General features: G+C 34.6%; 5 protein-coding genes and 1 pseudogene across 6 annotated transcripts; 4 read left to right on the forward strand and 2 right to left on the reverse strand.

Moving 5' to 3' along the window:
- The first annotated feature begins 13973 nt into the window (after positions 1–13973).
- Positions 13974–17935, forward strand: LOC142624079 (uncharacterized). The gene is made up of 4 exons (XM_075797578.1): positions 13974–14686; positions 17066–17155; positions 17271–17338; positions 17553–17935. The coding sequence occupies exons 1-4, from the start codon at positions 14057–14059 to the stop codon at positions 17686–17688; spliced, it is 924 nt and encodes a 307-aa protein (XP_075653693.1). The 5' UTR covers positions 13974–14056; the 3' UTR covers positions 17689–17935.
- A 2520-nt stretch (positions 17936–20455) lies between these two features.
- On the forward strand, positions 20456–23673 carry LOC142623562 (uncharacterized). Of its 2 annotated transcripts, XM_075796998.1 has the most exons (4): positions 20456–21196; positions 22815–22904; positions 22989–23056; positions 23384–23673. In XM_075796998.1, exons 1-4 carry the CDS (start codon positions 20543–20545, stop codon positions 23517–23519), a joined length of 948 nt encoding a protein of 315 aa, XP_075653113.1. In that variant the 5' UTR covers positions 20456–20542; the 3' UTR covers positions 23520–23673. The 2 variants fall into 2 exon arrangements, with proteins under 2 accessions (XP_075653113.1, XP_075653114.1); XM_075796999.1 differs by lacking the exon at positions 22989–23056.
- A 6044-nt stretch (positions 23674–29717) lies between these two features.
- Positions 29718–34077, forward strand: LOC142623420 (uncharacterized). Its single transcript, XM_075796829.1, has 4 exons — positions 29718–30398; positions 33175–33264; positions 33372–33439; positions 33768–34077. Exons 1-4 carry the CDS (start codon positions 29769–29771, stop codon positions 33901–33903), a joined length of 924 nt encoding a protein of 307 aa, XP_075652944.1. The 5' UTR covers positions 29718–29768; the 3' UTR covers positions 33904–34077.
- LOC142623419 (sugar transporter ERD6-like 6) lies at positions 33888–38042 on the reverse strand (annotated as a pseudogene).
- A 17322-nt stretch (positions 38043–55364) lies between these two features.
- LOC142625752 (uncharacterized) lies at positions 55365–64698 on the forward strand. The gene is made up of 4 exons (XM_075799462.1): positions 55365–56045; positions 63663–63752; positions 63857–63924; positions 64253–64698. Exons 1-4 carry the CDS (start codon positions 55416–55418, stop codon positions 64386–64388), a joined length of 924 nt encoding a protein of 307 aa, XP_075655577.1. The 5' UTR covers positions 55365–55415; the 3' UTR covers positions 64389–64698.
- Positions 64513–69525, reverse strand: LOC142625751 (sugar transporter ERD6-like 6). Its single transcript, XM_075799461.1, has 18 exons — positions 69172–69525; positions 68889–68951; positions 68707–68796; positions 68501–68560; positions 68349–68414; positions 68204–68269; positions 68032–68107; positions 67754–67818; positions 67536–67628; positions 67286–67366; positions 67098–67182; positions 66555–66601; positions 66383–66445; positions 66228–66287; positions 66034–66090; positions 65890–65949; positions 64912–65026; positions 64513–64839 (listed from the first exon to the last, which is right to left on the reverse strand). The coding sequence occupies exons 1-18, from the start codon at positions 69355–69357 to the stop codon at positions 64727–64729; spliced, it is 1446 nt and encodes a 481-aa protein (XP_075655576.1). The 5' UTR covers positions 69358–69525; the 3' UTR covers positions 64513–64726.
- Positions 69526–72089: the final 2564 nt, after the last annotated feature.

Consider the following 72089-nt stretch of genomic DNA (forward strand, 5'->3'; position numbering starts at 1 on the left):
AAGGGGAAGGGAAAGAAATTTATTAGGGTGTTTTGATGGGTGAGTTTGTGGAAGGAGAATTAGTGGGTTTTAGGACATATGTGATTCATGTTAGGAACATATGTCAACATTTTATGTAATTGGCTAATCCTTTGACAAAACGCATTTTACTTGTAATTGGGTAGATCTAGGATGTGTTTAATACTTCAAAAAACAAGGTTTCAAGTTCAAGTGTTAAAACCATGCAAATCTATCCAAGAATCAAGTGAAGAAATGTTGTTTATTAAAGCTCAACAGCTAGTATCTATCGAGGTTTAAAAGAGTTGGTTCAGCCTGAGACTCGACAGCTGCTCAATAGATAGGGGATCTGTCGAGATTTATGAAGTTCAGTTTTTCAGAGTTGATTTTCATCCAATCCGGGATTGTATGTTTGAGCTTTTTTTTTCTCACAACTCTAAATATATATAAGAATTATTTTAAGGCCCGTCACAGGTAGCACGGTTGCACAAGAGCACAATTCCACAAGTGTGACCGGAAACCTAGTTGCCCTAGTTCATCTTGAAGAAGCTGCTGTGTTTGTACACCATAGGGTTTTGTGACCAAGCAACTTCATGATCTTCATCGTTTGATGAACAGAAGAATTTTGCAGCCAACATCATTCTCAAGTTGGTAATAAAGTCGCGTATTGGGATCCGCGCGTCTATTGGTTAGTCACGGACTGGTAGCTGTGCAATATAAGGAGAGATTGCCACTACAGTATAAGTCTAATTGGGTATTGGGGTAAGTGTTCAATTGTAGGTTGGTATAAGGTTGGTATAAGATTATTCCTTTACTTGTAACCGTTTATTTTGATAATAATGGATTCTCAGGAGTGGTGACCTTAAAATCACCGTGTCAATTTATTTTCCATTGCATATTTACTTTGTTAGCGATTTGTTTGTGTTGTCACATACATTGCATGTTAATTTGATTAATTAATTAAACTTGGCTAATTAATCAGTTAATCCATTACAATGGGTCAATACATTTTTGGTCTATCAAGTGGTATCAGAGTAAGCACACTCTGATTATGGTTTAATCTTTGTTGTGAGATCCATTGACCCTTGTTTGTCATAGATAGAGGACAGTCACTTATTGTACCTCCTTTATTTGATGATACTAACTATGCATACTGGAAAGTACGCATGAGAGCTTTCTTTTAGTCTCTAAATGATAAAGTGTGGCAAGTTGTGGAGATAGGCTAGACCAAGCCAAAGGAAGCGCCGGCCGACTGGGATGATGCAAAGATCAAGGCAAAAAATTTCAACAGCAGGGCATTGAATGCCTTATTCAGTGCAGTCACAAATGAGGAGTTCAAGAAAATATCCTCCACTAAAACTACAAAGTAAGCATGGACCATTCTCCAGACAATCTATGAGGGAACCAAGGCTGTCAAGGATTCGAAGTTTCAGAGGCTCACTACTAGCTTTGAAGAAATCAAGATGGAGGAGGATGAGTCATTTGATAAGTTTTATGCCAGGCTTAAGGACACAGTAAACTCAACTGTTCATCTTGGGGAAACCATTTCCGAACTCAAGATTGTAAGAAATGTGCTTAGATCTCTGCCCGATAGATTCCATGCCAAGATCATCGCGATTGAGGAGTTAAAGGATATTGAAAAAATTCCATTGACAAAGCTAGTTGGAAATCTACAAACCTATGAGTTGGGTTTGTCTAGGATCGGAAAGTCAAGCAAGGGCAAGAGCATGGCATTGAAGGCCAATAGCAGTGACACTGATGAGCCTAAAATGAAGTCCTACACTATTCAGCAGTTCAAGAAATTCATGAAAAATGCCAATGCAAAGGGCTTCGACAAGGACCGTAGGTAATCGAGTTCTTCTCAGTTTAAGAGCCAAGACAAAGGGAAGAAGGATGCTAGGGATGACACTCAGTACACTGTTCCCTTAGGACCCAAGTGTTTTGGGTGTTAAGGATTTGGTCATATAAAATAAGAGTGCCCTACTTATCTTAAGTCCGTTGGGAAAAGCAAGGCACTTGCTGCTACCTTGAGTGACACCGAACCTGAGAATGATTCTGATAATGAAGATGATGGAATCCTAATGCCTTCACCGCCATTGTCAATTCTATTGAAGGGATTGTAGAAAATGTGGATGAAGAAGAAAACTTGGTGGAATCAAAATTTGAGAAGATGGATGAACAAGATGACATCCACACTGCCTATGCAAAGTTATATAAGGTCTCTGAAAAGTATAAGAAGTTGTATAGGTTGGCCACCAAGAAGCTTAGTGATGTGGAGCTTGAACGAGAAAAACTCTCCACAAAGTTTGATGAAGCCAATCAGACCATTGGAGCATTGAGGTTCGAAAACAATTTTTTAGCTAAGAAGACCAAGAAGTTTGAGACAGAACTATTTCATGTTAGAGCTCAGTTGGAGAGGACCTTAAGTGCAAAGCTTGATGAGATGCTTAGCATGCAAAAATTTGCCTCCGATCGAACCGGTTTAGGGTATGATATTTCTTCTCCTAATATTGCTTCTTCTAGTACTACTGTTTTTGTTTCTCCTACTAACAATATTGATTTTAAGAATAGTGATGCTAAAACTGTGATAGCTAGTGAGAACATAGATAAGAGTAAATCTATCTTATGAGCACCCCCTAAGCTTGTTAAGAAAGAAACCAAAAACCCTAGGGCTAAGAAGAGTAATGCTAAAAAGTCCAAAGAGAAGAAGCAGCATCTCTGTCATCACTATGGAGCAGCTGGACACACTCGACCAAATTGCTACAAGTGGCAAGCCACTCAACAGAGCAACAACATAATTTCAGCAGGAAACCTGAGTTAGTTTCCATCCTCTCTTGCTCCTCTTGGAAAGCTTCTCAAAGCTCTTATGTTCCTTACGAACTTGAACGGTTGCAATTCTTCCCCCTCTCCACCGTGTTCAAGGGTTTGCCAAAAGGAAAGTCTTTTCCAAGGTATGGAAGGAAAGTCTTTTCTAAGGTATGGAAGGAAAAATGCTCTAAATGATTCAATCACTTTTCTCTCTCCCTCTTTTGTTATGTTTGAATTACTTGTGTGTTTTGCTTTCTTATTTTGAGACAGTCTAGTTTTTATGCATTACTTTATTTGACATGTTTTTGCTTGGTTGGTTGTTTTTCAGTTTTGTTTTATTTTATTTTTTCATTCATAAAAATAAAAAAATTGAAAAATCAGAAAAATACAAAAACTGTGTGTGTTTTTGTACATTGGTACTTGTGTACCTTGAATGACCAATAAAACAAAGTTTTCTAAACTTTGTATCTCTTGTAACATAGATGAGCATCTCCATGCTTATCTAAGCAAGTGAACTTTGTGACTCTTATTTGTGATGAGTAAGATTAAGTTATCTTTTGTACTTAACACTCGTATCACTCTTTTTGACAGGAAGGACTAAAAAGTCCTAAGAGAAAAGCATAAATAACCATCTCACCACTGTTGCTCGCCAATCATGAAATGACATTAGTATGCTTCGGCATAGGAAAAGTGCAATGTCAAAAAGTTTAACATAATTGGGTATTTCTTTTCTCTCTCTTGTATGCCTATGCATGATATGCCTAATAAAAAGAAAAATATGCAAAGAAAAAATTAAAGCAAAAGAAACAAAATACTTTAAAACATGATTGCAAGCGTGTATTTTAGAAGATGTGGGAGTTATAAAATGTACCTCAAAGGTGATAGTCCCCATTAAGCAGTTATGATCGTGTATGAGTTAAATTGATTTACTCATATCTCAAATCGTCATAACATAGAGACACTTATGCAATCTTGCGATATTTTCACACACAACACACAACACACAATATTCTTTACTACTCTTGATACATGTGCAGGTACAATATGATTTGGCCATCACAAGGTTTACTTGTGTTAATGTATACTCACTAAACTGTCTTAACTTGTTTTTGAAATATAAAATTGGTTAGACGTGTTTAGTGTGTGTGTATTTTGGATCTATGTGCTTACATTTTTCTTAATTGAAAGATGTTTTTGAGAGATTAAAATGTTGTTTGGATCCTTGGTTGAGTAGCATGTTTGATTGCGATCATGTTTGTGTTTTTCTCTTCTTGAAAAACTGTTTTTAAAGCAATCTCGACAACTTCTCGACACCTCTCGACAGCTAGACTATCTATCAAGCTCTTCAGCTTCTTTTTATTGCAATCTCAATAGCTTCTCGATAGCTCCTCGATCCATTGAGAAAGTTTCTGTCTCCTCGATAGATGCTCGATAGCTCATCGATCCATCGAGCCCTTTTTGCTGTGGACACCTTTGGATAGCTGCTCGATAGCTAGATCTATTCAAGCCTTTAAAGCTCGACACCTCTCAATCTATCAAGAATTATGAGGTTCTATATATAGGATTCGCGCAACTTTTCTTCATTTCTCCTCGATCTCTCTCGATTGCTTTCAGTCTTTTCACTTTCTCACTCCAAACTTCATCCTTAAGGGTTCATTTGGTTGGGAGGATGGAAAAGTGGGAAGATAGAAAATAGAGGGAGGATGGAAAAGTGGGAGGATAGAAAAGTTTTTAGTTTTCCTCAGTTGTGCTTGGTTGAGAGGGTGGAAAAGTAGAGGGATGGAAAACTATTTGATTTGGTTGAAAATAAGGTTTGTGTAAATTTACCATCATGTCCTTCTTAAATAAAAGAGAAAGTAATACATTATACTTAAAAAAAATTGTGTATAGGTGAAAGTGGATATTTCAAAAAAAATAGCATAAGAAATCATCCAAAAGTGTTTTCTTAAAAAATAATAAAAATAATAAAAAAAAGAAAAAAAAAGAAAGAAAAGAAGAACCCACCACTTGACCAAACAAAAGAAAAAAAAAGAAAAAAAAAAAACCAACGTTATGTGGAAATGTCAAAAGAAAAAAAAAAGCCCCCAACGCTACAGTGGAAAAGTAAAAAAAAAAAAAAAGAGCTAGAAACGTTGACGTTAAAAAAAAAAAGAACCTGAAAAGTAGGGACAGTTTTGTCAAAAAAATTCTCACTTTTCACTCCAAGTTTCTCTCCAATTTGGAGAGATTGTATTTGGAAGAGGGGAGAAGAGAAAACTTGTGGACCCCACCACTTTTCTCTCCCCCTCCCCCTCTCAACCAAACAGTAGAAAATGTCATTTTTCACCCTATTTTCCTTCCCTATTTTCCATCCTCTCTGTTTTCACCCTAACCAAACACACCCTAAGGGTTTTTCGGTCTAAATCAAGTATTTCTTCACTGGTAAGGGTCCTTAATCCTGCATTCTTCATGCATTTGACCTAACTTTTTGGGGTTTTAATAATTTTTTGGGTTTTTCAACATTGATGAAGTTTTGTGAAATTTTTGGGATGGGCTTTGTGAAAATGACTTTAAATTATCATGCATTGCATCACATTTGCATTATAACAATGTTTCATGCATCTTAGATGTGTGTTTACCTTGTTGCAATGATTATGTGTGTTTACCTTGTTGCAATGATTGTGTGCTAGTGGGTTTGGATTAGGCTGAGCCCATGATGTATTTACTATTGCATATCACATATTCATGCATTTCATGCATACGTAGCTTACATTCTCTATATTCTTATATATTGATTGTGATTGGTGCTTTTCTGCGTGTCTCTCTCTCCCTTTCTTCTTGTTTCGGTTAGTTGCTTTATGGCACCTAAACGAAAATCTACTCCGTCCCGGAACCCTTTTCATTTTGGGGCATCTACCTCTTCTGATCCTACCCCTTCTCATATTCGGTTCCGTGATGATAAAGCCCACAATGACTTTTCGGAGAACTTTTCTAGACAAGTCATTCATTCGGAACACCAAGTCATTTTGTCAGATTTCTCCGACACTGACCTACACATTGTCATTCACAGTAGGGGTTGGGAGTCACTGTGTGATGTCCTGGTCACTTGTCCATCTGTGCTTATACAGGATTTCTACTCCAACATGCATGAATTTGATTATTCAGTACCTCATTTTTTTACTCGCGTTCAAGATACGCGCATTGTGGTCACTTCAGATATTGTATCTGATGTGCTCCATGTCCCTAGGGTAGTGCATCCTGACTACCCTGGTTGTGATCATCTTAAAACCGTGTCTAAAGACGAGCTTATGTCCTCTTTTTGTGAGCGTCCCTCTGATTGGGGTGATTGTCAGTTCACTCCTTACTCGACCTTTGCTAAAGGTCCGAGATTTCTTAACATGGCGATGACATTCGTTCTCCATCCATTGTCTCACTATAACTCCATTACAAAGTCTCGTGCTCAGTTTTTGTTATCCCTCATTGAGGATCTTTCAAAAGACTTCCCCTCTTATTTCATTATTTCACTCATAGATGTGTATAAGGATACATCGACCTATGATAAGCTTATCTTCCCTTTGGCTATCACAAGGATTCTATGCCACTTTTCTGTCCCCTTTTCCGTTTTTGACCACTTCCATGTTATGTGTGCCATAGACGTCGCTACCGTTAAACGGAGCAAGGCGCAGCTACATTCGAGGCAGTTAGGGACGACGATTCCTCCAGCTTCTACAGCTCCATCCACATCCACTCCTTTTTCTTCTATGGGCGGTGTGACTCTCGAGGATATCATGGCATAGCTTGTGCACATGGATGCTCGCCCCAACACTTTCAGTGATGAGTTTTGTCAGGTGAACACCCTGGTCGTATTGCACGATGACAGGTTGTCATGGGTGGCTTTGTTACTTCTCCTCCTCCTACTCTAGAGGCTTTTGAGGATGAGGACGATGATGGTGATGGTGATGCTGAGGATGCTGAGGATGATGGTGTTAACTCTTCCAGTGCTGATGAGATGTCTACTTGATGCAAAAAAAAATGAGAGAAAAGGGGAAGGAAAAGAAATTTATTGGGGTGTTTGGATGGGTGAGTTTGTGAAAGGAGAATTAGTGGGTGTTAAGACATATGTGATTCATGTGAGGAACATATGTCAACATTTTATTTAATTGGCTAATCCTTTGACAAAACGCAATTTACTTGTAATTGGGTAGCTTTAGGATGTGTTTAATACTTCAAGAAACAAGGCTTCAAGTTCAAGTGTTAAAGCCATGCAAATCTGTTCAAGAATTAAGTGAATAAGTGCTGTTTATTAAAGCTCGATAGTTAGTATCTATCGAGTTTTAAAAGAGCTGGTTTAGCTCGAGGCTCGACAGCTGCTCGATAGATAGGGTATCTGTCGAGATTTATGAAGTTCAATTTTTTAGAGCTGATTTTCATCCAATCCGTGATTGTATGTTTGAGCTTTTTTTTCTCAACACCTAAACATATATAAGGATTATTTTAAGGGCTGTCTTAGGTAGCACAGTTGCACAAGAGCACAATTCCACTAGTGTGAAGAAAAGTGTGACCAGAAACCTAGTTGCCCTAGTTCATCTTGAAGAAGCTACTGTGTTTGTACATCGTACGATTTTGTGACCAAACAACTTCATGATCTTCATCGTTTGATGAACAGAAAAACTTTGCAGCCAACATCCTTCTCAAATTGGTGATAAATTCGCGTACTGGGATCCGCGCATCTATTGGTTAGTCACGTACTCGGAGCCGTGCAATACAAGGAGAGATTGTCACTAAAGAACAAGTCTAATTGGGTGTTGGGGTAAGGGTTCAAATGTAGGTTGGTATAAGGTACTGGGATTCCTTTACTTGTAATCGCTTGTTTTGATAATAGTGGATTCTTAAGAGTGGTGACTTTAAAATTACCGTGTCAATTTATTTTCGGCTGCATATTTATTTAGTTGGTGATTTGTTTGTGTTGCCACATGCATTGCATGTTAATTTGATTAATTAATTAAACTTGACTAATTAATCAATTAATCCATTACAAGGGGTCAATACATTTTTGGCCTATTAGTGGGGCCTAAATATTTTCTTCCAATATTGAGGAGAAAACTAAAGAAAAAACATGGATGCTAATCAAAGAACAATTTTGCCCCTCTCCACTGTGTCTCTCCATTTTGTTTGTGTGTTGAGTAACTGAGTTATGTTTTCCTTATTTTTATTTTTCAACGTTTTAGCTTTTAATCAAACAGTTGGTTTTGCTTTTTTCTTTTTTAATCAATGGTGGGTTCTTGGTGGCCTTCACCTCTAAAAATATTAATGATGTGTTTGTGAGAGTCTGGCTCTTAAAAAGAGATAGGTATCAACACCTCTCTTTTGGGGTTAGGTAGAGTCACCACTTATTTTTTATATTACAAAATATAAGAAAAACTACAAGACACAAAATATATATATCTGAATAACTTCAAGTTTTCATTAGATGAATATATATATATATATATATATATATATACACACACACAATTTGATAGAGAACATTGCAAGGCTTTGGTTCTAAATACAATCTATGTAAAAAAAAAAAAATACAAAACTTTAGTCCTAAATACAATCTACCAAAACAAAGATAATGCACTATTCTACAAACTAAAACCTATTATTTGGGTGCTAGGTTACAAAATGTGAAAGTATTAGGCACTCATTCTGCCCATATAAAATCTGGTCTTTTACACTCTAGTGATCATTTAAGTACCCATGACCAATGATATGCAACAAATTATGAAATGCAACATGTTATGTTAGTTTTTCTAGATCTATGGCTAAATATTATTCAAAGACCTCAGATCTATATACTTCTCTATCTAAAGAATCAAATCTGATTTTTAATGTAAAAACAATGTTTTGAGTATGCAAACCTAATGTTAATTATAAATAAAAATGAGTTTTATTGACAAAATGGAGATTTGATTCTAATGAATTTTGGTAAGAAAAATTTAGATCTAATTTGGATATGAAAGAGTAGATTTTTAATGAGACAACTTCAAATCTGATTTTAGATATGAAAAAGATGAATTTTTAGTGAGAAGATTTTAATTTGATTTTAAGATGTAGAAAAAAATTATTTTTATTGAGAAAATTTCAGATTTGATTTTTGCATATATAAAAGAATGGTTTTCAAAGAAAGGATTTTAGATCTGATTTTTTGTATATGAAAAGAATGAGTTTTGAAAAAGAATTTCAAATTTGATTTTTTGTATATGAAAAGAATTAGTTTTAAAGCAAGAATTTCAAATCTGTAGCATTTAATAACAAATAACCATAGAACTAAGATTATGTCATGACAACCCTAAATCTATATGTTCAAGCATGTGAATCAAACAATCATTATATTCTAATCATGGAATCAGGATTCAAAGAAAATCATACCAAAGGTAAATACTCCCATATTAACATGGAAAACATAGTTAAATACATGTGCTAATAGAGGTATAAACATTCAAACATGCATGTTTATAAAGAAGTAAAAGCAATACTTGCATCAATTACTCGAATGAATTTTACAAGGGGAATTGCTTTAGAAGTCAGAAAGAATGGATCTCTTTGAGTCCTAAAGAATTATTGCTTAACAGAAAAGAAAATCTTAAAGTTAGATTTCTAAAGTTTCTTTTACGTTAAGGAGAGAGGGGTGTTGAATTTTGGGTTTTCACTTCTATTTATAGAGGTGTGTTTGCTTAAAAAATAAGTTAGGGTTGCTTTAGAAGTTAGCAGACACGAATTGGGTCAGGTTTTATCCCTAAAAAATCGAATCTAATAGGTCTTGACCTGAACCAAACGTGTCTGGTTCAAATTTACAATTTGTGCCAATTAGCACTGTTGAAGTGCCGATCAGCACTTTTCAACTGTCGATTGGCACTTCAAAAGTGCCGATCAGCACTATTGAAGTGCTGATTGGCACTCCTGATTGCTTCACCCAGTTTCGTCCTTTTGCATGTTTTGGACTCTTTTTTTAACGTTTTTCTGAATTGAGAATTGTATTTGGACGTATTTTAGACTTGTAAACCTGATAAAATCCATCTTAAATTGATAATTAAATATTTAAAAATAATTACCTCAAAGATAATTATCCTAAAAACTTAATTACCAATCCGATTTTATTATTATTGGATTATTCCTTATGCAACCAAACTTATTTTAATTAAAATAAACTACCAATCACAGGAATTCATTTAATTAATTTTAATTGTCGATCAATCAAAATTAATTTTAATTAATTATGTGTACGTGATTAGTTTCACCCAAATGAACGCATGTAGGTGAAAACTTGATCTTGTGATATCTTTCAATCAGACGATCCGATTTGGGAATTGAGCACATCGTCGCGATCGCTAGAAACTCAAAATCATTTTTATGATATGTGATGAATTATTTGATGCATGAAATGTAACCATGATTTTTGGGTATTCAGAATGATTATTTTGGTCATCTTCTAAGGTTAATTTATGGGTGCAAAATTAAGTGTCTTCAATTGTGTGGGGTAAAAGCTATTGAATAAATGTTTGGGCTTTGTGCCTGATCGGTTAGTACCAGTCTGTTTTAATTAGGGCCTTTAGGCCCACAAGTCAATCCGCACTATAGTAGTCTGATGAGTTGTCCGAGGAGGAGTGTCTCCTCGAACAGGTTCAGCAATGACCCTGAAACTTGCTAAATGGGTTAGAGGCAGAACTCTGGAAGAATTGGTGGGTAAGAAGGTGATCCAAGCACCCTTTAGAAGCAGAGACACGTAAGAAATATCTAAGGAAAAAGCTGCTACCACCACATTAAAGGTCCTGCATCTACCTCCCTGGCCGCATTAATGAGGAAATGACCTCTGAACAGTAGGATGCAGCCTCCCTGCTATTATTTGAAGACTTCAAGAAGGTGGTGGATGGGACAAGTATCCAAGGGGAAGATTTGTATGACACGTGGATGAACCAGTGAAGAAGAAGTATATAAAGAAACGAGAGAGGAAAGAGAAAGGGAGGACCGACACTTTCTGTTGAGAGAAAACAGGAACTAAGAATTGTAAACTTTGGCATAGAAGGAGAATATATATACAAATCGTCCTCGGCTTACGTTCGAGGAGGTATCTTTGTCATATTCATTTACCATTGCACAGATAGTGACACTCTAGCCTGTTAATCAAGCTTCCAACATCCTGAACCTAGATTTCAAATCCATACTCTACAAATTTTATTGTATAAGGCTCATTGGGCCTGAGCCCAACACTTATTTTTGGATCCGGGTACAATTGTGCACCTACAACAATGTTAATAAAATAAAAATAAAAATATTAATAATGTGTTAATTTTTATAAGATGTTATTATTTTAATTTTAATTGATAATAAGAATTTTTTTTTTTTTTTTATGATTGTAAGGAAATTGTTTCTTATATTATGCAATAGGGTATGAGAGTAATTGTATTCAAATTACATTTTCTATCCCCTAATTTTTATTCTCAACTAAACAAATGAGTTTTCCATTCCTTCACTTTTTCACCCCTCCAACCAAATACAAATGAGGGAAACTAAAATTTTTTCTATTTTCCTACTATGATGCCTAGACCCAGTAGTACTTCCTTTAGGGATGGAGAATTTGGGCTCCAAATTTATTTGTTGTTGGGTTTCCTTATGCTCCTACTAGATGTTGCCTCAAACACTGCCTTGACAGCTCAACCTTCTCACCTTCTTTGTCACAAGCCCTTCACTAACCCTCTTTGATTTCTCCTATCTCTCTACTTTCTTCTCTCGTTATCTTTCACCCCTCTTTGTGTTTGCCAACCCCCTTCCCACTCATCCTATCTTCCCTTTTATAGTCTCCCCTTAGTGGGGATCCAAATCATTACTTTTGCATCAATTCCCACACAATTCCACTTATGCCAGAATCCTAAGAAAATTGATTCCTTATGAGGATTCTCTTGAAACTTGCACCTGATGTCGAATAGTGATTGGCAGCGGATTTTCCCAATGCACTAACTGTGCTCGGGGGACCGAACTGAGTCCTGACTGTTCCCTCATTGGCTATCCTTGGCCTACTAGTAGGTATTAGGCATAACCCGGCCCAAATATGATAGGCATCCCCTGAGTGTCGATCCTATACCCTTGTAATTTTTTCATAGGGCTGGGCCTACCCCAATAGTGCTAGATCAGTCTCAGTTACCTTGGCCAGTCTTGATTACCTGGGCTAGTCTTGGTTACCAACTCCAGGTCCTTGCACCTACTTTTCTATCATTCCACTTTTCCATCTCTCCAATCAAATGAACCCTTAATTAAGGTCGTTTTCATTGAAGATCAACTCAATTAATTCTTCATCACTGCCATTGCTGATAGTGGTTCAGTTTTCCTCTTTGTCCTCGCTTTCTCATTTCACTCTCTCTTTCTTGTAATTGAATCTGATCGAGATGGGTTTTTTTTTTTGGGGGGTTTTTGACAAATTTAAAAAAACTTGTAAAAGAGGTAGAGTCAAGTTGGTGTGATTTGTTGTTGGGCACGAGATGGGATTTTCTCAATTGGTGATGGATTGAGTATATATTTTTGTGGATCTGGGTTCAATACAAAAAATAGGATCTATTGCAGCAGTTTAAAACCACAGCTAAAAACACTAAAATCACTTCTAAAGGCTCATATGGCTTGTTGTAGCAACTCAAACCATCACAAGAAAAGTGTCGCATGAGTATCTTATTGCGCGAGGCTAATGAAAATTGCCACAATAGAACATACGACACATACAAGGTCGCACCATGTTTCCCTAATGATCAAGAGGGCTACTGCATTTATGCATTGTATAAACGTAGCAAGAGGGAAAAATATAATGTACTAATCGTTTAAATAAATATAATATACATTTTTTTTTTAATATTCTAGGGGCCATCTTTCTTTTTTCCTTTATTTTATCTTAGGGAAATGTTAATAGATGCCTTTAGGGTTATGGTTAATAATCTATTTAAAAAAAGTTTTTATGAAAAAAAAAATTAATGTTTTGACATTTTTTTCATTTCTCATAAAAGTAATGTCATAACTTTTCTAAAATAGATTGTTAACCATTACCCGATCACCCATTATCATAACCCTTCAGTTGAAGCATGGGGCTAATCAGCTCTGGTAGTTATACTTATAAATATAGGTACGGAAAATTATAGAATACTCTCAGAGTATTATAAATGTGTACTTCCCTTTCTCACATGAATTGTAGGTCTCACTATAAATTTAATTAGTGAAACCCACAATTACATGAGAAGAGAAAATATGTATCTATAATACTCTGAAAGTACTCAACAATTACCGTACAGGTACTAGATAGTATTAATTCTAGATTTGAAATTTCAAGGAAGAAAATATCAAACAGAGTACTTCTAATTAATATTATTTTTCTTATTTAATGTATACACCATCTTCAAACTTTCAACAACCCCCACCAACCCCTCTTTAATTTGCATCTTTGTCTTGAAGGTAAGGAAAATGCTGAAAGATATTTTATCAGTTAAATTTAGCTATAAAATTGGTTATAATATAAGTTTACAATTTCAATATCATTAATATTACTATATATTTTTTACTTATTTTTAAACAATTTATTAATAACATATTTCAAATTTTTAATTTTTTAAAAATTTTACAAATATGAAAAATATAAGTAGAAAATGTAATCAAATTATGGATCTATCAAAATTCACCTCCAAAAAGAAGATATTGTGTAAAGTTGTAGTCTCATGTTATAACCAATTTTATAGCTGAACTTTACCTTATTAATTTTAGTCAAGAATAGCTCTTACCAGATCTATTTAGATATCATTTATTTTACTAAAAATTAAAAATATTATAGCAAAATGTGAACAGCAACGCTTTTCTTCATATGCTGGCTGAAATGTGAACGGCAATGTGAATCCCGGTTTTAAAACGCAAAAAGCTGCAAACGCCTTAGGACAAACGTACACTTAGGATGTGTGTCTCACAAGCAGCGCATGTGTGTGGCTTACAAGCCGCCCATGTGTAACACAGAGAGATATTTAACATGTTTAAATTATTTCTTTTTGATTGGAAAAGATATTTAACAACGTTTAAATTATTCTTCGGAGCCTTATATTCTAAAATTTGTCCTCCCAAAAATGAAATAATAATAGAATTTGTCTTATTCCTAATATCCCAATTTATTCTTACTTTAAATCTCAAGCTTTTTTCTTGATCAGGTTATCAACACAGAGATAAGAAAACAGAGACACTTAAAACTGTGAAAGAAAAAGAACTTGACATGGTGAACTTTGTGGCTGCACTGAGGCCCATGGTGCGTTGGCTAATGAAGATTGCAGGTATGCAACCCTACACAGTGGAGATCGAACCAGGCACGGTCATGAACTTCTGGGTCCCCCTAGAGACCCTGAAGAAGAAACCCAGTATAAAGGGTGACAAGCCCGCGGTGGTCCTGGTCCACGGCTTCTTCTCTGACGGCATAATGACTTGGCTGTTCCAGGCCTTTGCTCTAACCAAACAATACTCAGTTTATATACCGGACCTCCTCTTCTTTGGTGGCTCTATCACCGACAAAACCGACAGGTCACCGAGTTTCCAAGCGGAGTGTTTAGTTGCGGGGTTAAGGAAGCTCGGGGTGGAAAGGTGCACTGTGGTTGGGTTTAGCTATGGTGGGACGGTGGCGTTTAAAATGGCTGAGCTGTATGCAGACTTGGTTGAGGCCGTGGTGGTGTCCGGTTCGGTCATAGAGATGACTGACTCCATCAATGAAACAATGCTGCAAAACCTTGGGTATTCTTCTGTTTCGGAGATGTTGTTGCCTACTTCTGCTAAGGCTTTGAGAATGATTATCTCTATTGCTTCACACAAAAAGCTGTGGTTGCCGGATCGCTTTTACATAGACTTCCTTGAGGTTTGCTTGCACCCTTACTGTTAGTAAAATATCTCTTTAATTAAAGCTAAGATCGAGCAAGGCTATAATCTTTGGTAGAGAGGAAAAAAACATTGAAGTATAGAATTTTTGTAGAGGAATTTACTTCTAAAGTTCGAAAAATAATATTAATTGGTGTTATCAGGAGTGTAGAAAAATAATTTTAGTGATAAATTTAAATCAAAATTAATTACAACTAATCACTTATGATTTGTTGTGAAAATGTTATATACGTAACACTTTTCTTTATAAAAAATAGGGTAAACTACATATTTAGTCCCTAGCCTTTACACCATATTTCAATTTGGTCCTTAACCTTTCAATTGTGTCAATTTGGTCCTTAATCTTTTAGTGTTGTGTCAATTTAGTCTTTACCATTATATATTAGATGAAAATTTCTTACATAGAAAACAGCCAAAATAAAATTTTAGTTTATTGTCACATCAACATAAACTAATTTTTTATTTTGGTCATTAGATACGTCATTAATTTTCATCCAAAAGATAACTGTAGAGATTAAATTGACACAGTATTGAAAGGTTAGGGACCAAATTGACACAATTAAAAGGTTAGGGATCAAATTGAAATATGATGTATAAAATAGCGACCAAATACGTAATTTGTCCTAAAAAATACTATGTTTACAACATTTTTTAAACATTTTTATAACAAATTCAATGTGATAATTTGTTATGGGTTGTTATTATTGGGTAGAAAAGTAATTTTGTGGTAGGATGAAATTAGAACTAATAATAACTAACTGTCTATGATTTGTTGTGAAAATATATTAAAATGTTACGTGAATAATTTTTTTTTTGATACATACGTAACACCTTTCTATATTTATGTATTTATAAAAGTTCAATTTAATACTACGTGGGACTAACAGATTTTTCTACTTTAAACGACTTTAATTAAGTATTTTGTTAGTCAAATTCCCATTTTTGTAAGTCAAAATCCCATTTACTTTATAGATGGTTTTGGGCAAGTGAGGACATGGTGTTAATCTTAATCTTGGTTTTTGTCACTGTTTAATGCTTGTGTTTTTGTTAGATGGTAACTTAATGAAAGGTTTTAAGTTTGGTTGGGTAAAACTCGAACTTGTCAGACAAGACCTATTACCGCGTCTAGTAATTGCACACAATGGCTCTCAACAGTGCCGCCTTGGTGCCCAAACTTAATTTGCATCTATTAAAATTAAACAGTTGTATGTAATTCAGTTAGTAAAAATGTAAAATATCTAGTCACTTCTAATCTATATATATATATATATATATATATATATATATATATATATATATATATATATATATAATAATAGGTAAAACAGAGAGAAAATTTAATTAAATTTCAAATTGGAGTTTAATTAAAGTTTAATTTTATGTCATGTGTCTCATCTAATCTCAAATTTAGAATTTTATGCCAAGTGAGTTAATTTAGTGTAAAAATTGAATTTCAATTAGAGTTTAGTTTTGCACCACGTGTCTCATCTAATCTAAATTTTTAAATTTTTGTGCCAAATTAGTTAATTTAGTGTAGAAAACGATAAGTGCAATATAATAAACCATAAGAATATAATTATATAACTAAAAAAAATTCAAATTTATAAGTCATCTATAAATATATATATATTAATAGGTAAAGTTTAGAGAAAATTGAATTAGGATTTAAAATTATAATCCAATTTTACGTCATATGTCCAAATTTATGTGGGAATTACACCATAATTATCAACTTAAACTTATGCCATGTGTCTAATTAAGTTTTTTAATCTTTGTGTCAAGTGAGTTAATGAGTGCAAAATACTAAGAATCTAATATTAATGAACTATAAAATATATAAATAGAACTCATATATGCTCAATAAAAATCACCACATGTTTCTCAAAAAATAAATAAAATAAAAATCATCACATAACAAAAATCATTACACGTTCTATCTTATTAAAAATTAGAAAAAAGAAAGAAAGATCATAAGTAGTATTAAATTTAGGTAAAAATTTTAATATGTGACTAATCACGTTTACTTTAAAAATATAATTTGACTAATTATTTATATTTTATGATAAAAATTGTGTTTAATTTTAAATATATCTATATGTATCCATTAATGCATGTGTTACATGCTTTAAAAAAATTAATTTGACTAATTATATATATTTTTATAATAAAAATTTTGCTTAATTTTAATTGCATCTATGCGTTTGCATGGAGTTACATGCTAGTGCAATATAATAATCTAAGCATTATATGCTCTAATAGCTGAAAGATGATCTTTCAACAACACATTTTAATTGACATTAACATTATTCATAATAATCCCTGTGGCCGGTACTAACTGGTTTCTTAGAGCAAATTATAGGTGATGTACACCAACAGGAAGGAAAGAGGTGAACTCCTAGAAGCTTTGGTCATCAGCGACAAGGATTTCACGGTTCCCAATTTCCCACAGGTAATCCACATTCCGTTGTATCTTGCAAAGTTTATTTATGTACTGAGATTCTGTCAATTTCTTTCTCAGAAAAATGATAGCCATGTGGCATTTTTTTTTTTTCATATTTTTGCAGATGATACATCTCTTATGGGGTGAGAATGATCGGATTTTGAAGCTAGAAATTGCCCAAAACTTGAAAAGGTAGGTCTGGTAACTCCTGTCCAATGGGCCAGGAGGAACCAAACTTGGACCATTTAAATAGCAGGCCTTTTGGTACACCTTTTAATTACCCCAAATAATAGGTCAATTTACATATATAAGCTATGGACCCTATTGTGACCACCATATATAGAAGTACTAGTTTATAGCCTTAAATTTGAGCATACTAAAATGATTTTAAATACTGTGATTACAGGCAACTAGGAGAAAATGCCTCATTCCAAGGGATAAATAAGGCCGGTCACTTAGTTCATCTTGAACGTCCTTGTGTTTACAGCAGGTGTCTGAAGCAGTTCCTTGCCTCCTTGCACGGAGATAAAGCCCAGAAATGACATTCTTACATTATATTCACATCATTCGCACTCTAGATCTGTGCCCTGCTTAGTGTTAAGTTCAATGGAGAACAATATAATTTAACATCTAAATATGTGAAGCTGAAATTGTATCGTTAGAATTTTTAGTATTGGCAATTTCCTTGACAAATTTGAATGTAATTTGGGTCATAAACCTTCATTGGATTCATATGGTCTAACCTTTGTCTTGTAATGTGATAATTTCAGGTCTTTGACGTTGTTCATTTTCTTGGTTATATTTGATTTTTGTTATCATTTAAAAAAAAAAAAGTTATGGTATGCCTGAAGAGAGTGAAGTGATTATTTTAAAGGTTAGATCAATTTAAGGTTAAGTTTTTGTCTCGAGATTTTTATTTTATTTTTTTTATTGTAAATAATTTAACCTTTTAAATTTTTTGAAAATAAGCCAGCTTTTAACTTTTATGTTACATATTTGACCAAAAAAGTTATTGAATATATATGATAAACAATATATAAATAAGCCAACTTAAATTATTAGATACCAAATGGACATAAGGTGCTCTGTAACTTATTACTAATTAGTGTATAATCACTACATATGTATGAATACATTTTAAAACAATTACAATTACACATCTATAAAAGTTCAAATTATACCTAATGTTAGAGTTAAAACTTACACATTTTTTATGCTATGAATGTCTAATTTCGATTTTTACATTCAATAATTCACTTACTATAAAGATTAAAAAATTAGATAAAACATGTGACGTAAAATTAAACTCCAATTGAAATCTAATTTAGAATCTAATTCGATTTAGACTCTATAATTTCTACACCTAACTTGTCATAAAAATTTAAAAATTAAATCCAACATATGGCACAAAATTCATTTTTAATTTAGAATCTAAATAGATTTTTTTTAGTTTGACCTTAGTAATTATGATTTGATTTGAGCTGACTCCGTTAATGTCGGCAGCGGACCAATGGTACGTGGGCCCTCAACAAAATTTTGAATTTAGGTGAACCTAAACAAGAGAAGAGTTTCTCAACAAAAAAAAAAAAAACAAGAGAAGCAACCTAACAGGCCAAGCCCACCAATCTTTTTTTGACCGACATAGGAGAGATCCCACGGAAGCAAGTGATTGCTTGGGCAACCTTTTCATCCGTCACCTTAATTTGATTTTATTTGATTTCTCTTTTTTAATTTTAGAACTGCCTTAATTTGATTTGGTCAAAAAAAAAAAACTAATTTTATGAGATAAACTGTGATCGGTGAATTTATATGAAAGTAATAAACAATTTGTTATAATTTCTTATATAAGATAATTGTAACAAAAATTGTAACTTTTTATGGGATGCTAATTAAAATTACTTAGGTCTAATATATGTGGTGCTAATTAAAATTACTTAGGTCTAATATACAACATCATCGGCTTGATTGACCGATTCCAAATGTTATCCTATACCTCCAAATCATCTAATATATAATAATGCTGATGTCATTTTAGAAGAGAAGCTGCCATTTTTTCACAAATTTTTATCCACTTTCCACCTAAAAGACGATGTTGAATTTAGTAGGCAGTGTAGTTGATCAAAACCAAACGACCTTGTACGTACGTGAATAGAAAGAAAAAAAACGAATAGTCATCATAATAATAATAAAATAAAAAGAACACCCACTTTGAGTAAACAAATCAAAACCCACAAGTAACTGAGTTTTTTCGTGCAAGAAATTATAAATTCAGCAAATTACATAGTGTAGTCCTAACTCGTAAACAATAACATATGTGCTGGCTCTCAGTTACCTACTTTATTATTATTATTATCGAAAATGAAAGCTTGTACCTTAATAGAGGCAGTATTAAATTATTAATTCTTTTTTGACTGAAGAAGGTAGAAATTTATTAATTCTTAATATGTGAGTTTGAGAAGTAAAAAAACAAATTAATCACTTTCTCTAATTAGTATTCTCTCCCTTATCTATAACTTATACATAAACAAAACATATTAACTTTTGGTTAACCTCTTCATATTATAAGTTAGAACACATAAATTTTGAAGACCTCATGTAATCATTATTGTTATATAAAATTTTGTTTTCACTTTCAATTTTTGTTGACACTTACACACACTAATTATAATTATATATATATATTTTATATGCTATTTAGAGTTACATATAAATAAAGGTTTTGAAAAGTATATAGATAATTATTGTAATTATCAAATTTTATAAAATGAAATAGAAAGAGAAGATCATAAAAGTATATAAAAGAGAAGATCATAAACAAACACATCCATAATGTATTCTTATCATAATTATCATATTCAAGAAAACATAAAAATCATATTTTGTGGTATGTTTGCCATGTTAATGAACAAACCGATATCCTCTCACTCCAATAATGCCTTTACCACAATTGAAGCCTTGGCCATCCCTTCAATACTAATATCCATTTTTTTCGTATAGGCATGAATAAAGATATGGATTAAAAACTGAAGTACAGAACATATAAAATAACTTTACCAACCAAACTGATAAAGACAACAATTAAAAAACAAAAGCAAAAACTAGAAAGATTACTATATAAAGAATTGAAACTTCTTATCAAAAAAAAAAAAAAAGAATTGAAACTTATACTATCATAGACTATTTTTTTGAAGCTGCCACAACATGGGTAATGTTGTTGCATTCAAATTTCCATTCCATAAAAAGCTAATATTAATTTCTGATAACAACCCTGCACCAAACCATCTCTAACCTCTTGCCTTTATATGTCACTCAATTACGCAAGAGAGAAAAGAAAACAATAAGACACTACCAAAAACTGTGAAAGACAGATCGAGAGAGCAAGCTAGCTAGGTAGACATGGTGAACCTTGTGGCTGCACAGAGACCCATGTTGCATGGGCTAATGAAGATGGCTGGTGTGCAACCCTACACTGTGGAGATCGAGCCAGGCACAGTCATGAGCTTCTGGGTCCCAGTAGAGACACTCAAGAAACCCAAAAAAAAGGGTGAAAAGCCTGAACCCCCAGCTAAACCAAACAAGCCTGTGGTGGTTCTAGTCCACGGGTTCGCCTCTGAGGGCATTGTGACATGGCAGTTCCAAGTCGGTGCTTTGTCCAAAAAATACTCAGTTTACATACCGGACCTCCTCTTCTTCGGTGGCTCTATCACTGACAAAACCGACAGGTCGCCGAGTTTCCAAGCGGAGTGTTTGGTTACGGGGTTAAGGAAGCTTGGGGTGGAGAGGTGCACTGTGGTTGGGTTTAGCTATGGTGGGATGGTAGCGTTCAAAATGGCTGAGCAGCACGCAGACTTGGTTGAGGCCATGGTGGTGTCTGGGTCAATCATAGCCATGACTGACTCAATCAGTCAAACCACGCTGCAAGGCCTTGGGTTCTCTTCTTCTTCGGAGCTGTTGTTGCCTACTTCTGTTAATGGTTTGAAAGCTCTTCTCTCTGTTGCTGCTCACAAAAAACTGTGGTTCCCAGATCGCCTTCACAAAGACTTCCTTGAGGTTTGGTTGCTTTCACCGTTTTTTTTATATGTATGGCAAATATAGCATGCAGTTCCATTACGTTTTGGCATTGTGTTATCTGCATTTTTAGTGGTAATCAATTCACATACTTTTTGTGAATGAACTACAATAATAATTAGGTTCAACCAGCATCCTTGCACAGCAATCTATTAACCACTTCAATTGGACCCGATATCATTTTCTAAACTATAAGTTCGTAATCAATTTAATTAGAATATTAGATATATTTAGAATAATTTTCAATTCTATATTAATGTATAGAATCTTCATAATTTGGAACTAAAAGTTTCAAGATTGTATTTCTTTCATAAAATAAAATAACATTTATTTCATTATTTTGTATAATTATCTAGAACTCAATTAATAAAAGAGCCATATATAATAGTCAAATATGTAGGAGAGTTTATTTTACAGTTTTGAACAAGAGCACCAAATCATTGTTTTGATTCTTTTATATAATTAATTAAATTTATTAAAGTAATAAAATGTTATTTTAGAAGAATATGAATTGAAAAAAAATTAAAGTTTTAAGTTGGATGTGTAGGATGCTCTTCATATAAAATGGATTCATTTGATGAGTTCAACCATTCAAGTTAAAAATTTAAAGATGTATCTAATGTTAGATCATTTAAATTTTTTAATAATATAGTATTTTGTACACTATTAGATTGAAATAAAATCTTAACCGTAAAATAAATTTTTTCTATTTGAAATGAAAAGTATCTTGTTACTTACTAATATAATGTTATCTATGACTTCTAATCTTTTTTAATGGATAAATGTTGATAAATGATTGGAGGTAAAAGCTATTGCTATAATTGACTAGGAATTCAAATGCATGCTGTGTTGACTTCGTTTCTTCATTTAAGTAAGTCTTGTTGGAAATGGGAAGCTCATTTTATTTTTTTGACAAAAAAGGAGGTCACATATTATTTTTATTAAAGGAGGTCACAAAAAAGGAGGCTCATTTCATTTTATTTTAAGTACTCTTTATTCAAATGAATATTATTAAATTTAAAGAGGTATGTGAAATTTATTTGAAAACTTTTGGGCTGGGGTTGGGGAGTGCATTTTAATAAAAGGGACTTCTTATGAATTGCCAAAGGGTATAGAATAAAATATAGAGACTTTGGAGCTCCCTGGTTTCCACGCGGTGCCATTGTTAATCTTCTCAATCACCACTTAGCAGTTTGAACTTTGAAGGAAGTTACTTCAAGTTAATGTGGAGCAAAAAATTTTCTTTAAAAAAAGTTATGTTTCTTATTATATTGGCAACGGCATTTGAATAGTGTATTTTTATCCATGGTTAATGAATAAATGTCACGTAAACTATAAAGTATGTATGACATAATAATAAAATCATGAACGAAATTAGAGTAAGCATCCAATTAGATGAAGACTCTAGAAGATAACATAACTTTTGGTGGAATACTAACCCTTGACATCAAATTGGAATACTAGATGAAATAAACATTAACATTCATATAAGCATTATAGGCAGTACTAGTGGCTCTTTCAATAACACATTTTCAATGGACATTAGCATTATTCACAATTCTTGTGGACGGTACTAACTGGAGTCCTAGAGCAATTATAGGTGATGTTCACCAACAGGAAGGAGAGAGGTGAACTCCTAGAAGGCTTAGTCATTAGCAACAAGGATACCAAGGTTCCCAATTTTCCACAGGTATTTTAGATCTAATGTTTATATGTACTTGCATTTTTTTTTTCTCCAGAAATTATAGTCTTGTACACTTGCATATTTCTGCAGAAGATACATCTCTTATGGGGTGAGAATGATCAGATTTTCAACTTGGACCTTGCCCAAAACATGAAAGGGTAGGTCTAATAACTCCTTATTGAGATCACGACACTAATTTGGGCTATTTAGATAGCAAACCTATTTGAGAAATTATTCACTCCTATGATATGAGTCATTCCTCCTCTCACAAGGGGTGTGGATCTTACTATTGGAAGAGTAAGGACGGAGGACTCTTATACAAGTGGATAAATTCTTGGCATTTTGTTGATGCATCTAATTACCCAATTAATAGGTCAATTTACATAAGCTATGGACCCTATTGTGGCCACCATAAGCTAGAGAAGTATTAATTTAAAGTCTTAAAGTTGATAGAACTAAAATGATTTTAAATAATGTGATCATAGGCAACTTGGAGAAAATGCATCATTTCAAGGCATATCTAAGGCTGGTCACTTGGTTCATCTCGAACGACCTTGCGTTTACAATCGGTGTTTGAAGCAATTCCTTGCCTCCTTGCACGAAAATAAAGCCCAAAAATGATAAATACCAATAGTAAGTTGACATTATTGTACTATGTGCCAAGCTCAGTGTTATTCAATGAAGAACAATATAGTTTTAAAGTGTTTAACATTTCAATAAGTGAAGCTAAGATTGTTTGAAGATTTGAATAAAATTTTGCTTTCATTTACTTTTATTATATCCGGCTCCATAATGCAACTGCTGAGAGACTATTGTCTATACATGATACCCTATAAATAACATACAAAATGGGTGGAGAGGAATTATGTAGATGATCTCTGCACCTGCATGTGACGCTTTTTGCATGGTATTGGCTTCAAAAAGATGAATACATGCTTGAGCAACAAAGTTCATCTAAACGACGACTGAATCTCTTTTAGAGTTTTTTCTTTGTGGTCCATTTGAATTAGAATAGACTAAAGTAGATTTGACCTAAATTAACCTATTTTAAGTTAGTTCTATTTTACCCCTCTTTCTTCTCCCCTCTATCCAAACGGACCCTTGGTTTTAGAAACCCAAAGTGACACAAAGACAACAGTAAAAGTAGAAACTAATGTGTAAATCGTGAAGGTACCTGTTGTAATGAATGAATCATATTAGTGAAAACATGACACACACATGCACATGCACATGCACACAAAAAAATGTATACCTCCACTATTCCAAGTCAAGAGTAAGTTTGCAGTCATTGTGATCGCCAAAGATGTTAGCCAATCTGCCAATGTTGCTATGCTGCCAGCAAGGTCCTTAATGTTCATGGGGAAGTATCTGAAATGTGCAAGTTGGGTGCCCAAAAAAATAATAATAATAAGCACTTCAAAGCAAAGTGATTCATTTCAATTTTTTTTTTATTCTAAAAGATATACAAATAGACATGTTATCTACAGGAAAATTCTGAGTTCATTAACCTCAATGAACATTTCAAACATTTAACTTTTGGCCACAAATATTTAAAACTTTTTTACCCTTCTGATGATAAAGAAAAATTAAAATATTGAGGCTCTAAGAATCTATATTTTGTAGTTTAAATTAGGGAGAATCTCCCTTGGCCCCAGGTCCTAGATAAATATACAAAGACCTCTCTTATACTTCTAAAATTAGAAGTATATATCCCAAGTAGAGTTGTCAGCTCAAGAGATACCATTGTTCTTGTCTTCATCCTCAATCCTTTACTCATCTCTATCACTGAACTCAAAAGTTCATCCAATAACCAACATCATCAAGAAAATCACCTTCACCATTTCTGGCACCTTCTACAAAACTGAAACCTTTACCTCTAATTGCAGAATTATAAACCCTACATCCAGCACAACAACCATTCCTCGTTCTTAACAATGGTAAGAAAGGTAAATAAAATTTCTGCAAATACAAGGGAGATCCTTGTATCATCAACTAACCGAGGGAAGAGGGAAGGTCAGTGTAATGTTTTCTTTATCTCATCAATGAACAAAGATATTCAACTCAACTCAACTAACCTCACTCATGCCAAAGCTCATAACCATAATTTAGTAACCAATGAATAACTAAGATAAAATATTGAGCTAATTTCAGCTATCCAGAGTATGACTAATATTAATCATCAGCACAAGTTGGCTTCCCACTATGTGTGCACAATCTGCAAGTTAGGGAAGTCTTCAAAAAGTTCCGGTGAGTACTGGCTCCAATAAAAATTTGACAATGGAGTTGTACATCAACTAACGCATAAAGTTCCACTATCAAACTTGTAATTTTTAGTTCCTTGGCCAATAGTAGCCCATCTCTAAAAGCCCACATTTCAGTCAAAACACTATAAAGATTCCCACAATTTCTAGCAAAATCTTTTATCCAATCTTGCTTTGTGTCCCTCAAGAGACCTCCTCCACCAAATTGCCTCGGATAGGGGTGTCCTTGCCACCCGTAGACCTACCCAACCCATCTCCACCCGATTCAACTGCTCCGTTGGTTAGCTGCAGGTCTTGACCTTCAAAAACCTGACTCTAACGGGTCAATTACGAGTCTCCTCCAAAACCTGAGCAAACCGGCCTGACCAAAAAGCAAAGCAAATCCAACGATTTTCTCCAATTTCGGCGACTTTTCAAGTTTGATTCGGCTGATTTTAGCAACCAAGATATACCAGATCTGACAGATATTCATCAAATCAAGCAAGTTTTCCACTAGATTTGGCGAGATCTCGCCAGATTTGACAAGATCTCATCGCTCCTTCATCTTTTTCGATGATTTTCAGCTTCACCTGAAACCGACTTCCACCAGAATCCTTACTCGAACCGACCAACCCGATACCCTTGAGGGTCAGTTGTGGGTTTGAAAGTTCCCCACCCAATCTGATCGGGTCGATTATGGGTTGGGCACAAACCCAACCCAAACCAACTTGTGTACAACCCCCTTGATTACCCAATGAAGAGTCATTGGCGTTTAGTTTCACCCATCCTCTTAGAAGGTAGGGGGTTTGCCAAGTAACTACCATCCATTGTTTTGTCGAGTTAGCCATACAAGCCAATACATTAATAGAAAAATATTTAGCAGCTTTCTTTGCATTGCTTATGGATGCTTTCATCAATAACCTTGATGTGAAAGATGATTGAATTCCTAAGTAATCACAAGTGCCATATACCCATTTAAACCACAATATTCCAATGTTATCCATGTTGACTGGACATGCTTTTAGAGGTAGAATTATATTGCAACCAATCCATAAGAAGTTCATCAAAAGACCTATAACATTCAGAGGGCACACCCAGCTTCTTCCAAAAAGAATTCACATGAGAGCTCTCTCGTAGGACATGGTTTAGAGACTCTAATTGAGTTTTTTTTTTTTTCTAATTTTAGATGCATGAATTTACTTGTAAATATAATTGACACAAAATTACAATATAAGTGGAACATGAAATTGCAATGCATTGAAAATCTAAATATATTTGATATCAAACATATGTTATGAGGGGAGATTACATTTTTCCACCCTAAAACTATATTGCATTTTTGCACTAACCCTATATATTATGAAAGTGCACAATCAACCCCCTAAACTCAGACTCATGTAACACCAATTAATTGGATGAACTCCATATCTCTTAAGAGTCCCATCTTCATCACCTAACCTTTCTTCACCTCCTATCTTCTAGATCTCAAAAACTCCATCCTCAAATTGTAAACTGACTGATGATGGTATTGGACTCAAGTAAATCAAAAGTTTTAAGGTCTCTTTGGAGGCAAAAGGTGAGACGTTAGAAATGAAGGCGGACGTGAAGCTTGTACTTGGTTTAATTTAAGAGTGTTGTAGGGTCCATTTCATTGGGTGGATTTTTGAGGGGATGGAAAAAAAAACGAGAGAAAAGGGGAGGAGAATGAAACTTATTGGGGTTTTTAGTTGGGTGGGTTTATGGAATGAAAATTGGTGGGCCGGGTGTTTTCTACTTGGATCCATCAAAATGTTTTCTCTCCAAATTGGGGAGAAACCTGAAGAGAAAACATGGATGCCAGCAAAAGACCAATTTTGCCCCTCTTCATTGTGTCTGTGCATTGAGTAACTTGAGTTACGTTTTCCTTCCCTTTTTTTTTTCTTCAACATTTTAACGTTTAATCAAATTGTTACTTTTTTTTTTCTTTTTTAATCAACAGTGGGGGTTCTTGGTGGCTTTCACTTCTAATTTTTTCTAAAAGGCACCTCTATATATATATATATATCAAATAACAAAGAAAAATAAAACAATAATATTAATGATATGTTAATTTTTATAAGGTGTTATTATTTTAATTTTAATTGATAATAAGGGTTTTTTTTAGATTGTAAGGAAATTATTTCTTGTATTATGCAATAGGGGCATGAGAGTAATTTTATATAAACTACATTTTCTATCCCTTCACTTTTCTTCTCAATCAAACAAATTAGTTTTTCATCCCCCCACTTTTTCACCCCTTCAACTAAACACAAATGAAGAAAATTAAAATCTTGTCTATTTATTCTACTTTTTTGTCCTTCCAATTTTTCATTTTTCCAACCAAACGAACCTTTAATGTCGTTTTTAATGAAGATCAACTCAATCAATTCTTCATCACCACTATTGCTGACAGTGGTTCAATTTTCCTTTCCGTCCTCACTTTCTCATTTCACTCTCTCTTTTTTGTGATTGTATCTGAGATGGGTTAGTTGTATTTGTTTTGGGTTTTTGACAAATTTGAAAAACTCGTGAAAGAGGCAAAAATGAGCTTGTGTGATTTGTTGTTGGGTTATTTACGATTTGTTTTCTATGAGTTGAGAAAAGATTTTCTGCGGTTTTATAAGGGATTTTTATTTTTAAGTTTTTTAGGTTTGTGAAAGTGGATTTTTGGGCTCGAGATGGGATTTTCTCAATTGGTGATGGATTGAGTATTTTTTGTGGATCTAGGCTCAACGCAAAAAATAAAATCTATTGCAGCAGTTTAAAACCGCCTCTAAAAACACTAAAATCACTTCTGAAGGCTCATATGGTTCGTTGTGGCAACTCAAATCATCACAGGGAAAGTGTCGCAGCAGGTTATTGCCAGCCGCCAGGCTAATGAAAATTGCCATAGTAGAACATACAACAAGGCAAGGTCCCACCATGTTTCCCTAATGATAAGGGAAAAATCACTTTTTTTATTTATAAAAATATTCTAGGGAGCCATCTTTCTCTTTCTAATTAATATTATTCCTCTTATTTAATGTATACACCACTATCTTCCAACTATCCAACCCCCCCAACCCTTCACTACCACCACAACCACAACACTCCCACCCACCCTTCTTTGGCCTCTTGTCTTTAAGGTAGATGCCTACATTTTTTTTAGCAACAAATTCTTTTAACTTTTCTTTTTTCATAATTTTAAGGCAATCATAAGTTAGATACGATAGGTTGTGAGTCGTTATTTATCATTATTACATAAATTAATAATTTTTTTTCACCTCTTGCAAATTGTCACCTAAGAGTTCTGTAAAAAAAATTAGTCCTATATTTTCTTAAATGCTAATACTAATACAAATTTTATCATATAAAATTTACAAACTAATTAATGTAGCAATGAATAGTTTGATAACTTTGAACCACCAAATAAATGAATGTTTGTTGTAAATTAAAATATATATAAAGAGAAAAATAGGAAATATGAGAGTAAGATTATACCTGAATTTTTTCTTCTCCAACAGTAAATAAAATAAATAAAATATTAGCCAATAAAGAAAATAATATTTTTTTCATCAAATGAAAAGCAAGGAGAGAGAGAGAGAATGTTATGTTAACAACATTTTTCACAACACTTTTACAATAAATGCTAAGGGTCCGTTTGGTAATGTTATTCTAATAATGTTGTTTGTATTTTTTTGAAAATACGTGTAGGTGAAAAAGTATGTGAAAATATGTGTAATGTTGTTTAAATACTGAAAATTGTTATTTAAAATACAGTACCAATCACCCTTTAAGTATGTTGTTATGGATGACAAAAAAATTATTTCAGTAGTAGTTTCAAATTATAACCAGTAACAACTTAACACCTAGGATTTATTGTGAAAAATATTATGAAAGTAGCACTTCTAAAAAAAAAAAAAAGTAATACACAAAAAAATTCACAACATTTTTTACAATAGTTAAGTTGGCAAACTTACCACTATCAATCTACCACATCAATAGGTATAAAAAAATTTGTCAAATTTTTTGTAACTATAAACTTTCTAAAAAAAATATGCATGATTCATGTTAATTTGTAAAAATTTTGCATCTAAAACAAGTTAATAGATTTTAAGTAATATTTAAATTTTTTTAAACCATATTTAAATGAGAGGCATTACGTCCACAATATTTTCACAACAAATTATAGATGGTTAGTTATTATTGATTTAAATTTGAACCTAACACTAAGATTACTTTTTTGCCACAACAATAACAATCAATAACGACCTGTCATTTAAGATTTGTTATAAAAATATTATAAACATGTCATTTCTCTATTTAAATATATAAAAAAAACTTCAATTTCAATTTTTATATTAAACCCTTAAATACGTTAACCCACCTCTAGAGTAGTTCATACCTACCCTAGAGATTTAGGATGGGTCTTTCAAGCTGCCTATCTGTAATAGATTGAGATTTTTAATATATTTAAATTATTATTTTTTTATTGAAGGAAATATTCAACAACCTTTAAATTATTATTTTTTTATTCACTCTAACTATAAATCTCAAGCTTTTTCCTTGAACAGTTATCAACAGAGAGAAGAAAACAAAGGAACTTAAAACTGTGAAAGAAAGAGAACTTGGCATGGTGAACTACGTGGCCGCACTGAGGCCCAAGTTGCATGGGCTAATGAAGATGGCAGGTGTGAAACCCTACACAGTGGAGATCGAACCAGGCACGGTCATGAACTTCTGGGTCCCCATGGAGACCCTGAAGAAGAAACCCACAAAAAAGGGTGACAAGCCCGTGGTGGTCCTTGTCCACGGCTTCTTCTCTGACGGCATATTGACTTGGCTATTCCAGGTTGTTGCTCTAACCAAAAAATACTCAGTTTACATACCGGACCTCCTCTTCTTCGGTGGCTCTATCACCGACAAAACCGACAGGTCACCGAGTTTCCAAGCGGAGTGTTTGGTTGCGGGGTTAAGGAAGCTCGGGGTGGAGAGGTGCACTGTGGTTGGGTTTAGCTATGGTGGGCTGGTAGCGTTTAAAATGGCTGAGCAGCATGCAGACTTGGTTGAGGCCGTGGTGGTGTCTGGTTCAGTCATAGAGATGACTGACTCCATCAGTGATACAATGCTGCAAAACCTTGGCTACTCTTCGTCTTCGGAGATGTTGTTGCCTACTTCCGTTAAGGATTTGAAAGCTCTTCTCTCTGTCGCTGCTCAGAAAAAGCTGTGGTTCCCAGATCGCCTTCACAAAGACTTCCTTGAGGTTTGTTTGCTTGCTTTCACCGTTATTGTTGATCATTGTTGACTTAAGATACTTTGACCCGATTAATTAATTTAATTACTCAAGTTCACCGATTAAGTTAAATTACTTGCAAATCGTAAATATACAAATAAATCAGTAATTAAATTAAATGTAGCGAAAATTAGATTGATATTGTAATTTGTTGACAAATGAAGAAAATTTCTCACAAGACAAAAATCTTACCAGATGAATTTAAGGTCACCATTCTCAAGAATTCACTAATCAATAATCAAGTGGTTACAATTATAAGGAATCTTACCACTACCCTGGCCTATCCCAAAATATCAACCTACAGTCGAATTTTTGCTCCAATATTTAATTGGACTTGATCTTGTAGTAGTATTTTTTTCCTTTGATGCACAAATCTCCAATCTGTGATTAACCCTTTTGCACAGATCCAATACGTGACTAACTCCAGTAACTTGAATGGACGTTGTTGACTGCAAAGTTTTTCACTTTATCAACAATAAAAATCAGGAAACACTTGGTTATAAAACCCTATGGCGTATAAACATAATAGCTTCTCACAGAGAAAAATAAACTTTTAATTTCTATATCCGTATGTGACGGCTCTTAAAATAAGCCTTATATAGGTCTAGAGTTGTGAGAAAATAAACTCTAAACAAATACATAAATTTGAGCCGAATTTTAGATTTGGAAATCAAAAAATCGTAATTCTCGATAAATCGAATTTCTGTCGAGCCATCTATTGAACTTCTCCTTTAATTCGATAGTAGTATTTGTCGAACTATCTATCAAGACTTAATGAAACAGTTTTTTTTCACTTGTTTCTTGGACTAAATACAAACACTTGATATACTTGAACAACATATTTCTTGATTTATTAAGTCTAACTTAGATCTACCCAATTATAGGTAAAATGCATTTTGTCAAAGGATTAGTCAATTACAAAAAGTATAACCTTAACAATTATATTAAGCAGCATATATAACGTGCAGTTCCGTTATGTTACCTACGTTTGTTGTGGTAATCAGTTCACATACTTTTTGTGAAGGAACTACAATGAGAATTAGGTTCAACTAGCATCCTTGCACAGCAGTCTATTAACCACTTCAATAATTAGACACGATATCATTTTCTAAACTATAAGTTCGTAATCAATTTAACTAGAAGACTAGATTGATCAATTTTCATTCTATATTAATGTATAGAATCTTCATAATTTGGAACTAATAGTTTCAAGAATGCCGTTCTTTTATAAAATAAAATAACATTTATTTCATTATTTTGTATAATTATCTAGGACTCAATTAATAAAAGATCCGTAATAGTCAAATATGTAGGAGAGTTTATTTTACTGTTTTGAACAAGTGCACCAATCATTTTTTTGATTCTTTTAGATATATAATTAAATAAATTTATCAAAGTAATAAAATATTATTTTAGAAGAATATGAATGAAAAAAAAAAAAAATTTAAGTTGGATGTACTAGGATGTCTCCAGTTCAAGTTAAAAATTTCAAGATCTACCTAATCATAGGTCATTTAAATTTCTTTTAATAAAATAGTATTTTGTACACCATTAGATATAAGAAATAAAATCTTAACGGTAAAATAAATTTTCTCTATTTAATGCATACATCAATAGGCTACATTTTCCCTCCCTCTTATAGCAAACCCACTCTTGTAGATCCCAAAGGTAGCAACAAGTAGTCATCTAGGCCCATTCTCTAGAATGTACAACTTTGATGACTTAGCCCAATAACAAGGTTGTCCAAATTGGAGTTTGGGTTCTTTTTGGTTCGCTTCTTACCGAAAGGCTTACCATTCTATAGTATGTTGTGTCATTCTTACATTCTGCTGTATTATTTTCTACAATCTGCTGTATCATATAAAATTTTGCTATACAGGTTATGCTAATTACGTCCCTAATTAATTTTTCCCGACGTAACTTACCCTCCAGCCACAAGATTTTTGCTTTTGAACCTATAAATGCGGGCCGATATTTGTGAACTAATTTGCATGCATTTATTAATAGTTGTTGTCTTTGTTTTTGGATGCTGGGTGGGCAAAGACGGGCCCATAATATTATGAGTTCTGATCTTTGTTTGTGAATGGATAAATGTTGATAACTGATAGGAGGTAAAAGCTATTGCTATAATTGACTAGGAATTTAAATGCATGCTGTGTTGACTTCCTTTCTTCATTTAAGTAATTCTAGTTGGAAATAGGAGGCTCGTTCTATTTTCTGACAAAAAAGGAGGTCATATATTATTTTTATTAAAGGGACTCTTTATTCAAATGAATATTATTGAATTTTAAAGAGGAATGTGAAATTTATTTGAAAACTTTTGGGCTGGGGTTGGGGAGTGCATTTTAATAAAATGGACTTCTTATGAATTGCCAAAGGGTATAGAATAAAATATAGTCTTTGGAGCTCCCTGGTTTCCACGTGGTGCCATTGTTAATCTTCTCTATCATCACTTAGCAGTTTGAACTTTGAAGGAAATTCCTTCAAATTAATGTATATGTTAATTATTATATTGGCAACGGCATTTGAATAGTGTATTTTATCCAAGGTTAATGAATAAATGTTGCGTATAATCTATAAAGTATGTATGACATAATAATAAAATCATGAAAGAAATTAGAGTAAGCATCCAATTAGATGAAGACTCGAGAATGATAACATAACTTTTGGTGGACATACTAACCCTTGACATCAAATTGGAATACTAGATGAAATATAAACATTAAAATTGATATAAGCATTACAGGCGATGTTCACCAACAGGAAGGAGAGAGGTGAACTCCTAGAAGGCTTAGTCATTAGCAACAAGGATACCAAGGTTCCCAATTTTACCCAGGTATTTTAGATCTAATGTTTATATGCACTTGCATTTTGTTAGTGTTTTTTTTTTTTTTTTTTTTCCCCCAGAAATTATAGCCTTGTAGCACTTGCATATTTTTGCAGAAGATACATCTCTTATGGGGTGAGAATGATCAGATTTTCAACCTGAAGCTTGCCCAAAACATGAAAGCGTAGGTCTAATAACTCCCTATTGAGATCACAACACCAAATTTGGGCTATTTAGATAGCAGGTCTATTTGAGAAATTATTCATTCCTATGACACGAGTCCTTCCTCCTCTCACAAGAGGTGTGGATCTTACTATAGGAGGAGTGAGGACGGAGGACTCCTGTATGAGTGGATAAACTCTTGATCTTTTGTTGATGCATCTAATTACCCAATTAATAGGTCAATCTACATAAGCTATGGATCCTATTGCGGCCACTGTAATCAAGAGAAGTATTAATTTAAAGCCTTAAAGTTGCACAAACTAAAATGATTTTAAATAATGTGATTACAGGCAACTTCGAGAAAATGCATCATTTCAAGGCATATTGAAGGCTGGTCACTTGGTTCACCTCGAACGACCTTTTGTTTACAATAGGTATCTGAAGCAATTCCTTGCCTCCTTGCACACAAATAAAGCCCAAAAGTGATAATACCAATAGTAAGTATACATTATCTGTACTCTGTGCCAAGCTCAGTGTTAAAGTTCAACAAAGAACAATATAGTTTTAAGTGTTTAACATTTCAATAAGCAAAGCTAAGATTGTTTCAAGATTTTAATAAATTTTCCTTTCATTTACTTTTATTATATCCGACTCCATAGAGCAACTGCTGAGAGACTATTGTCTATACATGATACCCTATAAATAACATACAAATGGTTCGAGAGAAATTATGTAGATGATCTCTGCACCTGCATGTGACGCTTGCAGCATGATATTGGCTTCAAGACCAGTTTAAGATAAATACATGCTTGAGCAACAAAGTTCATCTAAACGACGATTGAATCTCTTCCAGAGTTCTTCCTTTAGTTTCAGGAACCCAAAGTGACACAAAGACAACAGTAAAAGCAGAAACCAATGTGTAAATCGTGAAGGTACCTGTTGTAATGAATGAATCATATCAGTAAAAACATGACACACACATGCACATGCACACACAAAAATGTATACCTCCACTATTCCAAGTCAAGAGTAAGTTTGCAGTCATTGTGATCGCCCAAGATGTTAGCCAATTTGCCAATGTTGCTATGCTGCCAGCAAGGCCCTTAATGTTCACGGGAAGTATCTGAAATGAGCAAGTTGGGTGCCCAAAAAAAAATAAACAAATAAGCACTTCAAAGCAAATCCATTTCAATTTTTTTTCTATTCTAAAAGATATACAAATAGACATCTTATCTACAGGAAAATTCTGAGTTCATCAACCTCAATGCATATTTCAAACATTTAAACTTTTTTTACCCTTCTGATGATGCAGAAAAATTAAAACATTGAGGTTCTATGAATCTATATTTTGTAGTTTAAATTAGGGAGAATCTCCCCTGGCCCCAGGGCCTAGATAAATACACAAAGACCTCCCTTATACTTCTGAAATTACAAGTATATGTCCCTAGTAGAGTTGTCAGCTCAAGAGATACCATTGTTCTTGTCTTCATCCTCAATCCTTTACTCATCTCTATCACTGAACTCAAAAGTTCATCCAATAACCAACATCATCAAGAAAATCACATTCACCATTTCTGGCACTTTCTACAAAACTGAAACCTTTACCTGTAATTGCAGAATTATAGACCCTACATCCAGCACAACAACCATTCCTCGTACTTAACAATGATAAGAAAGCTAAATAAAATTTCTGCAAATACAAGGGAGATCCTGGTATCATCAACTAACCGAGGGAAGAGGGAAGGTCAGTGTAATGTTTTCTTTATCTCATCAATGAACAAAGATATTCAACTCAACTCAACTAACCTCACTCATGCCAAAGCTCATAACCGTAATTTAGTAACCAATGAATAACTAACATAAACTATTGGGCTAGCCATCCAGAGAATGACTAATATTAATCATCAGCACAAGTGAAAACTTAAGCAACTGGAAGTACTTAAAATTTTCTTATTATGATTAAAATAGTGACGATTGCAAACCTCAGACATTATAAGCCAAGGAATAGCTCCAACCCCCAGAGAGAATGAAATCACCAAAGCCTGTGGTTAAAGTTGATCAAACAGACTGAAAAATCCTTGAAGAGTACAAACTATATACATAACACTGCATATGAGAAACCATACCACAAGCCCTACGAGTGACAGTATCCCAAAAATGCTAGAATCTTCTGATACAATGTCCTGGTATTGGTGAAGAAGGGAAAAGAAAGAATTAAAATGGAATTTAAACATGATAGGTACATGTCATGCCTGCTTTATAAGCCCTAGGTAAATGAAAAGACTTATACGTATAAAATACTGGGGGAAAAAAGACCTACCTCTAGATAAAATGCAATTGCAACAAGGAGAAGGCTCAGAGTCATTCCAGTAGATGATATCTGTGCATGTGATTTCGGATTTTATAATTTTTCTCCAGGCCATGTACACAAATAACCATTTTAAGGAAGAAAAAAAAAAAGAAGTTCCGCCGTACAATAAGAAGCAGCTTGCGGCCAGCTTTGTCCACCAACCAAGTTGTGATCCCAGTAGCAAGAACCTACAGAAATGAAGGCCTATTTTAAGCAACTCAAATAAGAACTTATTTTGCAATGTTTGGATATCTACACGAAGAAGCACACAATTGTATGTATTGGGTCAAATCTTACCTGTATAACCCCAAGTCCAAGAGTTGCAACATTACTTGATGATAGCCCTGTTTATATTCATAGCAGCTGATTAAACATCAAGGTAAAATAATGGAATGCAAGCCACCTTCAACATTGTAGCATGACTATAGTAAGAAACCTTGGTCAATTTGTACCACTGATCCACAAAGGATGTATTAGGTAGGGTGAGAGTTCCAGTGTGAAAAGGTAAATTGGGTACGGAAATTAGTGACCTTAACATAGGTAATTCACTCACATTAAATTGTCCTTTTAACACAGGGAAGCAGGAAGAAAATTTTAGGCAATTACAAACAAACAACACGTGTTTCTTTCCCCTTTTGTGGAAAATGCTTATTGGATAGATGTCCAACATCAGATTTGTCCTACTAATATATCATACCCAAATGCATACTATCATGTAAAAAATGCATGCTTCAGACATTTTAAGTCTCCATGCAAGATAAGAATCTGTCAGAATCTTAATTTAAAGCTATAATGAATAATATAATAACAGTTCAAAGCCCAAAGAGATTTTGGTCTAACCAGCACTTTCAAAGATGTTACTTGAATAGAAAAAAACGCCATTGATACCACTGAGTTGCTGTAGCACAAGTAATCCAATTCCTATTTGCAGCATACGGTAGTAATCCATCAGAAAGGGATTCTAGTTTAAAAGAACAGAAAACAACCTTACAAAAATTAAATAATTCCTTTAAAACAAACCAGTCTACCGTTAAAGGAAACCAGTATCTCTTTCTCTTGAGATCTGAAAACCGGATTGTGGTTCTTTTGCTTGTTGATGCTACAGATCTCTGTAAAAATTACATCAATAATAAATGATGGTAATGTTAGAAAGAGAGTTGAAGTTGCACTTGTGCAATAAGATTATTAGTGTCATCCAGAACTTTATGGTACTGAACGTATTTCACTAATTTTATAGTCATGTTGGATTTGAGAATTAACTGGTAGAACATTCAATACCTTGATTTCATTCACTTCAGTAAAAATGTCTGTATCAAAACCCCGTTAAACTTGCAATGAGGCTTCAAATTCTTCGGTCATCCCCATCTTGGCCTAATTCCCCCCCCCCCCCCACCATAAAAAAAGGGTAAAAGAAAAGACATGCAGGAGAAAATCAGCAAAGATAAAAAGATATCAGAATCCAATCAATACAATATTTATTATATGATTCTTACCAGCCACCGAGGAGATTCTGGTATGAAAAACAAGCCAGGTATCAATATTGTACATGGCAAAATTCCTGCAATGATTTGTGCAAGTTTCTTTAATTCAATCCACACATGTATCAATGCATTTCATAGATTATTAACGTCATGTACAACAAAGACTATAAAATACATTAACAGAGGAAAAGCCTTTTTAAGTACTTCAAAGGGTTATAAATGATTTTGTTGGCCAAACAACATTCACTACTTTGTAGGAAAAGCCCACAGTATGGTGTCCTAAGCTCTTACCTAAAACTGCAAGCACCCTCCAGTTGACAAACAGACCCAATAGATAAGCCAGCATTATTCCAGTAGTCACCGAGAGCTATAGAAGCAAGAAATCAATTTACTTCAATATCTTTAATAACAAAAGCAGCAACAATAACCGAGTTGAGAAACAAGTAAATACAACCAAACCAACCTGGTTAACAGACCCAAGGGATCCGCTCATGTTTTGCGGTGATATCTCAGCTATATATTCTGGTACCTAAACATAATAATCACACTAATTAATTCCATTGAAGGATTACATCTATATAATAAGAAATGAGGTGCTTCAATGTTACCGTGTAAGATATAATACCGACGCCAAATCCTTCCAACAACCTTCCCATGTATAAAAACGACACATCCTACAAAATGCGGCATAAATGCAATATAAAAAGCTTGTAAACAAAGCAGCGATCACTCACTTTGGCAAAGGATATTGCTAGCCATCCGATTATATTAGGAATTGCAGCAATCATAAGTGACTGCAATTCAGCAAAACAAAGCAGCAAACAGATACTTTTCCAATCAGCAAAAATAATATTGCAAATATTGAAAAGCTTTACGCCCAATGTACTCTGCAATTTGACCACTTGCAATTGCTCCAATCATGGCACCCACATTTGACAATGAACCAAATACAGAGAACTGATTTTTTTTTCCCCAATAAAACACTGTCAATCAATAGCACACAAAAGAAAAGGAAAAGAAACATAATGAGAAGCAAAAAAGTGACACACCTCTGAGATTGAGAGATGCAGGTCCTTGATTATTTCGGCTTGCGTAGGAGAAGAATACCCACACTGTAAAATTAAAAAAAAAAAAAAAAAAAAAAAAAAAAAGTTAAAATGAGCGCAAAAAAAAAAAATGTAAAGGGAAAGAATAATTCTTTAAACACGTATAAATCGCACAACCAATTTTACAACTGGCCGATTCGTGCAAAACGGTAAGTGATATGAGACTTTTTGCCCATATGGGACCCACTATTTTTCAGCAAGTACGAGATTGGATGTGATATTGGTTGAGAGAAATTGGTTATATGTGCAGAGCTTGATGTCAAGCTTATTGTTTTAACTTCTTACTAATTACTCGATAAATAATCTTATGTTGAAGCCTTTACCTGATTATTGCAGGACTCTATTGAAGAAATTCTATAGATCAATTATCCAACACATTTTCAAGGAGGCGAATCAATGTGTTGATCCATTAGCTAAGTTTGGAGTCACCCTATCCTCTGACTATATTAATTTTGTTAATCCACTGCTTGTGGTGGAGGACTTGCTGGCTTTTAACAAAGCTGAAGGCTTTTTATTTTTTTGTAATAGACTTATGAGTCTAGTTAAGGGCACACATTAAGCTATTCATTTTTAGAAAAATTTTATGAGTAAAACTTTTTCAATTTCAGATAAAATATTTTTCAAAAATAGTATACTATTGTGTGCCTCTAGGGCACACGTTAGTAAAATTCTAGACTTATTAGTAGTTAATTTATATCAGCGTCGGTTGACCCAAAAAATAAAATAAAAATCCATTAGGTTCATTTGATCAATGTTAAAAACTTTTTTTAAATGGGAAAATTATTTTATTTAAAAAGGTTAAGTATCCCCTTTTTTTCCCTTCGGTTCATATGATCAGGATTAAAACCTCAGGAAGGCTGGACCCAGCCGGAGTTAATTTGGTCCCAGCCCATTCCCCAGATGTAGGTCACTCAAGCCCAGTACACAGCCTATTGCCTCGGCCCAAGTCACACAATCTGCAAATGTTGGTAAAGAAAATAGTGGCAACCTGTTTATCCTGCACATTCTTCTTCTTCCCCTCCTTTAAAAAAATAAAAATAAAAATAAAAAATCTTGGAAGACTTTCACCTGATAATCATTACCCATGTGTGAAGAATTGTGAAGCTTTTGGTATATTTTTCATTAATCATGTGATTTGAATATATATATATATACAAGGAGGTGGTACAATCGAAGTCTCATGATTACTGGGGGTTAGGAATGATATACAGGTCAAACAATTACCAGGAAAGGAATTGTGTTGGAGATATGGTGAAGTAATTTGCCAGTTTGGAAAGCCTTAATACCCGGGTCAAACAACAAAGAAGGAAATAAGGAAGTGCACAAGTGACTTACAATTATGGAAGGCAGCTAGCCCTATCTGTATTGTAAGGTAAAGCTAGCTAGCCTAATTCACTGTTCAGCCATGTAAGTGATAATGAGAATATATATATATATATATATATATATATAGCTTGTGTGAACGTGAGTATTTAAATTCCTGTTTTCTGCGTTTCATTTGTAACATGCACATGCTAATACAGTAAGTAATGCATGCATCGAATACAGGGACTTTGTACCCATTTTATGATTTGTCATCAAAAGTAAAGAACCCTAACATGTAGGCTTGGAACCCCAGTGGTGGTAAATGAAAAATAAAAGACTGAAGCTAGGGAAATGTCTCGTACGTCCCAATTGATGCATTTTTTCCCACGTGAGTTTTCTGTGTCCCTGGTGAGATATTTCAGATTTTTTTTTTTTTTGGTAATTTGAATAAACTTATTTTTTATTTATTTTTTTTAGAGAAAACATTTTTATTAATTTTCATGTTTTTTTTATTAAAAAAATATTAAAATAAAAACTATGTCATTTCGGTATAACTAACAATACAATTTTGACGAAGCCTAATATGAGGACTAAACTAAATAAAGTTTAAGCTTACATGACTAAATTGCACGAAAGTGAAGTTGCATAAGTAAATTGAATTTTTTAAAAAAGTTGCAAGAGTAAAAAGTGAACGAAAGTTTTGGGGTCCCTAACAACACAATTTTGATATAAGCTAATAAGAGTATCCACATTGGTGAAGACAAAAATTTGGCTATTTAGCACCTACAAAAGTCACTTTATCTATTTTACTTCTTCACTTTATAATTCACCCAATGTCAATGAATCTATATTTTTAGCTATTTAATTAAAATAATACAAAAAACTCATTAGAATAATAATAAAAACATTAACCACAAACTTCACAAACCAACCACAACCACCTCCACTACCAACTACAACCACACCCACACCTAGACATGGCAACACGGGTCAGAATTTTCTGACCCGATCCAAAAAATTCCTTACTCGAACTTGATTTTTTTTTACTTGAAGCAAAAATGGGTTTACCCGTGACCCAATCCAATTTTTTTGCGAGTCAAATCAACCCGACCTAGATAACTCGTGACTTGACCCGTTAAAAAAAATTCACTCAAAAAATATATAGACTATATCCTAATACTAGGTGCATAAAGCACAAAGTACTAGAACCAAACCAATAGTCAATAAATTATAGATATAGACTAAGAAAACAAATAAGACAAGATAACAACTTCACATTCAATTTGACTATTTTGAGCTTCACAACCAATAAAGCTTCAAAAACATAAGAGAATGAGACAAAACAACACAAGACAACCATTAAAAAAAGAAAAAGAAAAAATCTCATTCAATTGACTAACTAACTAGCTTAGCTGTAGTCCAAAGTCAAAGGCACAAACGTGAAAGTGTGAAACGTGACAACCACAAGGGCCAAAGCAGCAAAGCTTCCTCAGTGAGTCAGTTCCTCTACTCTAGAGACTAAGCGCACGAATTGTGCTTTTGATGAGTTCACATTAGCACCGTAGTGTCCTTTGGTGAGGAGCAAGGGAAATCTCAATTCTTTAATATTAGTGTACAATGCATGTGAATGTTATACGTGTTGGTAAATTATTAAATTGGATGTATACATCAACTAGTTGTACTCCATTATAGTTAGTCATTCTTTACTTGCCACCTTCATTTTCTCTTCCTAATTTGAACAGATCCAAGATTATACCAAGATTAGCTTTTAGAAAGCTGGAACAAGAGTTGCACCAAATTTGGGTATCAAGTGTTTAGTGGTAATTGGTAACGATATCACCAGTGAGAATTTAATCACAATTGAGGAACTCATAAACGATTAACAAATTGCATCTATTTCAAATAAATAAATAAATAAATTAAAATAAAAAAAACCTGTTTGAAAAATACGGGTCAACCCGACTCGACCTATGACCCAACTCACCCTGCCCCGCCCCGCCTATTTTTCCACGTCTACCCACACCCACACCCACAACCACCATCACATTGTAGTAACCATAGCCCACAGGAGGAAAAAAAAATTATCAACGAACCATCCTGATCTACCCACGCAACAACCACCACCACCACCACCACAGCCCACAGTAGGGGAAAAAAATCAACCAAGCAGATAAACCAATGCCACCACGACCACACCCACAACTACCCCCACAAATCGACGCTAAAGAACCCACCCACACCGATCAACCCACAAACCCACCATCATAGACGAACCCAGCCACCCATGACTGAAATGAATCTAGCTAACCACCAACTCATTGACGACAACGAACCCAACCACCCACCCTCAAGCCTGATCTACTCACCACCACAATCCCACCCATGAGAGGGAGATGTGGGAAGCGTTGAAAAAAAAAAAAAAGGAGAGAGAGAGAGAGAACATTTTTTTTAACGAGAGAAGAGAGAGAAAAGAATAAACAATCAATTTTTTATGCCTTCTTGCTATAGTAAACAACTACTCTTGGCTATTTACTGTAGAAAGAAGGCAAAAAATTTTACCTTTGGCTCCCCCAACGTTGGGCATTAATTGGAGTTAGTGGTGATAACAATAGCAATTTAGCTTTTTAGCACCACCAATACTAATGCTCTAAGAAAGCTAAATTTAGTAAAGTTGAACTTGAAACTTAGAGGATGAATTGAATTTTAGGCAAAGGTTAAAATGAGCAATTTGTACTTTAGCCTATAAGTTATATTTTTATACATATTTTATTATTATTTCCTGAAACAGGTTTCTCTCTCTCTCTCTCTCTCTCTCTCTCTCTCTCTCTCTCTCTCTCTCTCTCTCTCTCTCTCTCTCTCTCTCTCTCTCTCTCACACACACACACACACACGCACACACACACACACATCAGTGCTAGAGCAGTGAAAATATTTTTAACTTGCCTTGCCCTTAACCTACACGACTTCCGTCCCATGCAAGTTTCCTCCTCCTTGAAGAGGGACAAGACAACAATAAAGCACCCATAATTTGAATTTTGAACCCACATCTAACACCACCTCATCATCATCCTTAATTGAAGCTATAGGTTCTCTCTCTCTCTCCATGGGGGAGGGGGGGTTTGTAAAATAAGGACTTCCATGATAGGTTCCTCACTTAGCAAGCATCTCAACACATTTAACTTCACAGAAATCATGCTTTACTCAAGCTTGATTAAATCTGCTCAACAATACCCTGTGATATAATCATTCAAAAAACTTGGATTGATTTGTTAGAGGAGGGTTATAACTTATAAGGTAATAAGATCGGCTTTAACTTTGAGCTTTTCCCATTTCATTATTACTAAGAACATGTGCATACATAAGAAGCTTACTTTGTAAAAACCTATTAAGTTGTTACTTATATAAGTCCTGTTTCTACCTTTTAGATCGTATAATTTATACTCTTTTAATAAATAAAAAAATAAAATTTTAATAAATAGCGTCTATATCATGATAATTATTTTTTATTATTAATTTAGTCAATACATCAATAAATTTTATTTATTGTAAACAAAGTTAAAATATAGATTCCTTTGAAGATGCTGATGCAACTCTTGATAAATAATGTACATATATATGTATCCAAACCTAGCAAAGAAAGAAAAGTAACTACTATACGTAAAATTTATGACCTTATTCGAGTTGTCATTTCAACTATTTTCCATTCTTCTTCTTCCACTCGATTTTCCATTCTCTTCCCTTGAGGGGAAATTCTTACCTAGTCCCGGACTACAAGGTCACCAAGCTGACCTTGTAGTCCCAGCCAATAGAAAAATACTACGTCAATAAATATTCTGTTGACATCATTTAACGAGGACAGCTCATCAACCATGGCAGCCCACCAACGTTCATCCTCAAAAAAATAAAAAATGTCCCAAACGTTATTCATCAGTTAACGTTAGCTTTAATAAATAAATAAAAAAATATCCAGTCATGTACTAATTTTGGAACTCTCTAGCATTTCCACCCGTTCCCCTTCCCCTCTCTCAGATTTCCTTGTTCATCATCACCACCGTTCGGTTGCCCTTTCCTTTCACTTGACGCTGACATCGCCGGCACTTCCAATAAGTTTTTTTATTTAGTTATTTATTATAATTTCTATCTGTTTCTGTCATTTTAATGATTTTTTTTCCAATAAGCCTAGGTTGGTTGCTGGGAAAACGGAAAGTATTTGTCGGATTTAGGGGTTGTGTTGATCTGTTCTTTTTCAAACCCCCAAAATCTTCTCTTTCCAACTCCTGACATTGCAAGAAGACTTTTTATTCTCTTTTTTTTAGTTTCCTTTTGTGTGCCATTTTTCCCCTGTACATGTTTGATGAAATGTCTCAATGAAGATGGAGATTCCTTTGTTCTCATACTATTATCTATCAACAAAATGTATACTACCTTGTAAAGGGTTTTTTTATTATTATTATTATTTTAAATGTTTTTTTGGATTAGATAACAGTTGGATTTTTGTTGTAGTTTCACATGTAGAAACATAAAGCTTCTATCTTTGCTTGGCAAACAACTTGCTGCTATGTTTGTCAATTTTAAAATAAATTCTTTGCTGATACGGTAATTGAAATTTGGTCTTGAAGTTCTTTTTTTTTTTTTTTTTTTTGTGAAGGTTGTTGACTGTTAGAAATTTGGCAGTGTTGCCTAGAGGTGGTTAAAGGAGTCTTGGTTCGGCTCATTTAGTCTTGGAATGCAGAACAAATGTTGTTCAAAAAGTCCAATGCAAAATAGGTGCTACTGAAGGAGTCCAATCTGCTGGCTGTTGTTATCAAATTGAAAGAGATTATAGTGCTCTGAATCATCAATGAAATTCTTAGCCTCTGTTTGGTTCCAGAGAAAATAGAAGGAAAAACTTGATGCCAAATTCTCAGCCTCTGTTCGGTTCCAGAGAAAATAGAAGGAAAAAATTGATGCCAAATTCTTAGCCTCTGTTGGGACCTTTTTTTTAAGTTGTATACTTTGTTTACTTATTACACATCAATAAAATTGGTAAGTGTATTTTCAATCAAGGCAAGAGTTAGCACTAGCAGTGAGGGCTGAGGATAGCTTTTGAATGCTTAAATTGTTTGTTATCAGAGAATTTGTGTGTCCTATTTGAATTCTGCAATCCATCTATAAAATTGCACTCTGCAATTGTCATTCATTCATAAAGATATTCTTCCTTAATACATAACTTTCACTTGGCAACAAGTCAAAATAAATCCAAAAAGAGCAAATGTATTCCTCAAAAATAAAAAAACAAACAAAAGAAACTTGGTGTCATGATAAATGTCACTTGGCTCCAAGCCAAGAATTTGTGCCGGATTTGTGAAGTTCCTAGAGTTCTTGGCTGCATGACATCCTCGGTCTTCTCACCTGGAAACATATAAGAATCATATTAGCATATTGAATGGAACAAAAATAAATAGATTAACATTCACAAAGCATATGTCTTCTCACCTCGATACATTTTTATATGTTTTACTTAGGAGCAAACATATCACAACAAAGCATTAAATTTTTCACCAAAAAAAGTATTAAATTCATACCTCATTACATTTCTATATATTTTATTTTAGAGCAAATATATCACAACAAATCATAATACATTCTTTAAAAAAATGAAACAAAACACAACAAGACAAAATAAATTATACCTCCATTACTTTGAAAATTGGGTTCTTCCATGCTTATGTGAACAAGATTTTGTCTCTTTGCACTAAAACTTTTCACTTGATTTCACTAAAAAAATCACTCATTTGTTTGTGGTCACACACTCACACTGTGCACTTATTTTTTTTGTCGGCACTGTAAACTGGAAGTAAGACTTGTGGCTTTTGAGTGAGAACCCTAAAAGTTCTCTTTGTCCTAAGTTTCCACTGAAAATAGCTGGCCAACACCTTTTTTATATTTTATTATTTTAATAACATTAACGTTAACGTTTAACGTTAACTTGATGTCTAACGTTGAGCTTCTTTTTCTTTTTTTTTCATCAGCACAGCCACGTGAAGTCAGCACATCAGTCCCATGAGCAGTACGATTTAGATGAGTCAGCAATTTTATCTTAGCTGTTTTGTTCTTATTGGCTGGGACTACAAGGTCAGCTTGGTGACCTTGTAGTCCGGGACTATGTAAGAATTTCCCCTCTTGAGATCTTTTCTCATCCAATGAAAATGTTTACAAAGAATTGGCTGCACACTCACGAAATGTCAGCCACAGAGAAAACGAGCTATGATTTTAGTCCCACATGGGGATGTAGGACAAACGAATGAAGAATATGACAACGCAAATAGACAGAAATCAATCATGTATTCGGTTTGAATTAAAGTTCATTCTTTTGGTAAATAGTATATAAACGCAATGATGCTTTACTCCCTTGTCGTCATTCTAATATGCAGTCCATAAAGTTACTTCTTTGGGACAAGAAAATTAGGAATTCCATGGATTAATTGCAATTGAAATCATGAGTATGATACTATATTAATGCTATTCTTGTGGTGAGGTGAAATACATTTTTTTTTTTTTAAAGAGCTTGAAAGTTGAAATCATGTAATTAAACTCAAAAGGGAAAAATAGGGGTTAAAACTCGGAGTTTATTTTACAAATAATATGATTTTTAAATTCTGAGATATAAATACAACATCATATGGAAGTAGAAAACTTTAAAGATTTAGCAAAACTTTAAAATGATAAACAAATAATAGAAAATTAAGATCTATTTAGTAATATTGTTTATATTTTATAAAAATATTTGTGTATAAAAAATATATAATATTATTCAAAAAAAGGGACCCAAAACATTTGGGCAGTTTGCACATATTGACCTTAAAGGCTTAATTCTTTAAAATGTGTAGCCAACAGGGGTAAAAAGAAATAGCAATAATTGTACGAAGCCGTTAAAAAATTGGGGGCATGTGGCACTGTGGCAGCTACATTTTTTGGATGTGAAAGTTCATGAATAATATCTTAGGATAGGGACAGTGGGGCCCATCTCTTCTCCAGCATTTTTTTTCGTCCAATAATGTCCAGTCAAAAGCTTAAAAACGAGTCTAGCTCCCAAAATAAAAACTACTGTGTCACGTCTTATCCCCGTTTAAGCACTATTATCAGTCGGAGAAAATACTTCACAGCAAAGCCATTCTTAATTTCGCAATTTATTGAGTTGTCATTTTTTATGGGTAATTTGTAAATTACATTTTTAAAGTTTGGAAGTAATTAAATTTTATACCTTAAAATTTTAAAATTCAAACTTTACTTCTTTAAATTTGGAGTATTTAGATTTTACACCCTGACGTTTTAAAATTTGAATTTTACTCCCTAAAGTTTAGAGTTGTTTGGATTTTATATCCACAAATTCTGAAATTTTAGAGTGTAAAATTTAAACACTCAAAAACTTTAGGGAATAAAATCCAAACACTTCTAAAATATAAGTAGTAAAATCCAAATTTTGAAACGTTAGGATATAAAATCCAAGCATCACCAAACTTTAAAGGGTAAAATCTAAATTCTGAAAGTTCAAGGTGTAAAATCCAATCACCCTCAAATTTTAAGAATGTAATTTACAATTTATCCTATTTTATAATGAAACTAAGGTTACTTTTATATGGATTTATTACAAACACTAAAAATTAAATATTTATTATGCATTAATTATAATTTAACGCATCAATTAGGTATAAACTTAAGTGTGATCCCACAAAGAGATTGCTCAATTTTAGTACTTGAAGGACCGAGAGAAAGATTTTCTCAAAAAAAGAAAAAGGGACAAAGAAAAAGAAGAAAAATGACAAATTTGATGTTTAAAATAGGGAACAATGGAGTGGTTTGAAATAAAAAAGAGATCCAATTCTCAAAAAAAAAAAAAAAAAAAAAAAAGATCCCTTATTTATTAATAAAAGCCACACAATACAATCACACAACCGAAAATTAGAAAATTTAGATGTTATGTATTTATCTCATAAATTATATGAGTAAAGTGCAAACTATATTTTTAAAATTTGAGGGTCTTTATTTTTTATGTCCTAAAATTTCAGAATTTAAATTTTATTATTTGAAGTCATATTTCTTTAGTATTGTACCAAAATACCCTTAATTCAAAAGAATTGTAGAAATGATAGATTTGTCTTAAATATAAAATTAAGGATAACTACTAAAATAAAATTTCAAATAAAAAATAATTTTGATCTTAAAGGACTCATATATTGATGGCCAAAATGCATGACTTTTACTTTAATTGGACTTCATATGAGGACCTCATAAAATAATTCTTGAATAAATGAATTTGCAAAGTATTGACAAATTAATCTTCCATGGTTGCATTAGGATTGGACTCAGTTCTTATACAAACATTTAAATTCAATAATTTTTTTATCATAGATCAATATTATTATTACTTATAAATTAATAAAAACTCTATTGATGTTCGAGTGTTTTTTTTTAATATTTATTTTAGCAAAGAACTCATTAATCTATGAAAACTCTCATTTTTTTCCCATTCAATCAACCAAATTAAAATTATGATAAATATTTTATTAATTCATTTATTATTTTTAATATTTAAATAGACTAACAAGATGACCGTAATGTATTCAAAATAATCCTTAAAAAATTCTATTTAGTATATGTGGGGGGTAAAATTGTTCAGACAAACATGTGTGGGCTTTAGGCCTGATTGGTCAAGTATAAGTCTGTTTGGTCAGGGTCCATAGGTCGGTTCGCACTATGATGATCCGAGGAGTTGTCTGAGGAGAAGTATGTCTGAGGAGAAGTATGTCCTCGGACAGATCCAGCAATTGCCCTGGGACTTGCTAAACGAATTAGGAGGCAAGATTCTGGAAGAACTGGTGGGTAAAAGCGTGATCCAAGCACCCACTAGAAGCAGGAGCGTGAGAGAAATATCTGAAGAAAAAGTTGCTACCACCACATTAAAGACCCTGCATCTACCTCCCTGGCCGCATTAATGGAGAAATGACTCCTGAACAGTAGAAGTCAGCCTTCCTACAATGATTTGAAGACTTCAAGAAGGTGGTGGATGGGACAAACATCTAGGGGGAAGACTTGTATGACAGGTGGATGAACCAGTGAAGAAGAAGAAGTATATAAGGAGACGAGAGAGGAAAGAGAGGGGGTCGGCTCTTTAGCTAAAAAAGAACTAAGAATTGTAAACTTTGGCATAGAAAGAGAATATTTATATAAATCGTTCTCGGCTTATGTCCGAGGAGGTCTCTTTGTCATATTTGTTTATCATTTACACAGATTGTGGCACTCTAGCCTGTTAATTGAACCTCCAACATCCCAAACCTAGGTTTCAAATCCATACTCTACATATTTCATTGTATAAAGCTCGTTGGACCTGAGCCCATCACCTGCTTTTGGGTCCGGGTACAATTGTGCACTTACAGTATATTAACAAAAAAAAAAAACCTAATTTGACTAAAGATTAACGATTTTGATAATGGTCAAGCTTTAAATAAATGAACGAAATGGTTGTATAATTGCGAGATATTGTAAAAAGAATTAAAGATTGTGTACCTAAAGCAATAATCCCTAAAAAATTCCAATTAGTAAACCCAAGCAAGTGTGCAACGTGCCGGACTTGATCCAAGAAGATATGGGTGGATTAAAAAAAATGGCAATTTATTTTTGGTTGATATTTACAACAAAAAAATGAGGGCGATTTGAATCCTAGATGTCTCTCTTAGAAACACTAGGACATGCTAGTAGATAAAGGCTCTTGGTATAAAATTGGCAATTTCAAATTCTTTAGTTACTAAAAAAATGGAAAATGCTAGAGTTGCAAATTTTTTTTTTTTTTTACAACTGCTGATGTGGAAATTGGTAATCAATGAGTGAAAAAGTGATGGCAGTAGTGGGTCCAAATGATAAACAAAAAACAATTACCACAACGATAGTCTACAAAAATATTGTAAAATAGTTTGTAACTGTAGCATTACTAAAAAAAATTCAGATTGTAGCATTACTCCAACTAAACTTGATACATTATCTTGCTAATATTATCTTGATGAGAAATTTTACGTCAACAACTTAAATTACTTTTTTGTCCACTTGTAATAGTAAAAAAAAATCTGTCACTTAAAATTTGTTATAAACGTGTTGTGAAAATGTTATGAACATAACATTTCTTTTATCTTGATAATAATAAATATTAAATTTCATAAATCTTTCTTATTTTTTTCAAATATTACAAAATCTTTACTTAATTATAAAACCTCTTATCTCCATACTCAAATATTTTTCAAGATTGTCTAGCAGGATCTAGTTTTTTTTTTTTTTTTTAAATTAATTTCATAGAAGAAATGCAAAGCGTATTATTAAGGAAAACTATTTAAATCAGCCTAAAGTACATGTTTAACGCCTGGTGATATATCATCTATCCAGACTAAGAAATGTGGACAAAGAACTACTCTTCTCACAAGCGAGTTACAGAATTACAATACCTACGAACATGAGAGAAACATAGTTGAGAAAAAGAGAAGGCAAGACACTGTATGTCCTGTGCAATGTGGCCATAATGAGACAGAGAGCTGCTGCTTGACTTGAGAACTTTGATGAGAATTTCAGAATCACCTTCTATAATGACTTGGTCCACCCATATTTCTTTTGCAAACTTCAGAGCTCATCTTGCCGCCAAAGCCTCAACTTCAATGGTCTAGCCCGATCTAGTACTGGTTCCTCAAATTCATGATTTTTTTTTTTAATCCAAATTGGTTGATATAGCATACAATATTTCTTTAATATTTCATGCAATTTTAATAGTTTTAGATTTTAGGTTATTATTTCCTTAATTTAAGGTGTTTTAATCCTTTCCTCATCAAATAAAGGTCCAAATGTAGTAAGTATCCATTAGGATCTCTTCTACAATACTTTTTACTAGGCAATCACGTTTCTGGGGCCTCCCTTTATATAGGCCTAAAATTTGTAAAACAAAAATGAAATACTTTGTTGGATTTTAAAAGTTAACGTTGAGGGGATACTCTCTTTTTCCTTGTTCACCTCCCTGTTATGTTCTTTTAGAACTAGGTTTGTAAAAGAATTATGAGTTCCTACATGCCTACGCTACAACAATTGGTATTAGAGTGAGACTAGGTTCCAACATGACGCAAAGAGGAAAACATGGGGGGAAGACATGCTGCCGTAGATTATGTGTATGAGTGTGATGTGCAACTAGAGGTGCATTATCAAAGCATCTCACTGCCTTAGCCATTGGGATTTGGATTACTTGGAGGGGAAGAAGGATTTCAAGGTTGAAGAGAAGGATGAACACATAAACAGAGTCTTCCAATGATTCTGAATTGCCATTAATCTATGATGAGTACTCGGATGATGATGAAGATATGTTGGAGGTAATATCTTTGTGTAATCTAGGAACCATACAATTGGGATATGTATACCAAGTGTTCAACGAAAGTCCTAACAATGTTCATTTAGACATGAACAATTCACAAACATATATTGACTTAAATAACCTCATATTGTTCGTTGAAGTTTCAAAGAGAACAATTGTGGTGAAGGTGGATGATTTCACTTGGAAAGATGTGATTTTTAATAGTTCATCAATCGACATAACATTGAATCATGCTGGTTTATATTTTTGTGAGAATGGTAGTCAAGATTTGAATGCGTTTGGGATTATGGAGCTAACATTGAATCATGCTGGTTTAATGAATTGAGTCTTGCTCCATAATCATGCTGGTTTATGAGTCTTGCTCCATAATTCGCAAGGCAACATCCGCTACAGCAATGGGGGAAAAGGCCTCTACACATTAAAGGAAGGTCAAGGTCACTCCTTATAAGGACATCTCCATGTGCTTTCCTAGGCAATATGAGATTGGGGGTCACTACAATACACCCCCTTACTGGCACATGCATCGTCGCGTGTGGGACCCACACTTCCGGCTAGGGCATGACTCTGATACCATCTGTAATGGCCCTACCCTAATTGTGTAGATATTGTCCGCTTTGGGGCCCATGCCCCCTCACGGTTTTGTTCTCCCTCAAACTAACCCCCAATCCCATATTGCCTAGGAAAGCACATGGAGATATCTTTATAAGGAGTGACATTGACCTTCCTTTAATATGTAGAGGTTTTTTCCCCCACTGATGTGTGCCTTGAGGGAGAACAAAACCGTGAAGGGCTTGGGCACCAAAGGGGACAATAGAGGCGAGGCCATTACATATGGTATCAAACTCAACCTAATAACTCCGCGTGGGCTCAAAGACACCACCTCACAAAGTGGGCTTTAACAAAAACGTTAGGGATTTAAGTGGGGGAGATTGTGATGCCCCAATTTGATTGATTATGTGATGTGTGTAGATATGTGATGAGTCCTACATCGGGTATTTACTGGGTAGATCTAGGATTTATTAACAACTACAATGAGTCTCAATTGTGACTAGTCCTTTTGAGTATAGCGTAGATGTGGCTAGCACTTTTTCTTGGGTCGTTACACCCAAGCCCTTCTAGTCCGACTTTGCTGACCTCCCGACTTGGAACCTTTCTCCAAATGGCCAATTTAACTCTAGCTCAGCCTACGCCCTCTCCAAGAACTCCTAGACCGATCCCCTCGCCCCAACCTAGAGATGGATTTGGAGAAACCCCACCATCCCTAGAATCCAAACCTCCCTTTGGCTGGCATACAAAGAAAAAATTCCCACCAAAGTTCTCCTCAACATGAGACAGATAATTCAGGACGATACCTGCCCCCTTTGCCACTCCGAAGCTAAAACAACTCTGCACATCCTCAGATTATCCTCATGTACAGCCCATCTAGACCAACCTCACCAACCCCGCCTTACCCAACAACTTTGTCTGTAGCCACACCTTCGGCTGGTTAAAGAAGATGGTCACCCACAATCACCCTGCACCCCTTTCCAACATTACCTGGTGTGTCATCTTCCTTGTGGCTGTCTGGTCCATTTGGTTAGCGAGAAATAAATTGGTCATGGACGGCACTTGCATTGACAGCAATAGCATCTTCAAAAAGATTGCCTCCACCTCCACCGATCTCTTTTACACCCTTCCCACCAACATGCGTAGAAGTGTCAATTTGGGTTCGCGTGTCGGGTTCGTATCGTGTCGAGGTAGGGGTATTCGATTAAATGGCTCAACCTTAAGCTGACCTATTTAATAATCATATCATGATCCTTCAACCCTAACCCGACCTGTTAATAAAGCGGGTTGACCTAACTTAATCCATTTGACACGCTTAATAAACGAGTCATGTTGGGTTGACACGAATGTAACACAACTCATTTCAACCTGCATAATATTAGATATAACATCCATTTAGAAATAATTTTTTTTACATCCCAAAAAGCAATGCATACACTTTAAGTCTTCAACCCACATTTAAAATAATATATATCAACAAAAATATAACATTCATCTAGAAATAATTTCTTTACACTCCAAAAGAAGTGCATACACTTCAACCCAAATTCAAAATAACAAAGTTTAACAAAAATAAAATAACATAGTTCAATAAAAATATAATATCATTGGAACTCGCCAAATGCTAAGTATCAATATTGAAAGAATTTGAGCAAACAGAAACTAATCCTGACTATGACCACAATTATCATCCATAGATTCTTTGTTGATGTCCAAATTCATAACATCTTCCATAAGCTCATCCAATTTCATTTGTGCAAGTTCTATGCCCAAATATATATATATTAGTAGTTCTAGGGTCTGTAAAGTTGCAATTTCCAATTATATCCATTGTAAATTTTTGTAATTACTCACTTTTCTTTTTAAATTTAAAATATATGTTGGATATAAAAGGTATTTGATAAATCTAAAATAAAATAAATATTTATTTGTTCTACGAATTAAACGGATTGTGTTAAGTGAGTCATTTTGGGTTGACACAAATAAATTGGCGCGTCAAACGTGTCTATTATGGATTACTCAAGTTGATCTGCTTATGACACATTTCTTATCGTGTCGTTTTCAGGTTGACCTGTTTATGTCCCAAACTCATTAAGGCCCAACCCTAACTCGAAAAAACTTGTGTTAGGTTCATGTTTTGTTCGCGGGTTTGGTCGAATATTGACACCCCTAAACATGCATAACTCTCCCAAAACCACGCATCTCCTTGGCTAGAAACCTCCACTAATAGGTTTCTTCAAATTAAACACAGATGGTTCGGCTCGAGGTAACCCGGGTGGTGCTAGTGCAGCTGGTATTATTAGAGACGCAAATGGTTCCTGGATTAGTAGCTGCTCGAGAAAGCTTGGGCACACGCACGCTATGGCAGTGGAATTGTAGGGCCTCCAGGATGGCCTCATGCTTGCAAAAAATTAAAACATCAAAAAGCTCATTGTCGAAGTGGATGCCCTTATAGTAGCGAACCTCTTTTCCTCTGAAAATGTTGAGTTTGACTCTACCCATCCTTACAATGCTATTATTATTGATTGCAGGTCCCTCCTCCGTCATTTTAAGGAAGCTCAAGTCAAGCACGTCCATCGTGAGGCAAACCATTGTGCGGACCTTTTGGCAAAAGAGGATTTTACCGGCCCCAAGGTCTTTTTGTTCACCACCCCCCCCTCCCCCCTATTGCATTATGTACCAGCTATTAGTTGATCCTTGGGGTGTAGTTTCTCCCAGACTTTGTAATTTGCCTTAGTTTTAATGAAATTTCCGGTTTACCAAAAAAAAAAATCACACATTAAATAATATTTTCAGAAGTGGAGTTAATATAATTGAGTCCAAACCATAAGCTTAAACATTTGGGTAAGGTGGGGCTCTATATGTGTGATATTTTCTCACTTGGGAGTCTTTCCAAATTGTTCTCTCCAACAGGCGTGTGCTATCTTTTTATTGGAACAAGACGTCGTGTGAACTGATCACATATAAAAACAAATTTCTCTTGTTAGTCTCATTGATTCATGATCAGATTAGGTTTTGCTCCTCAAGATGGAGGAAGAAAATAATAGAGCAATTAAAATTGGAGACAAAAGTTGAATATTCTCTTTTATTGTTTCCAATGACTTCGTTGACCACTTGATGCAAGGAGAATTATTATTATTATTATTTTTTTTTTTTCTATAGTCTCCGAGGTTCAATCAAGTTTGACAAAGGTAATAGCTAATAAGATTGGCCTGGAATGGCCTGTGGACCATATATGGAACATAGAATTGCTCCACGGAGAAATTAGTGGAAAGACGAAAAAGATAAAAGAGTGTCAATATCATCAGGCTCTCTCTCTTTCCTTAGTGGCTAAAGTAACAATGTCATTGTAGCACAACAAGAGATAAAAGGTTGAGAGAACAAACTCTATCTATGATTATTTTCCCTAAACCCTTCTAAGAGACTCTCTAATTGGCTTAATCTAGGAATTAGAGAGGTTGCAGGAAGATTCCAGACAAGCAAGCTACGTCAACTCAGACACACACAAAACAGAAAACACTCTCTCTTGCTGTCCTACACTACACATAAAAAACAACATTCATTTTGGGGTTTGGTTTTAGGGTTTCAACTTTCAAGAGAGAGTTTACAGGACTGAAGGGCAAGAGCAATTATTAGAAACTGGACCAGTGTGCAGGCTGTGGGAGAGGACTAACATGACCTTGTCAGTTTTTCTGCCAGAACACACTAGGCTTTAAATTATTATTATTTTATTCACTCTAACTATAAATCTCAAGCTTTTTCCTAGAACAGTTACCAACAGAGAGAAGAAAACAAAGGAACTTAAAACTGTGAAAGAAAGAGAACTTGGCATGGTGAACTACGTGGTTGCACTGAGGCCCATGTTGCGTGGGCTAATGAAGATGGCAGGTGTGAAACCCTACACAGTGGAGATCGAACCAGGCACGGTCATGAACTTCTGGGTCCCCCTAGAGACACTGAAGAAGAAACCCACAAAAAAGGGTGACAAGCCCGTGGTGGTCCTTGTCCACGGCTTCTTCTCTGACGGCATATTCACTTGGCTATTCCAGGTTGTTGCTCTAACCAAAAAATACTCAGTTTACATACCGGACCTCCTCTTCTTCGGTGGCTCTATCACTGACAAAACCGACAGGTCACCGAGTTTCCAAGCGGAGTGTTTGGTTGCGGGGTTAAGGAAGCTCGGGGTGGAGAGGTGCACTGTGGTTGGGTTTAGCTATGGTGGGATGGTAGCGTTTAAAATGGCTGAGCAGCATGCAGACTTGGTTGAGGCCGTGGTGGTGTCTGGTTCAGTCATAGAGATGACTGACTCCATCAGTGATACAATGCTGCAAAACCTTGGCTACTCTTCGTCTTCGGAGATGTTGTTGCCTACTTCCGTTAAGGATTTGAAAGCTCTTCTCTCTGTCGCTGCTCAGAAAAAGCTGTGGTTCCCAGATCGCCTTCACAAAGACTTCCTTGAGGTTTGCTTGCTTGCTTTCACCGTTATTGTTGATTATTGTTGAGTTAAGATACTTTGACCCGATTAATTAATTTAATTACCCAAGTTCACCAATTAGGTTAAATTATTTGCAAATCATAAAGGTACAAATAAATCACTAATTAAACTAAATGTAGCGAAAATTAGATTGATATTGTAATTTGTTGACAAATGAAGAAAACCTCTCACAAGACAAAAATCTTTCCAGATGAATTTAAGGTCACCATTCTCAAGAATTCACTAATCAATAATCAAATGATTACAATTATAATGAATCTTACTACTACCCTGGCCTATCCCAAAATATCAACCTACAGTCGAATTTTTGCTCCAATATCTAATTGGACTTGATCTTCTAGTAGTCTTTTTTTCTTTTGATGCACAAATCTTCAATCTGTGATTAACCCTTTTGCACAAATCCAGTACGTAACTAACTCCAGCAACTTGAATGAATGTTGTTGACTGCAAAGTTCTTCACTTTATCAACAATGAAGATCAGGAAGCACTTGGTTATAAAACCCTATGGCGTACAAACGTAATAGTTTCTCACAGAGAAAAATAAACTCTTGGTCTCTATATCCGTATGTAACGGCTCTTAAAATAAGTCTTATATATGTCTAGGGTTGTAAGAAAATAAACTCTAAACAAATACATAAATTTGGGCCGAATTTTAGATCTGGAAATCAGAAAATCGTAATTCTCGATAAATCGAATTTCCGTCGAGCCATCTATTGAACTTCTCATTTAATTCGATAGTAGTATCTGTCGAACTATCTGTCAAGACTTAATGAAACAGTTTTTCTTCACTTGTTTCTTGGACTAATCTTCATGTTTTTAATACAAACACTTGATATACTTGAACAACATATTTCTTAATTTATTAAGTCTAACTTAGATTTATCCAATTATAAGTAAAATGCATTTTATCAAAGGATTAGTCAATTACAAAAAATATGACTGTAACAATTATATTAAGCAACATATATAACGTGCAGTTCCGTTATGTTACCTACGTTTTTTGGGGTACGTAATCAGTTCACATACTTTTTGTGAAGGAACTACAAGGAGAATTAGGTTCAACTAGCATCCTTGCACAGCAGTCTATTAACCACTTCAATAATTAAACACGATATCATTTTCTAAACTATAAGTTCGTAATCAATTTAACTAGAAGACTAGATTGATCAATTTTCATTCTATGTTAATGTATAGAATCTTCATAATTTGGAACTAATAGTTTCAAGAATGCCGTTCTTTTATAAAATAAAATAACATTTATTTCATTATTTTGGATAATTATCTAGGACTCAATTAATAAAAGATCCATAATAGTCAAATATGTAGGAGAGTTTATTTTACTGTTTTGAACAAGTGCACCAATCATTTTTTTGATTCTTTTAGATAATTAAATAAATTTATCAAAGTAATAAAATATTATTTTAGAAGAATATGAATGAAAAAAAAAAAAAAAAATTTTAAGTTGAATGTACTAGGATGTCTCCAGTTCAAGTTAAAAATTTCAAGATCTATCTAATGTTAGGTCATTTAAATTTCTTTTAATAAAATAGTATTTTGTACACCATTAATTAGATTTAAGAAATAAAATCTTAATGGTAAAATAAATTTTTTCTATTTAATGCATGCATCAATAGACTACATTTTCCCTCCCTCTTATAACAAACCCACTATTTGAGATCCCAAAGGTAGCAACAAGTAGCCACTTAGAGCATTCACAGCAGTGGAGCTAAATAGCTATATTGCTATTTTAGCTCCACTCAAACCACAAAATTCCATATACAGCAGTGGAGGCAAAGCTAAATTTTTTTAGCTTTGCGCTACAGTGCTCATGTATCAATACATGAGCACTGTAGCTGAAAGTTATAAAAAAAAAAAATACTATTTTATTCGATGTTAAGACTCTAGTACAATACACTACTGTAGCATTCTTATGCAATGAATACTGGTAAAGAGTTAGTTACAGAGTTAGTTAGTTGGTTAAGACATGTATTAGAAGCTTGTACTTAGTTAGTTGGTTAAGACTTGTATTAAGCTGTAATGGGTTGTACTCTGTTAGTAGCAGTGGTTGTACTCTGTTAGTTAGTGAATAGAGTATAAGACTTACCTTATTGTAATATGGATTTAGTTGAAGAATAATACATTGAATAGTTCTCTTTGAGTTACTATTGGAGGCCTAGTTCCCTCGAAGAACTACAAGGGTTAAAAGGGTGAAAGAACATTAAGGATCAATAGATCTTTATCATTTGGTATCAGAGCCGGTTCAGCCATGGTGCAAGAAACAAGGTATTCTCTTCTAAGCGATTCTGTTTCATTGATAGAACAGAGGCTGGATGATCATGCTTCTACCATGGAAATTATTTCAAGAAGATTGGAACAACTGGATACCAATTTCAGAGAGATGCAAGCTATGATGGATGAAAGGTTACCAGCAGTGCATCAACAAGTTAATCAGCAAGAGGGTCCAGTTCATCATCCAGAAAATCATCATTATCAAGAAAATCACCCCCCTGAAACTGAGGTGCTGCAACAGCCATTGCGCCATCTGAGACCTGAGGTAGGTGCCCTAATTCCTAGACCTATTAGGTTAGAGTTTCCTAGATTTAGTGGAGGTGATCCTGCTGCTTGGATCTTTAGGGCTGTGCAATTCTTTCGTTACTATGGTATACCCGAGGAAGAAAAAATCTTGAATGCTTCTTATCATCTTGATGGTGAGGCATTAATTTGGTTCCAAGATTGTGAGAGATCCTTGGATTCTTGGGAGACTTTCATTAGGGCCATTCAAGTGAGATTTGGACCTTCATCGTATGATGATCCCATGGAAGCCTTGACCAAATTGAAGCAAACTACAACTGTGGCTGTTTACAAGAGTCAATTTGAGATGCTAAGTAACAGAATTAGAAACTTATCTGAACCTCACAAGCTCAGTTTTTTTTTGAGTGGCTTAAGAGATGAAGTTAGATTAGCAGTGAGGATGCAAAATCCAAGAACTTTGAGTGTTGCCTTTGGGTTAGCCAAAATTCAAGAAGAGTATCTGACCACTTGCAAGAAGGTCTATAGGCCTTTTTCTGAGTCTAGCCAAAGCAATTGGCAAGAACCATCAACAGAAAAGTATGACAGTAAGAGTGAGTCTAAGACAAGAGTTCCTATACAGAAGATTACTTCAACTCAGATGGAAGAAAGAAGAAAAAAAGGTCTTTGTTATTACTGTGATGAGAAATGGCAGCCTAAACACAAATGTAAGGGTCTTAAGTTGTTCATGATAGAAGAAGTGCAAGAGGTCAACCATGGTGAAGCTGTAGAAGTGGATGATAAGGCAGAATTTCAGTTGAATCAAGCTGACATCACTTTGTATGCTTTGATAGGCTGTCCTTCCCCAGGTACTATGAGGGTCTTGGGTCAAATTAAAGGACATTGGGCTATAATTTTGTTGGACACTGGTAGTTCTCACAACTTCCTGGATTCGGGGTTGGTTAGAACTCTACAAGTGGTTGTAGACACTACAAAGATCTTGGAGGTGAGGGTGGCTAATGGTGATTTGATCAGAACAAAGGGTGAATGTAGAGACTTGTTAATCCAGATGCAAGGTAAGGATTTCTTGGTGGATCTGCATGTTTTGAGTTTAGGGGGTTGTGATGTGGTTTTGGGCACTCAATGGTTGAGCACCCTTGGTCTCATCAGTTGGGATTTTAAACATTTGGAGATGGAATTCATGTACCAAGGGAATAAGATGTGGTTAAAGGGTGTCAAATCCAAAGGTTCAGTCATACAAGATGGTGATCAGTTCTTTAAACAACCAGTTCAAAAAGGTTTGCTTTTGCAGATTGTTTCCCAGCATTTAGATTCTTCCCCTACACAACAGTTAGTTCATCCAATGGTGCAACCTGTGTTAGAAGAGTTTGCTGCAGTTTTTGAGGAACCTAAGGGCTTACCTCCTTGTAGAGGTCATGAACACCAGATCATTCTCAAACCTGGAACCCAACCAATCTGTCAGAGGCCTTACAGGTATCCCTATTACCAGAAAACTGAAATTGAAAATATTGTTAAGGACCTACTTACTTCAGGTTCTATTAGAAACAGTCAAAGTCCATTTGCTTCTCCTGTGTTACTAGTTAGGAAAGCAGATGGTAGTTGGAGGATGTGTGTGGATTATAGGGCTCTTAACAATGATACTGTGAAAGACAAGTTTCCTATACCTGTGGTAGATGAGCTTCTAGATGAATTGAGTGGTGCTTGGGTATTCTCTAAGTTGGACTTAAGATCTAGGTATCATCAAATTCGAATAAGGGAGAAGGATATTGAGAAAACAGCTTTTAGAACCCATGAAGGTCATTATGAGTTCTTAGTTATGCCATTTGGGCTAACTAATGCTCCATCAATTTTTCAATCTCTCATGAATGATGTGTTTAAGCCATTTCTTAGGAAATTTGTGCTTGTATTTTTTGATAATATTCTTGTTTACAGTAGAGATATGACTACTCATGTATTACATCTCAAATCTGTTTTACAAGTGTTGTTTGATCATAAGCTTTTTGCAAAGAGAAGCAAGTGTACTTTTGCTTGCTCTGAGGTGGAGTATTTGGGGCATGTTATATCTGGTAATGATGTCAAAACTGATCCTAAGAAGACTGCAGCCATGTTAGAGTGGCCCATTCCTACATCAGTGAAAGCTTTGAGGGGGTTTTTTGGGATTAACTAGTTATTACAGGAAATTCATCAGGAATTATGGTTCAATTGCCTCACCCCTGACTGATCTGCTCAAGAAAGATGCCTTTGAGTGGACTGCTCAAGCTAACCAAGCCTTCCATAATCTTAAGGAGGCTGTCTCTCAACCCTCTGTGCTGGCCTTACCTGATTTTTCTCAACCTTTTTTGGTGGAATGTGATGCTTCGGGCTTTGGGATTGGGGCTGTGTTGATGCAGCAAGGTAGACCAATTGCTTTTCACAGCCAGGCTTTGAAGGGAAAGAGTATTCATTTGTCAACTTATGAAAAGGAGTTACTAGCCTTGGTTACTGCAGTTAAAAAATGGAGACCATATTTGTTAGGGAAGCCTTTTGTGATTAAAACCGATCATCAGATTTTGAAGTATCTGTTGGAGCGGAGAATTGGCACTCCTATGCAACAAAGATGGATTACAAAGCTACTTGGTTACTCATTTCTCATTTCTTACAAGCAAGGAAAAGATAATGTGGTAGCTGATGCATTATCTAGAAAATGTGAGAAAGAAGTTTTGGATGAACAATGTGCAGATTCAAGTGTCAGTCTATTTTGCATTGATTCTCAGGTTGACAGTCCTTGCAGCTTGTTTCTTCTTTCCTTTCCTACTCCTACTTGGATTGATGAGCTTAAGGCATGTTATAAAGATGATGAAGAGGTACAACAGATTCTGCAGGTACAATACACTACTGTAGCATTCTTATGCAATGAATACTGGTAAAGAGTTAGTTACAGAGTTAGTTAGTTGGTTAAGACATGTATTAGAAGCTTGTACTTAGTTAGTTGGTTAAGACTTGTATTAAGCTGTAATGGGTTGTACTCTGTTAGTAGCAGTGGTTGTACTCTGTTAGTTAGTGAATAGAGTATAAGACTTACCTGATTGTAATATGGATTTAGTTGAAGAATTATACATTGAATAGTTCTCTTTGAGTTACTATTGGAGGCCTAGTTCCCTCGAAGAACTACAAGGGTTAAAAGGGTGAAAGAACATTAAGGATCAATAGATCCTTATCATTCGACTCCCTGCTCCTGGCTTTCATTTCACGCTCTCTCTCCTCGCTTCAGTCACTCCGGAAAGCTCATCCATTTCAGTCTCTCCTTCTCTGAAGCTCACCGCCCTCTCTGAAGCTCATCGTCGTTGGGTTGTGGATTGTGCTCCGGCCTCGTGGATTGAAGTGGCTTTCCGTGGACTGGAGTGCTTGCTTGTGGATCGGAGTGGTGGGTTTCGGCATACCGGCATGGGTTTCGGCGTATCGGCGTGGTGGGTTTCGGCGTCTCGGCGTGGTGGGCTTCGTGGTGTGTTTCGGCGTCTTGGCGTGGTGGGTTTCGGCGTCTCGGTGTGGGTTCCGGCGTATGGGTGTGGTGGGTTTCGGCGTATCGGCGTGGTGGGCTTCGTGGTGGGTTTCGGCGTCTCGGCGTGGTGGGCTTCGTGGTGTGTTTCGGCGTCTCGGCGTGGGTTTCGGCGTCTCAGCGTGGGTTCCGGCGTCTCGGCGTGGTGGGTTTCGGCGTCTCGGTGTGGGTTCCGGCGTATTGGTGTGGTGGGTTTCAGCGTACCGGCGAGGTGAGTTTCAGTTTTGGGTTGTTGGAGTTTCGGGTTCCTGGGTTTGGTTTGTGGTGACTGTGTATTTGTATTATTTTATTGTAGAAGATGTATTATTTTATTGTGATGTTTATATTATTTTATTGCGTTGAAAGTTAAAATAGATCCACTGCTACAGCATGTTTTGCAAAATGAATAGATAAAATAACTTTTTGTGGAGCTAAAAAGCTAAATTTTTAGATCCACTGCTGTGGATGCTCTTAGGCCCATTCTCTAGAATGCACAACTTTGATGGCTTAGCCCAATAACAAGGTTGTCCAAGTTGGAGTTTGGGTTCCTTTTGATTCGCTTTTTACAGAAAGGCTTACCAATCTATAGTATGTTGTGTCATTCTTACCTTCTGCTGCATTATTTTCTACAATCTGCTGTATCATATAAAATTTTGCTATACAGGTTATGCTAATTACGTCCCTAATTAATTTTTCCCGACGTAACTTACCCTCCAGCCACAAGATTTTTGCTTTTGAACCTATAAATGCGGGCCGATATTTGTGAACTAATTTGCATGCATTTATTAATAGTTGTTGTCTTTGTTTTTGGATGCTGGGTTTGGGCAAAGACGGGCCCATAATATTATGAGTTCTAATCTTTGTTTGTTAATGGATAAATGTTGATAACTGATAGGAGGTAAAAGCTATTGCTATATTTGACTAGGAATTTAAATGCATGCTGTGTTGACTTCCTTTCTTCATTTAAGTAATTCTAGTTGGAAATAGGAGACTCGTTCTATTTTTTGACAAAAAAGGAGGTCACATATTATTTTTATTAAAGGGACTCTTTATTCAAATGAATATTATTGAATTTTAAAGAGGAATGTGAAATTTATTTGAAAACTTTTGGGCTGGGGTTGGGGAGTGCATTTTAATAAAATGGACTTCTTATGAATTGCCAAAGGGTATAGAATAAAATATAGAGTCTTTGGAGCTCCCTGGTTTCCACGTGGTGCCATTGTTAATCTTCTCTATCATCACTTAGCAGTTTGAACTTTGAAGGAAATTCCTTCAAATTAATGTATATGTTACTTAATTATTATATTGGCAACGGCATTTGAATAGTGTATTTTATCCAAGGTTAATGAATAAATGTTGCGTATAATCTATAAAGTATGTATGACATAATAATAAAATCATGAAAGAAATTAGAGTAAGCATCCAATTAGATGAAGACCCGAGAATGATAACATAACTTTTGGTGGACATACTAACCCTTGACATCAAATTGGAATACTAGATGAAATATAAACATTAACATTGATATAAGCATTACAGGTGATGTTCACCAACAGGAAGGAGAGAGGTGAACTCCTAGAAGGCTTAGTCATTAGCAACAAGGATACCAAGGTTCCCAATTTTCCCCAGGTATTTTAGATCTAATGTTTATATGTACTTGCATGTTGTTAGTGTTTTTTTTTTTTTTTTTTTTCCAGAAATTATAGCCTTGTAGCACTTGCATATTTTTGCAGAAGATACATCTCTTATGGGGTGAGAATGATCAGATTTTCAACCTGAAGCTTGCCCAAAACATGAAAGCGTAGGTCTAATAACTCCCTATTGAGATCACAACACTAAATTTGGGCTATTTAGATAGCAGGTCTATTTGAGAAATTATTCATTCCTATGACATGAGTCCTTCCTCCTCTCACAAGAGGTGTGGATCTTACTATAGGAGGAGTGAGGACGGAGGACTCCTGTATGAGTGGATAAATTCTTGATCTTTTGTTGATGCATCTAATTACCCAATTAATAGGTCAATCTACATAAGCTATGGATCCTATTGCGGCCACTGTAATCAAGAGAAGTATTAATTTAAAGCCTTAAAGTTGCACAAACTAAAATGATTTTAAATAATGTGATTACAGGCAACTTCGAGAAAATGCATCATTTCAAGGCATATTGAAGGCTGGTCACTTGGTTCACCTCGAACGACCTTTTGTTTACAATAGGTATCTGAAGCAATTCCTTGCCTCCTTGCACACAAATAAAGCCCAAAAGTGATAATACCAATAGTAAGTATACATTATCTGTACTCTGTGCCAAGCTCAGTGTTAAAGTTCAACAAAGAACAATATAGTTTTAAGTGTTTAACATTTCAATAAGCGAAGCTAAGATTGTTTCAAGATTTGAATAAATTTTCCTTTCATTTACTTTTATTATATCCGACTCCATAGAGCAACTGCTGAGAGACTATTGTCTATACATGATACCCTATAAATAACATACAAAATGGTTCGAGAGAAATTATGTAGATGATCTCTGCACCTGCATGTGACGCTTGCAGCATGATATTGGCTTCAAGACCAGTTTAAGATAAATACATGCTTGAGCAACAAAGTTCATCTAAACGACGATTGAATCTCTTCCAGAGTTCTTCCTTTAGTTTCAGGAACCCAAAGTGACACAAAGACAACAGTAAAAGCAGAAACCAATGTGTAAATCGTGAAGGTACCTGTTGTAACGAATGAATCATATCAGTAAAAACATGACACACACATGCACATGCACACACAAAAATGTATACCTCCACTATTCCAAGTCAAGAGTAAGTTTGCAGTCATTGTGATCGCCCAAGATGTTAGCCAATTTGCCAATGTTGCTATGCTGCCAGCAAGGCCCTTAATGTTCACGGGAAGTATCTGAAATGAGCAAGTTGGGTGCCCAAAAAAAATAAACAAATAAGCACTTCAAAGCAAATCCATTTCAATTTTTTTTCTATTCTAAAAGATATACAAATAGACATCTTATCTACAGGAAAATTCTGAGTTCATCAACCTCAATGCATATTTCAAACATTTAAACTTTTTTTACCCTTCTGATGATGCAGAAAAATTAAAACATTGAGGTTCTATGAATCTATATTTTGTAGCTTAAATTAGGGAGAATCTCCCCTGGCCCCAGGGCCTAGATAAATACACAAAGACCTCCCTTATACTTCTGAAATTACAAGTATATGTCCCTAGTAGAGTTGTCAGCTCAAGAGATACCATTGTTCTTGTCTTCATCCTCAATCCTTTACTCATCTCTATCACTGAACTCAAAAGTTCATCCAATAACCAACATCATCAAGAAAATCACATTCACCATTTCTGGCACTTTCTACAAAACTGAAACCTTTACCTGTAATTGCAGATTATAGACCCTACATCCAGCACAACAACCATTCCTCGTACTTAACAATGATAAGAAAGCTAAATAAAATTTCTGCAAATACAAGGGAGATCCTGGTATCATCAACTAACCGAGGGAAGAGGGAAGGTCAGTGTAATGTTTTCTTTATCTCATCAATGAACAAAGATATTCAACTCAACTCAACTAACCTCACTCATGCCAAAGCTCATAACCATAATTTAGTAACCAACGAATAACTAACATAAACTCTTGGGCTAATTTTAGCCATCCAGAGAATGACTAATATTAATCATCAGCACAAGTGAAAACTTAAGCAACTGGAAGTACTTAAAATTTTCTTATTATGATTAAAATAGTGACGATTGCAAACCTCAGACATTATAAGCCAAGGAATAGCTCCAACCCCCAGAGAGAATGAAATCACCAAAGCCTGTGGTTAAAGTTGATCAAACAGACTGAAAAATCCTTGAAGAGTACAAACTATATACATAACACTGCATATGAGAAACCATACCACAAGCCCTACGAGTGACAGTATCCCAAAAATGCTAGAATCTTCTGATACAATGTCCTGGTATTGGTGAAGAAGGGAAAAGAAAGAATTAAAATGGAATTTAAACATGATAGGTACATGTCATGCCTGCTTTATAAGCCCTAGGTAAATGAAAAGACTTATACGTATAAAATACTGGGGGAAAAAAGACCTACCTCTAGATAAAATGCAATTGCAACAAGGAGAAGGCTCAGAGTCATTCCAGTAGATGATATCTGTGCATGTGATTTTGGATTTTATAATTTTTCTCCAGGCCATGTACACAAATAACCATTTTAAGGAAGAAAAAAAAAAAGAAGTTCCGCCGTACAATAAGAAGCAGCTTGCGGCCAGCTTTGTCCACCAACCAAGTTGTGATCCCAGTAGCAAGAACCTACAGAAATGAAGGCCTATTTTAAGCAACTCAAATAAGAACTTATTTTGCAATGTTTGGATATCTACACGAAGAAGCACACAATTGTATGTATTGGGTCAAATCTTACCTGTATAACCCCAAGTCCAAGAGTTGCAACATTACTTGATGATAGCCCTGTTTATATTCATAGCAGCTGATTAAACATCAAGGTAAAATAATGGAATGCAAGCCACCTTCAACATTGTAGCATGACTATAGTAAGAAACCTTGGTCAATTTGTACCACTGATCCACTAAGGATGTATTAGGTAGGGTGAGAGTTCCAGTGTGAAAAGGTAAATTGGGTACGGAAATTAGTGACCTTAACATAGGTAATTCACTCACATTAAATCGTCCTTTTAACACAGGGAAGCAGGAAGAAAATATTAGGCAATTACAAACAAACAACACGTGTTTCTTTCCCCTTTTGTGGAAAATGCTTATTGGATAGATGTCCAACATCAGATTTGTCCTACAAATATATCATACCCAAATGCATACTATCATGTAAAAAATGCATGCTTCAGACATTTTAAGTCTCCATGCAAGATAAGAATCTATCAGAATCTTAATTTAAAGCTATAATGAATAATATAATAACAGTTCAAAGCCCAAAGAGATTTTGGTCTAACCAGCACTTGCAAAGATGTTACTTGAATAGAAAAAAACACCATTGATACCACTGAGTTGCTGTAGCACAAGTAATCCAATTCCTATCTGCAGCATACGGTAGTAATCCATCAGAAGGGGATTCTAGATTAAAAGAACAGAAAAAAACCTTACAAAAATTAAATAATTCTTTTAAAACAAACCAGTCTACCGTTAAAGGAAACCAGTATCTCTTTCTCTTGAGATCTGAAAACCGGATTGTGGTTCTTTTGCTTGTTGATGCTACAGATCTCTGTAAAAATTACATCAATAATAAATGATGGTAATGTTAGAAAGAGAATTGAAGTTGCACTTGTGCAATAAGATTGTTAGTGTCATCCAGAACTTTATGATGCTGAACGTATTTCACTAAGTTTATAGTCATGTTGGATTTGAGAATTAACTGGTAGAACATTCAATACCTTGATTTCATTCACTTCAGTAGAAATGTCTGTATCAAAACCCCGTAAAACTTGCAATGAGGCTTCAAATTCTTCGGTCATCCCCATCTTGGCCTGTTTCCCCCCCCCCCCCCCCCAACCATAAAAAAAGGGTAAAGAAAAGACATGCAGGAGAAAATCAGCAAAGATAAAAAGATATCAGAATCCAATCAATACAATATTTATTATATGATTCTTACCAGCCACCGAGGAGATTCTGGTATGAAAAACAAGCCAGGTATCAATATTGTACATGGCAAAATTCCTGCAATGATTTGTGCAAGTTTCTTTAATTCAATCCACACATGTATCAATGCATTTCATAGATTATTAACGTCATGTACAACAAAGACTATAAAATAATTAACAGAGGAAAAGCCTTTTTAAGTACTTCAAAGGGTTATAAATGATTTTGTTGGCCAAACAACATTCACTACTTTGGAGGAAAAGCCCACAGTATGGCGTCCTAAGCTCTTACCTAAAACTGCAAGCACCCTCCAGTTGACAAACAGACCCAATAGATAAGCCAGCATTATTCCAGTAGTCACCGCGAGCTATAGAAGCAAGAAATCAATTTACTTCAATATCTTTAATAACAAAAGCAGCAACAATAACCGAGTTGAGAAACATGTAAATTCAACCAAACCAACCTGGTTAACAGACCCAAGGGATCCCCTCATGTTTTGTGGTGATATCTCAGCTATATATACTGGTACCTAAACATAATAATCACACTAATTAATTCCATTGAAGGATTACATCTATATAATAAGAAATGAGGTGCTTCAATGTTACCGTGTAAGATATAATACCGACGCCAAATCCTTCCAACAACCTTCCCATGTATAAAAACGACACATCCTACAAAATGCGGCATAAATGCAACATAAAAAGCTTGTAAACAATGTAATACCAAGAAGATGATCAAGTAATCAGTGATCACTCACTTTGGCAAAGGATATTGCTAGCCATCCGATTATATTAGGAATTGCAGCAATCATAAGTGACTGCAATTCAGCAAAACAAAGCAGCAAACAGATACTTTTCCAATCAGCAAAAATAATATTGCAAATATTGAAAAGCTTTTAAGCATATAACAATGTGAATGCAAAAGAAAAGAAAAGAAAAGAAAATTCAATGAAATGTATAATACCCCTTTACGCCCAATGTACTCTGCAATTTGACCACTTGCAATTGCTCCAATCATGGCACCCACATTTGACAATGAACCAAATACAGAGAACTGATTTTTTTTTCCCCAATAAAACAGTGTCAATCAATAGCACACAAAAGATAAGGAAAAGAAACATAATGAGAAGCAAAAAAGTGACACACCTCTGAGATTGAGAGATGCAGGTCCTCGATTATTTCGGCTTGCGTAGGAGAAGAATACCCACACTGTAAAATTTTTAAAAAATAAAAAAATAAAAAAAAAGTTAAAATGAGCAAAAAAAAAATGTAAAGGGAAAGAATAATTCTTTAAACACGTATAAATCGCACAACCAATTTCATGATTCGTGCAAAACGGTAAGTGATATGGGACTTTTTGCCCATATGGGACCCACTATTTTTCAGCAAGGTGTGAATATTGGTTGAGAGAAATTGGTTAAATACGTACGGTGAATCCGAATTGGATGGGGCCGAGGGCGACGATGAGGACGCAGAGGACGACGGAGATGGAGCCGTCGCGAATCATTTGGGCGGAGGAGCCCATGATGCTGGACTGCCTGGACCCCATTCGGTACCAGCTCCCCGTGTGGAGGAACGGCTTCTTCAGCTCCTCAGATTCGTCCCTGAAACTCATTGCGATTGCTTCTGTCTTTTTCAGAGTCCCGTTGCTGTCAAAGATCAGAAATATTTATTCTTTTTCGAGCTGTACTTGTTTGTTGAAATGCCTCAGAGAGAGAGAGAGAGAGAGAGAGAAGAGACGGGAGGATGAGTAATAGTGGTTATTAAAAAAACAAAAGAAGTTATTATTGAGGGGGACAAAGACAAAGTTTGAGGTTGTTGTTGTGTGACTTCTGGAAAGTGAAAAAGACAGACAGATAATAAAAATGGTAATGACGGATTTGATTTTAGGGCTTATCCACATTTTTCTGTTCTTTTTTTGTTTTTGGGCGCTACAGCTGTGTGAGAGGGATGTGACCATATCAACGGCACTGGAATTCCTTCGTTCACTCTTTTTAACAGTTTTTCAAAATGGATTCTCATTCTACTCGTACCTTCTTTTCTGTTCAAGCTATATTGGCAATGGCATTCTCTACAATCTCGTACACTTCTAGAATCTCTTTTCACTTTTTTTTATTTATCAACTTTTATATATATATATAGGTCATTCATTTTTCAAAACATTTTATAGAAAATTGAAAAAATTGTAAAAAAATTTTAATTCCTAGTAAAACTTTTTTTAAAAACGATACATAATTGTATGTCATTAGTAAAATCCACACACACACACACACATATATATATATAAAATAAGATCACAATTTGCACCTAAGCCCAAGACAATAAGGGTATAGGCTTAAAGAGCCTAATACAATAAATTTATAGAGAGTGAGCTCGAAATCTAAGTTTTAATGAGTTTAGTTAATAATGATAGTGGGCTAAGATCATAGTGGGATGAAGATGGAATAGTTTGTATAGTCAAATTTTTCCTCGGACTCAAGCCGAGGAAATTGATTCTTATATTTCTCTCTTCTAAAGACAAATTACAGACATTGTTTTTGAGTCTACAGTATTTTCTTCCCTTTTTTCTCCGATCCCCTTTTTCTTAAGGACCTTCCTCTATATTATACCTCTTCCACATGCAGGTCTAGGCCACTAGTGTTGATACTTGTTTCGTCCACCTCTTCCTGAAGTCTTTGGATAATAGCTATAAGGCTGAAAATCATTATTCAAACATCACATCCTCATTAATGCAGCCAAAAATTTGGATACAAAGTATTAAATGCGGTGGTAGCAGCTTTCTCTCAAATTACTTTCTAGTCGTCCCTTCACTTTGTGCCCCCATGAAACATATCATCATCAGTAGGACCTCCTGAAAGATAATTCTAGACAAAAAGACATACCATCTGACCCTTGCCTTACTTAGCCGAAGAAACACCCATCCACGGACTACCTCCCCTAGCTTCTTAGTTCACAGTTTATTTGTGGACCTCTAGGTTTGACATCTTCATTACTATTAATCTGCCCTCGGACACATGAACACCCTCGAACAAAGCCCATAGCCCAATATGCGTTTTTGGGTCTTTCATCTCTCTCTCTCTATATATATATATATACACTAGTAAGGGTTGTACGTGCAAGTCACGTACGGCCCCTTGAGTGAGAAAATTTAAGATAGCATTTTTTTTTAGTAGTAGTATCAAATCATGTATTTAAATTTTGAATAGTTATTTAACATATAACTATCTATTTAGTATGATAATTTCTTACGAGAAAGTATTTAGTATCAAATGATACCATGTCAGTGGTATTAAATTCAATAAGTGTGAGATATGTCAGTAAAAAATAACTAATCCACTAATAATAGAAAGACATTTGTTAGTGGGTAGTTATTTTTGCACACATATCTCTCGTTTATTGGTTTTTGATACGGATGACGTGGTATCATTTGATACAAAATACTTTTCATTTCTTAGAACTTATTATCTAAAGACAGTATCTATTCACAAAAAAATTCTACTAAGAATGATAACAAATGTCGTTATCTTCCAACAACAAACAACTAAGTTTTGATAAAATATTGTCATAATATTTAAATTTTTGCAATAAATGATGACATATGCTACAATTCAAACTATTCATCAAATTAAATACCTACTACCATTTGCAATAAATTTTTTTTTAATACAAGATAGAAATTTTACTCTAGTCTAATTTAAGTGTATTGTGTATATGTGTGGGAAGCTTCATCTTGGAGACTTGAACCCCGGCTCTTGCCCCTACACTCCATAAGCACTTATACTTGTGGAGTGATCATCATACCAAGGGTGTGTGGTGGTCAACGAATATTTTGTTATTCATACTTCCTTATTTATCAATTTATTTTATGAGCTTAATTACGATACTTAGCTTACTTGGTTTTTAGTAAACACATTTTTAAGAAAGAAAACAAATAAAAAAAGAACAAAATAACAAAAGACATATATCATTGAAGTTTCTATTAGATAAAATAATAAATTTAGAAAATTTAAACCACTAATAAATGAATGTTCTCTAAGTAATAAATAGAATACCAAACGTCACAATTTTTACTTTCTAAGTATAACTTACACATAAAACTCAAAATAAACGAAGAATTTTTTTGAGATATTAAAATTTAGTGAGACCTTTTAAATATTACACAATGAAATATTTTAGGAATCATAAGATTTTGTTAGGGTTTATCTAAGAGAGAAACAACAAGGACTATATACTTGTCTACAAGATATAAATGAGGAAATTATTCAATTTTAAAGTTGGGGGATGAAACTACCTCAAACATAAGGGGGAAATTACTTTTTTCCATAATTCTTTTTTGTTGGTAAAACT

Source organism: Castanea sativa, chromosome 2, assembly GCF_040712315.1.
Source record: "Castanea sativa cultivar Marrone di Chiusa Pesio chromosome 2, ASM4071231v1".
NCBI classification, from domain to species: domain Eukaryota; kingdom Viridiplantae; phylum Streptophyta; class Magnoliopsida; order Fagales; family Fagaceae; genus Castanea; species Castanea sativa.

Bases quoted from the DNA above. Each gene is read 5' to 3' on its own strand.
- LOC142624079 (XM_075797578.1), top strand. From the start codon at position 14,057: ATGGTGAACTTTGTGGCTGCACTGAGGCCCATGGTGCGTTGGCTAATG. The intron at 17,156-17,270 runs GTAATCCACATT...ATATTTTTGCAG, and splicing joins CGGTTCCCAATTTCCCACAG to ATGATACATCTCTTATGGGG. The intron at 17,339-17,552 runs GTAGGTCTGGTA...CTGTGATTACAG, and splicing joins ATTGCCCAAAACTTGAAAAG to GCAACTAGGAGAAAATGCCT.
- LOC142623562 (XM_075796998.1), top strand. From the start codon at position 20,543: ATGGTGAACCTTGTGGCTGCACAGAGACCCATGTTGCATGGGCTAATG. The intron at 21,197-22,814 runs GTTTGGTTGCTT...GAGCAATTATAG, and splicing joins TTCACAAAGACTTCCTTGAG to GTGATGTTCACCAACAGGAA. The intron at 22,905-22,988 runs GTATTTTAGATC...ATATTTCTGCAG, and splicing joins AGGTTCCCAATTTTCCACAG to AAGATACATCTCTTATGGGG.
- LOC142623420 (XM_075796829.1), top strand. From the start codon at position 29,769: ATGGTGAACTACGTGGCCGCACTGAGGCCCAAGTTGCATGGGCTAATG. The intron at 30,399-33,174 runs GTTTGTTTGCTT...TAAGCATTACAG, and splicing joins TTCACAAAGACTTCCTTGAG to GCGATGTTCACCAACAGGAA. The intron at 33,440-33,767 runs GTAGGTCTAATA...ATGTGATTACAG, and splicing joins CTTGCCCAAAACATGAAAGC to GCAACTTCGAGAAAATGCAT.
- LOC142625752 (XM_075799462.1), top strand. From the start codon at position 55,416: ATGGTGAACTACGTGGTTGCACTGAGGCCCATGTTGCGTGGGCTAATG. The intron at 56,046-63,662 runs GTTTGCTTGCTT...TAAGCATTACAG, and splicing joins TTCACAAAGACTTCCTTGAG to GTGATGTTCACCAACAGGAA. The intron at 63,925-64,252 runs GTAGGTCTAATA...ATGTGATTACAG, and splicing joins CTTGCCCAAAACATGAAAGC to GCAACTTCGAGAAAATGCAT.
- LOC142625751 (XM_075799461.1), bottom strand. From the start codon at position 69,357: ATGAGTTTCAGGGACGAATCTGAGGAGCTGAAGAAGCCGTTCCTCCAC. The intron at 68,952-69,171 runs GTACGTATTTAA...AAAATTTTACAG, and splicing joins CCATCCAATTCGGATTCACC to TGTGGGTATTCTTCTCCTAC. The intron at 67,367-67,535 runs GTATTGAATGTT...TAATTTTTACAG, and splicing joins CTGAAGTGAATGAAATCAAG to AGATCTGTAGCATCAACAAG.